The sequence below is a fragment of the Haliotis cracherodii genome, unplaced genomic scaffold (assembly GCF_022045235.1).
Source record: "Haliotis cracherodii isolate W230 unplaced genomic scaffold, xgHalCrac1.p SCAF_9, whole genome shotgun sequence".
NCBI lineage: Eukaryota > Metazoa > Mollusca > Gastropoda > Lepetellida > Haliotidae > Haliotis > Haliotis cracherodii.
This window is the reverse complement of record NW_027266343.1, coordinates 5,943,026-6,006,003: the sequence shown is the minus strand read 5'-3', so window position 1 is coordinate 6,006,003 and position 62,978 is coordinate 5,943,026. Positions and strand designations below refer to the sequence as shown.

Here is a 62,978-nt window from a genome sequence, read left to right as displayed (position 1 = left end):
GTTTGCATTACATTTGCAACATACCAACAGCTAGTTTGTATCTCAGATAAATAATGCATGACGCCATTCTCCAGATATTTACAATATTTTCCGAATGAAAAAGATATAGGTGGATAAATCAAGTTTGTTTTCTTTCTATTTTTCGATGTACGTGCCAAATGGACGAAGTGGATAAATGTAAAGCTGTAGTATTCTTACCGATTCGGACCAAATATCTACAATATAATTAGGTTTGCGGTAAGATAAATCCATGTATCCACGTGCCACGAGAGACCCCCGTACAACCCGTAACGTCCAACTAGTACAGCAATGTATGTCAATCAAGCATAGACAAAGCCTCAGCTTCATACTGGGCATGCTCAGCGACTACACTGCCAAGACCAAGGCGGAGAACTCACCGTTCTATGTACAAGAGGCACGGTAATCACAGAGCGCAGATTATTTTGCCTGGGACGTCATGGAAGATAATTATAAGTATTGTCATGGAGCAGTGCTCCAATGATCAGGGGTGTCATGAAATAAGAATAAAGCGATGGACAAAACGTAGAAATAGGTTCACAGGTTTATTAAATACTAATAACTGCTAATTGTACTAATAGATGACAACTAAAGATAAGATAAATCCAATCTGCACTCACACAGATCACAAAGCAATTCCATCAGCGCAAATAGACAACCAGTTTAGCCACACAATTGTATTGTACCAATAAAAAGCAGAGTAGCTAAAACAATACTTTGACAAGATACGGACCAGATGCGTAAACTGCCAATGAAGTGAGCTGCGACCAATTACAACCTGCGTCAATTAACTTCACACTTTTGTGAATGAAAAACCCAGGCTGAGTAAAATAACGGAAAATAAACACTGAGAGCTTATCCCTAAAATGAGTCACTTGGGCTAGAAAATAGACGAGTAAGTCTGAATACCAACTCGTCTTAATCGACTAAAGATTCTCTCACTTTGACTGAACAAGGAAATACTAAAATTCTCAAATAGTTAGTTTATCATGGGAAGGTTGGTTATCCACGCATTACTAGAAAAACAGGGTATTGGAGACACTAGTTACTCAGTGCCTAGTCAATCACGGGAAGGTTGGTTATCCACGCATTACTAGAAAAACAGAGTATTGGAGACACTAGTTACTCAGTGCCTAGTCAATCACGGGAAGGTTGGTTATCCACGCATTACTAGAAAAAACAGAGTATTGGAGACACTAGTTACTCAGTGCCTAGTCAATCACGGGAAGGTTGGTTATCCACGCATTACTAGAAAAACAGAGTATTGGAGACACTAGTTACTCAGTGCCTAGTCAATCACGGGAAGGTTGGTTATCCACGCATTACTAGAAAAACAGAGAATTGGAGACACTAGTTACTCAGTGCCTAGTCAATCACGGGAAGGTTGGTTATCCACGCATTACTAGAAAAAACAGAGTATTGGAGACACTAGTTACTCAGTGCCTAGTCAATCACGGGAAGGTTGGTTATCCACGGATTGCAAGAAAAACTAAGAATTGCAAACGCTAGTAACTAAGTTTAGTCGGAATCTTGATCGGCATAGCCCCGAACCCACTTACTGACAAAAGGTCTGCCATGTGTTCTCCAGGAGGGAGACAATCGTGAACGATTTAATTAACTGTGGAGTGTGAAGATACGAGATCTAGAAAGACACTGCGCGCGTACGTCGGTGGAGGAAACCTCTCCTGGATCGCCGGGGAATACAACTGACTGGGCCGCCTAGCTAACGCGTGTTTCTTAACACGAGGACAACACGAATCGCAAACTAACTGCTACATCTATACCCAAGTGTACTATAATAAGGCGCTAGACATAAGCTATCCAACGGTACTATTAAAGATTCACAACAAGCTTAATTATGTACAATTATTGATGAGGCAAAAATGAATATAAATACATGAGAAATATCTGAATGTAGATATACATTCCCCTAATGTTTGCAAATCATAAAATACAAAAACATTTTCAATACAAGAATATGGTGGTGAACATATGAGAGACAACATACATCCAGTCAATACATGGTTTGAGAGTGCCATTAGATCACAAGGGAATGAAATAGTGGGGCAACTAATTCTCAAACACAAAATGATCTCACACTGTACAATGACGACCGTCGGAGTTTGGCTGGCGGTATCGGAAATAAAGTCGGGGAACAAAGAGGCACTAAACTGTACATTAAAACACTACAGGGAGAATAAACTATGAGAGGCGCAGCCTAGAGTGGTTTATTCTCCCTGCAGTGTTTTATTGTACGCAATACAACGACCACGTGCCGTTTATTTCTTATATGAGATAACAACATTATGTACAACCTCTTTAAGGATGATGATAAAATGTACAAGCTTTATTTACCAGTATTTAAATGATGATGACTCCCTGACCTGAATAGAATCGGACCTCGGTAATGTCGGACAATTCCATTCTATGCACAGGTGGATATTTCCCGCATATTCTCACACTCACGTCAATTACCTGTACCTTTTCTCTCAATACCGATTGTCAATTCGCTCCCGCTTTAGGATGCGATCGTTCGGCCATCACGTCCAAGTTGCGAGCGCATGTTCGAGACTCCAAAATGACGTCATAATTAAACAATGTTTTTCGTGAAAAAAACCACGTTTCGCTCCTCACTGGTATTTGCGATTTATCGCGTAACTATCCAATATAAGACAATAAAGTCAAATTATAATAATATATAGCGAACTTTACTGAGTATTTGAAATTATTCGCCGTCCTGATCGTAATAGATCATTATCGGGATAAAGCCGTACTCAATTCAATTCAATTCAGTTCAATTCTTTATTGTATGAAAGGCCACAAGCCCATATACAACGGAGTTATATAACATATTTTATAAAATATAAAGTCAAGGTAACAATTCACTTCGTAACAAAAAAGCATTATGTTTGTACAAAGCCAGTTGATGTTGTGTTATAAGATCCTTGCAAGACAGTAATGAAGACAATCTTTTAGCATTTATATGAGATAGAGACCACTGCGGTAAGTACTTGTTTCTTAGATTTTCGTATATATACTCATGACGGCACAGTTGGCGTCGGAATGTCTATGGTCCTATCACAGCATTGACCGGAATAACAAGACAGCGGTAATTGCTGGTGTCTGTGGCTAGTTGTGCTCCTGGAACTAAGAGTGAATTACTGACGAAGTTGTACTCGAGGTAGCCGTAGTTGTTGTAGTCTTCACAGAAGCTGTACATGAGCCGGCCACCTGCCAGATCAGCTGCACCGATGAAGTCCCCAGATTGCACAGATATTTTCTGAGCGGATGGTATGTCCCACTCCATGACTCGGTTCTGTCTACAGTCTACATCGTTGGTGCCGAGGATCGTCACCCTGCAAACAGAGGTAGGTAGATCGATAGATGGACGTTTCACTTCCAGTCACTAACAATAGTGGCGCACACATTATTCCTTAAGTAACAGCAGCACGACAGAAACCTATGGTCGGGGGTCGGTTCCAGGTTTGTCAGCACCATATCCGTGTTCGATCTTATCATCAAAGTGGCAAACGAGACCTGCATCACTTCGATGTTCACTGTTTAAAGCCGCTTTTGACCCAACTCACTCACTCACACAGTGTGTACTACATCACCAGCAGTGTGTGTTTATGACATGAGCGTAGGCGTGAAGATCCGGGTTAGAACAGGTCTTTAGCAACCCATGGTTGTCTTAAGAGACGACTAACGGGATAACCTGGTTGCTGCATGTCATCGTTTCCCAATTGCTCATGATATCAATTACTGGATTGCCTGCATGGATCAGACTCGTTTATGTTCAGACCGGAACTGAAATATTGCTGAGTGCGGCGTTAAACAACCAAACAAACATACAAACAAACAAACAATAACATCAGTGTTGCCGTCTTATAACTGGTCTTCAATATTGTGGATCGATGCTCATGATCTCAATCACTGAATTGCCTTTTCCAATTTGTTTCACAGACCGCCGTCGTACAAACAAACAAACAAACAAACAAACAAACAAACAATAACATTGGTGTGTTACCACTCACGTGCTGCCTGTGTTTCTCATTATCATCAATCTGATTGTGCCTGGCTCCCGGCAATACGCCCTCCACGTGACCACCTTTCCTGACCGTGTTATGGTTGTCAGTGGGGAGGGGCCATACATCTGCGTTCTTGGCATGACGAATTGCAAGGGACGTAACTCCCCCTTGGTGACGAAGGACGTTGTGGCTGACACATCTGCAGTGAGAAATGAATGTACCATCAATACACTTAACTATCCAAAAGTTATGTACAGTGTACAGTGACTTCGTTAGTCGAGTGTCATCGCACTCCGACAGCGAGGTTCGTTGCTCACAATGTCAATCACCGGAACGTCTGGTTCAGTTTCAATTATATAGTATATCCAGGCCGCCGTCATATAGCTGGAACATTGCTGAGTGTGGCAGAACACTCACTCACTCACTCACTCTCACTAACTCACTCACTCACTCACTCACGCAGGTAAATGGTCTCATATTTCTATAATACCCGTAAAGATCCGGGTTAGAAATAGTTTTCAGCAGCCCATGCTTGTCGTAAGAGGCGACTAACGGGGTCGGATGGTCATGCTCGCTGATTTGGTTGATGCATGCTAACGTATCCCAAGTGCGTACCTCGATGCCCATGATGTCAATCACTGTATTGTCTGGATCAAACCTGATAATTTACAGATCGCCGACACATAGCTGGAATATTGCTGAGTGCGCGCACACACACACGCACGCACGCACGCACGCACGCACGCACGCACGCACGCACGCTCGCACACACACACACACACACACACACACACACACATACATACATATATATATATATATATATATATATATATATATATATATATATATATCACCTGCGCAGGTTGGACGGGCTCCAGTGAGGGTTCCATCCCTCTTGCAGGCACGTTGTAGATTCCCTGATGCTGGTACACCTGAGGTACAGGCGTACTGAATCACCTGCCCGGGGATTCGATAGGTGGCAGCGGTCTGCAGCACCGTGTTGTCTCCGGCCTGGGGGGTCGGGACGTTGCAGTTCACAACTGTCCAACAAGAAAGCTCACGACGTGATTACACTGTCCACGTAACGGTCATTGTACGCGCGCTTCAATTAACCTTGTTTCATTCATTGTTTAACTTGCAAATATTGAAGTCAGATACATCTTGTCGAAAAGTCGGAACAGAGGAATGTATGAACTAGCAAACAACCATTTACCTACTAGTACTCATTATTCGCCTGATGAGGGGGAAGAAGAAGCTAAAGAATAGAAGAAGTTCCGATCCATAAAAAGTGTCATGTATTAATTCCAATTCGAAATGCCTATCAAAGACTACAAGTCAACAGCCAGCCAGAGACGCAGGGTAGTTAGCCAGTCTGAGGTACAGACTGATGCACTGACCAATAAACAGAATACCAGTCAGACATTCAATTAAACAGACAACCAGCCAGGCAAATACAATTAAACAGACAACAAGCAAGATATATACAATTAAACAGAAAACAAGTCAGACATATTCAATGTATCAGATAGCAAGCAAGATATATACAATTAAACAGAAAACAAGTCAGACATATTCAATAAAACTGACAACAAGCCAGGCATATACAATTAAACAGACAACAAGCGAGATATATACAATTAAACAGAAAACAAGTCAGACATATTCAATATAACAGACAACAAGCGCGATATATACAATTAAACAGAAAACAAGTCAGACATATTCAATATAACAGACAACAAGCGAGATATATACAATTAAACAGAAAACAAGTCAGACATATTCAATATAACAGACAACAAGCGAGATATATACAATTAAACAGAAAACAAGTCAGACATATTCAATATAACAGACAACAAGCGAGATATATACAATTAAACAGAAAACAAGTCAGACATATTCAATATAACAGACAACAAGCGAGATATATACAATTAAACAGAAAACAAGTCAGACATATTCAATATAACAGACAACAAGCGCGATATATACAATTAAACAGAAAACAAGTCAGACATATTCAATATAACAGACAACAAGCGAGATATATACAATTAAACAGAAAATAAGTCAGACATATACAATAAAACAGACAACAAGCCAGATTTATGCACTTAAACAGATATCTAGACAGATACAATTCAACAGACAACCAGACAGACATATTCAAGATAACAGATAACAAGAAAGATATATACAATTAAACTGAAAACAAGTCAGACATATTCAATAAAACAGACAACAAGCCAGATTTATACACTGAAACAGATAACCAGACATATACAATTCAACAGACAAGGAAACATGTATAATTATACAGACAACCAGGCAGCATATACAATGAAACAGCCAGAAGACCTACACAACTTAACAGACAACCAACCACATATTCAAGAAATGACTTTCACTTTGTGTGAGTTCATTGAAGTATTACCCTTCATAGAGTGAGGGCCAAACTATGTATTTTTAGTTCTAATACACAACTTCTTTTAGTAGTTTGACTTCATATTTACACTGACAACCATACACCAACCTGCTGGTTAGCGGAATAAAGCAGTTCCCAATCGGAGAGGTGATCTGAGAGTATATGTGATAAACAGGCTCTACGGGAACAACTTTTGTAGTTTCTACAACAAATATATTCACATACTATCCCCATTAGAAAGTTCTGTTAAGAACTACCTCAGTAAGTCCACGTGACGGGAGAGATCCGAAGTTGTTGATGAACCTGTGTCTTTGACAAGGTTTAGTCATCACTTATCAACAGGCAGATCATGAAAGGTGCTTGTTAAGATGTGTCAAATAGATATCGTTTGTCAGTGTAGTCTAGGCACAGATCGTGTCGATGCTATGATAGTTGGGATGTGCTTTTCTTCGTTTTGTTTTCTAGGATGGGCTGTAGCGAGGATATCCTTGAGCGGGCATGCAATCAAACTCTCTGACTTATCCTAATGTATGCTAAAGCGCTTAAGGCTTCTGTATTTATTCGTGTTGGAGAATTCCCAGTGGTTTTGACAGGAATGTGGAAGCACTCCGTCAGTGTTCACGTCATTTCAAGAATACAGTCTTATCTCGTCAAAATGTGTCCTTCGTACACTTATGAACCTCAGTTTCGAGGTCATGTGACCGTCCTCTCGTCCAATGGAAAGGCTGTATATCGTGTAAACTTTACATTAAAAATATATATACAAATAAACAATAAACAGCCAGCCAGACCTAAACAACTAAACAGCCAGCCGGACCTAAAAAACTAAACAGACAAGCAGGCGGATGGAGGGTATCAGACATGTAACAGCTTACTGTCAGGGTTGCAGCGACCGCAGGAAGCGGGGCAATCTTGGGCGTAAACTGAAAACTTGGAGCACATGTCAGGGATGAAGTCGATAACGGCCTGACAGTCACCCCTCCTGTCGCCGCAGATGGTGGTGGAGCGACGGTGACGGAGGAGCGGCTTTTCTAGAAGGAAATGCGGTAATCTTAATACACAATGTCAAAAGTAGCTGCATTTAGCAGGCATTAATATCAAGAACTAGTTTCAATACAAGTAGATTGAACCTCGATATAACGCCTTATCTAGTCTTTGTCCAAGGAGTCCAACTTAAGTCTAGAAAGTTTAGGCAAGTCTAGATTGTTCTGGGCTCCATTTGGATTTTATGTATTTTTTATTTTGTAGATATGTATTTTTGAATAAGATATGTCATATCGCTGTTCGGTGTAAAACAACAAATACATATCTGTAGATATGCACGCGTATATCATATCTAGGGAACTGGTATCATATATGCACGTGTAGATAATAGCTCGACACTTGATATCAGATACCCACGCATACATCATATCTTAGGAGCTGGTGTCATATACGCACGCTTCCATCATATCAATAGATCTTATATCAGATATAAACGGGTAGTCTATCTATAGAACAGATAGCAAGTAGGTGCGGATACAGTATATCTACAGAGCTGTTATGAGGTATGCACGCGAAGATCATAACGAATTTTTACAAGGACATCGGGTGTTCGAATTTATATCATCCGGGGAAAATCTGCTTACCACCAGCTGTTGAGCTTGCCAAAGAGTTCTTCTTACAAAATAAGTCCCAAGTCTCCCCACACCTTGATGCAAACCACTTGTTTCCGGTAGACTGTGACCCGATGTAGCCACACCTGTTTCTAAAGCCATTAGGTCCGGCGCCTGTAGAAACAGTTGATAAATCATGTAGGTGAGGTGAGGTGAGGTGAGGTTGGGTGGGGTGAGGTTGGGTGGGGTGAGGTGAGGTGAGGTGAGGTGAGGTTGGGTGGGGTGAGGTGAGGTTGGGTGGGGTGAGGTGAGGTGAGGTTGGGTGGGGTGAGGTTGGGTGAGGTGAGGTTGGGTGGGGTGAGGTGAGGTTGGGTGGGGTGAGGTTGGGTGATGTGATGTGAGGTGAGGTGAGGTTGGGTGGGGTGGGGTGAGGTTGGGTGAGGTGAGGTGAGGTGAGGTGAGGTGAGGTGAACTTCGCGTTCAAAATTGTTTCACTTATGAAGTGACGTGTTTGTGTGGCCCCTTGTACCAATCCGGACTTATGCCGGTTTAATTCTACTTTACTTCCGCAGTTTAACATGGTAAATTATACTGAGAAACACTACACTAACCAGCCAGTCCTTGTTTCATCCCCAAGCGTCAGGCAGGGTAACAAGTACCATCATTTGACATATTTTGCTATTATGTCGTGATAAAACAAAAATAATCTTTAACGCAGCGTTTTCACTCACTCATGTACATGTATTAAGTGCTGTGTTCGTGGATGTTTCCCGTATCCTCAACCAGAATATATATCATTCACGTTACATGTGGAACGTGTTTTGACATTAATCTCCATAACAAAACTGACAGGTATGAAATCCCAGTAGGGACATTGTCGCGTTATCGCGTTAAAGTTCTTACTAAACAAGCAAAAAGGGTAAAATTTAACCGAAGTTCCACAACGCAACAATATCCCTCCATACATTTCAAACAATATACCAGTGCGGCTAGCGGGTCCCAATTTACTCACTGGTGCCGATGTCCCAGCTTGTGGAGAATTCTTCTCTTCTCTGCAACCTGCAACATTGCAAGAACGAGAACGCTCCAGTCCTCTTGTCATGCAGTGTCAATAATGTTTGATCCTGTACATTGTATGTCAGTTCCGCCTAAGACGGTGAACGCATATCAACGTCCTTCAAAGTAGGGAACGTACATCAATGGCCTTCAAAATAGGGAACGTGCACAAATGTCCTTCAAAATAATGTCCTCTTACAGCGGAACGAATAGCAACGTCTTCTTTCTGGGGAACGTATATCGTTGTCTTTGTCTACTGTTCAAAGCGGCGTCAAACTAAATTCACTCTCTCAACCCGTGAAGATCCGGGGTAGAATAGGTCTTCAACAACCCATGCTTGCCGTAAAAGGCGATTATGCTTGTCGTAAAAGACGACTAACGGGATCGGGTGGTCAGACTCGCTGACTTGGTTGATGCCAGTCATTGATCCCAATTTTCGTGGATCGATGTTCATGATGTCAATCACTGGATTGTCTGGTCAAGACTCGATTATTTACAGACCGCCGCCATATAGCTGGAATATTGCTGAGTGAGGCTTTAAACAACAAACAAACAAACAAAACTCATTCACTCAATAGGGTTACTTGCAGTCGGGTAGACGTGTGGCGATGAACTCCGACTACACTGTGAAAATACAACATTTCACACGCGGCTGAAGCCGACAAAAAACAACATGCGCAGATACAGGTGCTGAAGGTGACCTAGGGGTCGTTTTCATCGCTATATATGACGACGGTCTGTAAATAATCGAGTCTGGACCAGACACTCCAGTGATTGACATCATGAGCATCGATCCACGCCATCCCCGTTAATCACCTCTTACGACAAGCATAGTAGCCTTTTAAGGCAAGCATCAGTTGCTGAAGACCTATTCTACCCCGGGTCTTCACGGGTCTGTTGTTCGTGGTGAGTCTGGGAGATACCTGTATATATCTATGCCTACAAGCGTTGTATAAAATATTGGTAATAATTATTGTCCATGCCATGTATTATTTAAAATGGGATTTGGCTATGTTTGGGATAATCAGTGTATTGGCAGTATTCAATCATTTTCTCAGACTTCATGGTAAGAGGAAAATGTATTTATCAGCCAGACCAGTATCCATCCTTGTCACTTGGCGCAAAAACATTCAAATACCTTGTGTATAAAGCTATAGTGTGTCAAGAGTCTCATAATCAGTTTATTTCTATCCACAAATCCGTGTAGCTTTAGCTAAGTTTAGATGTACTTCTCACCAACTAGAAATTGAGACTTGCAGATATGCAGATGTTCCAAGAAACGAAAGGTTCTGCAATGTTTTCTTGAAAAGGTTTTGTTGAGGATGAGTATTATTTCTTGTTTGTATGAATCGCGTATGCTTAATTGCGTGAACAGTATATTCCAAGAGTGAGTGAGTGAGTATGGTTTTACGCCGCTTTTAGCAATATTCCAGCAATATCACGTAGGGGGACACCAGAAATGGGCTTCACACATTGTACCCATGTCGGGAATCGAACCCGGGTCTTCGGCGTGACGAGCGAACGCTTTAACCACTAGGCTACCCGGCCGCCCCCGTATATCCCAAGAAACAATACTATGTATTTCTCCAAATGTCTTCATGTCCAGTGATAAATTAATTAGCACAATAAATTTGTCTATGTATATTTATACGTCTATGCAACTTAGGACAAAACTGCTGATGTAAATTTCATTTACGATGGCCTACGTAACCTTGCTGAATAAACAATACCAGAACAGAACTTGCTGCCGTCACAAAAAGTGGAACCAGTGTACTGACTCACCCGCTGGCGTCTCTCAAAGCCACGAGGAATGCTTGTGTTTCAGCCGTTCTGGCGTCAGCAACTTCAGCCATTTCTGCCGCACATGCCGCTGCATGCCCAAACCTTGTGGTAGTCCCCAAATATCTGTAGCAGAAACCATCGTAGGTGTTGCCTGTGTAACCAGCCTCACATACCACGGTGGGACCGGTTGTGGTAGTTGTTGGTGCAGCTGTTGTTGTAGTTGGTGTTATTGTTCCCCCTTTATAATTAAGAGGTGTCACGAGGTGAATTGGGATTTAACGTCGCGTTCAAGATTTATTTTACTTTTAAGCGACGTGCATTCAAGAGGTGCTTGTACTGATATAGACGCCGGTTTCATATTACAAGCCCATTGAGATGCCATACAGCAGTTTAATATGGATACCTAACTAAGACAAATTATACTAACGTCGAGTTGACAATTCCGTTTTCAAGACCTTAATGTCGAGCGCCAGGCAGGGTAACAAAAAGTACCATCTATTAATGTCTATTGATATGAAACGGTCAGTGGATCAAACAACCAACCCTTTGCTCTAATGTGATGTTTGTTGTTAAATCAGCAATATTCAAGCTATATGATGAGCCTACCCCGGATCTAAAAGTGTCTCATACTTTAAGACACCGATTGTAAACATTCTTCAAACAAAGAAATGACATCAAGTTGTCCCTAAGCAGTTCAGCTTTGTTTACGTCCCATACATAACGGTAGTCATCCGCTGGCTCACGTGCCGCATCGTCCTGCATCGTCCTGCATCGTCCTGCATCGTCAACCAAGTCAGCGAGCCTGAGCCTAAGTCGCCTTTTACAAGCATAGTCACCTTTTACGGTGAGCATGGGTTGCTGAAGACCTATTCTACCCCGGATCTTCACGAGTATTATAAGTAAGACATCGAGGATGTTCTATGATGGTGGATATTGGGGAAAAATCTAAATCCTGTCAGTTGTTACAGAAACCTGGTGTTTTCCTCACGAGTAGTAAACATGACCACAGAATCCATTGCGTCTACATGTGAGGATTCCGGAACGAAAAGCTCACAGATCGCCATGCTTGTGACAGCTAACTATTATGAGGATTTGACGTAGGCTGCTGCTCATGCTATCAACCACTAGTTTCCTAACTAAATTTTACTAAACTGCCGGGCAGAAAAAAGCATCCACTTGAAAACTGGATTTTACCAAAAGGTTCCAAATGTTATAAAAACGTTACTTATCTGAAAACAGTCGCTGAAACACTGCAAACAAAAGGTGCCAAACACAACTATGGTAACCTTATCAAATACATAAAAATCGAATAAAAACTTTCGTTTTTGTTTCACTTTAAGCCATCATCAAATATGTGGTGGATACTTTCTCTTGTCCGCTGACGTTAATTTTGAAAGTAGCTGTCAGCGGTATAAAACATCATTCATTACAAAGCTGCTCAAACACACATGACAGCTAGACTCAAGATATCTCACACATACATCACCTGACAAATAGGTAACACGGGCGTGACATTGACCGGCACTTACCGTTACAAACCGCACCCATTTCTGACCATTGCCCTGTGGAAAGGCAGAATCTCGGGACAACGATGCTGTTGTCGATGTCGCACTCGTAGTTAACGCTGCTGCCGATGCTGTAAGATGCTGATGGAGACCCAACAAGGCTTCCACCATCCACATCAGGCGGAGCGCCACACGAACCTGTGGAGTAAGTAAATGACTTTGTGTGTAACAGTATTCCAGTTATATTACAGCCTGCAGTTGATGTGGGAGTAAATCCCGAAGTGATGAAGGTCCCCGACGTTTGGTGACACACATGAGCGCGAGTCGTGATACGCTCTTTGAACACTTGGTAGAAAGAGCATGCACGATTGTACCTTAAAGTCACATTCGGATGACCTAGCCGTATACTTATAGGACCTACAGGAACCACAAACGTATAACACAGCTCGAGTAATTACATCTGCTCGCATACATACTACTCAAAAGACGTTTGAAAACCGCCATTAGTTTAATATGACTATAATTAGTCTGTCATGACATGACAAATTACCTATAGTCATATAAAAGAATCGGGTGTTCTTTAACTTCTTTTGAGTAGTATAGCTCACACTGAACTGGATTAAATAAGAAACACCATATCTATATACTGAACCGCAAAAGAAACTTCACCCCAAGTAACATTGCATGAAAAGTTGTGATCTAAATATTTGGGTAATTTTCTAAAGTTTCTAAAATTTAACATTACCTTGTCCGGAAAAATGAAATTTGCGGATAAAAAACAAAGCAGATGACAATATGACCGTTCGCCAAACCGCATCATGGCAACGACCATGGTAACCCGATGCACGTGAGTTCCATGCAAAATGAAATGCACATGCGTATCCCCATTTCTTGTTAACATTCATTCGTTATTGAATTGCTACCACATGCCAAGTTTGACAAGAAATCAGCGACACCAAGCCCTTGGACGATTGCAAAGCTGGACAAACCGCCCGGCGAGTAGCCAAAGCATTTCAAGTCTACGTAAGGACCATACACAGGCTCCGGCAACGGTATCAAACCACCAACACAACAGATGACCGATCACGTAGTGGAAGACCAAGGGTCACGACCCGACGTCAGGATCGTCAGATTGTGCGACAGCATCTTCAAGATCGCTTTGTTACTGCTGCGGAAATTGCTTGACAGACCATGGGGACACACCAGCGACACAATACTGCTGACACCGTGCGTCGACGACGCCGTGGGGAACGTTATTCGGATGCTTGTGTTGTTGAGAGAGACTCGTGGGAGACTCGACGTTACATTGCAGTCATCAATTCACATGGCGGACACACGAGATACTTGTGATGCCATTTTCACTCAGACTAGTGTTGTGTTTCACTTTAAGAACATTTGACACTTTTATTTCAACCTTGATGGTCGGTTTTCGTCTTTTTTAATATGCGGTTCAGAATATATATGATTCAGCCTTTGGTATCAACATTTCACAACTTCTGTGGTGCACGCGGGCATTGTCTTTCTACGAAGATGTGAGGGAGCGTCATGCGACTCTTGCTCTAAAGATGTTTGATCAAGGTTACAACATTCAAGGTCTCAGTTTTAAATGTTTTTAAATGTTTTAGGGCTGATATGTTGAGTACATTTCCATATTTGACGTATCGCTGACAAAAAATGTTTCCGTGTATGTTTATCAGATGAACAATTGACTTGCCTTTGCATGTGTTTGTGACGGGTGCCGGTGAAGCAGCATACACTAAACCTTTCCGCGAACACTTTGTATCATCACTATTTGAGAGTGATTCATAAACACACGATCGTGATATTGTCGGAATAGCACAATCGACTCTGCTTTTAGCAGAAACTTGCTATGAATATGGAAAGTTTTTCTTCGCTTTTATTGGATCACTGTAATGTCATTGGTGAAATAACAATCTAAAGAAATCACTGATCCCTCAGTAATTGAAGCTGGTTATCTGTAGAAGTCTTGTTGCACCCAAGACACTGGTTATTGCTGCTTTGACACTGAAAAAGTTGGAAGAATGATTTCAGATGATAGATGATAAACAGAATCTCACCTGTGTGTCTTTTGATATCAAATACATCAGACCCGTGAAGAATCGTCCAGAATAGATCTTCAGCAACCCATGCTTGCCGTAAAAGGCGACTATGCTGGTCGCAGGAGGAAACTAACGGGATCGGGTGGTCAGGCTCGCTGACTTTTTTTGATGCATGTCATCGTATCCCAATTGTGTGAATGATGTTTAATTATGATGTCCATTACTGGATTGTCTGGTCCAGACTCTATTATTTATAGACCGCCATCATATAGGTTGGAATATTGCTGAGTGCTGCGTTAAACAACAAATCAAGCAATCAAATATATCAACACTCGTTGATAAAAGTAAAAACTAACCGGCAAGCCTCGGAGGTGTAGTGTTTTTTTATCAACCCATGTTGATATACTTGATATCTAAAGACTGCTATGTATTTACAAAGATGTGCATGAGTAACAATCTCTATTGTCTGAACTGCAAGAATGATTGGTAGCTCACTTGCACTGGAGATGGTCTGATCCAAGTTACAGGTGTCACGACAGCCGATGGCTGCATCGTCGGTGGTGCAGTAGTTGCTAATAGTAGCAATTAAGGCGCTGCAGTCATTGTAGCTGTCATATTCACCTCCTGGAAAAAAACAAATAGTGCAAGGGAGGACATATTGCTGTTTGGCGGAGCAGTAGGGCATAAAAGTGGTTGGGGTGGCATGGGGTGGGTTGTACAGTGGGGTAGAATCAGGGTAGTAGACCGGTATGGGTTGGAGTGTTGAACAGGGTAGAGTTGGGGTAGTAGACCTGGACTGGATTACTGTGTGGTCTTCAGCAGGCTAAGCTCATGCTAGTATACCCATTGATGTGTTCATCAGCCGGAGAGTATAGGACAGCAACCATGAGTTCACTTATTGACGAGACCTAATTTCGACTCCAAAGTCAATGTCTTCACGGCATACAAAGACATTTCTTCCCGAGACAAAGGAGTAAACTGTCTACAAAAGTGCAGTTTCCACCTTGCTGAGTTATATTTTGGTTGGACCATGCATAGAGTCTATGCATAGGCCAATCAAAACCCAGGTCGTAAACAAAACGGTGACTGGCGTGTAGATTTCGGTCGATTGCCGAATTTGCAATGCCTGTGTACTGTGAACTGGGAGTCGACAGATATTTTCATATTTTTAATCAAGGTGCTCAAGTGGTTTGATGCATTTCGCGAAGGAAGAGCCGTGATATGGGACGTGGAACCTGATTGCTTAATAGGAAAGACACAGAATGTACATAACTCGTAATAACCAATGGTGGCGACACGATCGAGCCACGAAAATCCATCCCAGTTCGGCAAGGGTGGAAACGCGTTTCAATAAACATTACTTACCGTAGTTGCATGCGTTGCAAAGTTTGACGACGCAGCCGCCAGAGTTGTCGTCAGTGTAGCACCATGGCTGAGGTCGCCCACTACCAGGATTCCGACACTGATTACCAGAATAGTCAGCTTGCAAGGGCCTGAAACGCCAAATGTGTACAGGTGTAGTAATTTGCCCTTGTCCAACCAGCGAACTATACTTGCTCCTCAGTAGAATAGTAGATATTCCATTTTAATCTTGATTATCTGCTTGTAATGTAGGTTCTAATATGGTGATGAGTAGTTCATTCTTTCTTAGATAATGATTAATAGATAGCACTATTATTTGCTCTTGTCCACAAGTCTCGTGGGAGATTTGGGCTGACTACCCTCCATATTAGTTTAGCTTCCCCGAGCCAGTTACATCATCCCTGGACGAACCGATGGACAACGAATATATCTTACCGAACACCTAATCATATTGCAGGTACATGTATGTTTCATTTATGGACGTTCTGATTCAAATCGGTAAGAATACCACGTTTAGCAGATCGCGAAAAAAAAAAGTTAGACATATTCTGGACTCGGAAAATATCACAAATATCCGGCGTCTTACATAATTAATATGAGATACAAAATTGTGGTTGGTAATTTGCAAATGTAATGCCAACAGTTCGGCATTTCGAGCGGGGAACATACCTTACATGTCAGCAGGGTACATTGAAAATGATACAATGGGTCTCAGCCAATCAGAACGCGACAGGCACATGTAAGGTACTAAGATAAAGAACAAGAAGGGATAAGAAACCTTTTTGACCAAAGGGTATCTGTGCAACACTTGTTATGAAAAATACCAAACATGTTCATATGTATGAGAACAAATACTAAGCTTTGGTCATTTCAGAGGTTCTTAGAGGTTATGAAGTATTTTCCAAATAGTTGAACATGACAAGGCTTTGACCCAAGGTGATTGTCATAGGAGATGAAAATTAAATGTTAAATATTGAATGTTTGTGAATGATCAAAGCCTGATATATCTTCCTGCAAGAGGACAGCTCCAGCACAAATGTCACTAGCATCTTCTACCAATTTGAAAGATGTCTCGAAGTCTAGTGCTTGGAGAAAAGGGGAATTCGTGAGAATTGCTTTAATTTTCTCAAAAGCAGCCTGACAATTGCTGTTCCAAACAAATTTAACCTTTTTGATCAGCAAATTAGAGAGAGGGGCTTCCATATGTGAGAAGCCTGTTTGTTTTGTGTAACTTGGAATTTTGAAATAGCTTCCACCTTTGTTTGTACGGGCTGTACCTGACCTTGGCCTAATAGTTGTACATGTGCCTATGCAAATTAACTTTTCACTAAATTTACAGTCAACTTGGCTTCATTGAGTCTCTTGAAGAAAGCACAGATCATCTGAAGGTGCTTGTCCCACACTATGGAATGATTGATGACATTGTCAACGTAGGCTTTGACACCCTCAAGATTGGCTGTAATGTCATTGATGAGATGCTGGAAGGTATCTGGAGCGTTCATGAGACCAAATGGCATCACTTTGTATTGATAAAGTCCAATTTGAGTAAATAAGACTGATACCCGCTTTGCACGCTCAGTTAGTGGAATCTGCCAATACCCCTTCAATAGGTCAAGCTTGCTTACATATTTGGTTTCCAGATTTTGTTGATGCAGTCGTCAATTCTTGGTATTGGATAAGCATCAGTTTTGGAAACAGCGTTCCCACGTTACATGCCAGTACAACAACTGCCACCAGGCTTCAGCACAAGAATGCAGGGTAAACTCCAATCACTATGACTTAATTCAATAATGTCAATTGCCAGCATGTACTGAATCTCCTTCTTCAGAGCTTGAAGCTTGATTGCATTCATCCGATATGTTGTTTCCCAGGCACAGCGTCACCTACTTCTACATCCTGACACATCAAGTTTATGACAACCACATAAATCCTTTGACAAAACCTCAGAGTTAGCTGATGACTCCTCAGAAAGAGGCAAAATACCATCCAAAATCAGAGTTTGAAGAGCACCATGTTCCCTCAAAACACTGGAACTGACAACTTTAGCTGACAAAAACCTTTACTGACAAAAGGTAAGTACTCCTCTCTCACAACAGACTTTGATGACTGGTCTACAACAACTAACTCCTACCAATAGAAAGGCTGTGACTTGAAATTCACAAAAGCATTCAAGAAAGAATGCGAGCTTTCTACACTCAGAAATGATATGCGCTGGCTACAAGTATCTACAAGTAGGCTCCGACGAAAATCCAGATGTATTTTTAGAACCAACTTAGGTAGAACTTGACTTTTGTCGACAACTCAGAAATGGACTTGCTAGAACTAGATCTAGGAGAGGAGGAACTATCCTTTCCTGATTTGTAACCCTGTGAACTCCTGCCCGAAAATGCTGACTGCTTAAAACTAAGCATCGATTCTCAATTTTTCCTTTTTTTTAGCCAAATTTACTCTTTCAAATTCTAATTTCTTTAAGCTAATTTCTTTCTTCATGCAAGGCCAAAGCATCATCATTGTTGGCTTCACAAATAATAGACAATAAAATGTTTAATGACTTTGTATTAAATTTCCATCATGTACGAGAGCACAATTTCTGTCATGTGTTGATTCCCAAATTGAAAAGGTATGTTAATTCAGAAATCAGTTCCTGAAAGAACTTTGTATGAAACCAACAACGAATCAATAGGTGTCATACAATCAACAAATGTATAACAAAATAACTAAGTTTGCAAATCAATACAAATTATTGCACAGCAATTACACAATAGAGTGGTAGTACAATATTCAATGGCGATATATAATATGAGGGCAGTGGTCAATATCAGAAATCTAAATACAGTCGTGATAGCAAAAATCAGTGATAACAATACATATTCAGTCAGCAACGACAGTGGTCAAGCTTCCGAGATGGGCTAGGCAGGGAAACAAGGATGATGAGTGATCATCACATGAAAGCTGGTTCCGCTGTGCATGAGAGATGCATAAACACATTCTTGTCTTCTCACATACAACCTACCTAGCTACTGGAAAAAATCGACACAGTGCCCTCACAACAAAGCATATTCCACGTGTTTCTATACCATACTATCACTGGGTCCGTAGTATACCGGGCTTGAAGTTTACACACAACAATAGCATCTACATATAGTAGCTTCTTGAAGACTTCTTACATTAAATATTACTGCACTATCTAAACACAATGCAATGAGCGTCTACCGAATCTCAACACAAACATTGTAACATATTTACAATCATTGTTAAACAATGAAACACACTGCCATATAACAACACTCCAAACTACAAACAATGTCAGAAGTCTAAACCTTTCAAGTTTAAAAAAGAAAGACGACTAGATGGCAGCTATTGCCCTGGGTCGACCGTGTAGTTATGGACAGCCTGTTCCAGAGATAAATAAGTGAAACTTTTGAATTAAAGTGTTTTTCTTTAATTTAAGGCATGTCTGTAAAGCATTGACCATCACATCAGAGCAGTGAGAAAAGAGTTATGGTGTTTTGAAATTAAACAGTATTCTCACTTCTGGGACACCAACAAATGAACACCAGTAGGCTACCCTACCGCCCCTGTATCAGTGGACGAGATTTCACAAGTTTGATATGTGCGACACGTGGTACAATACCTGAAAGTATAGGGGATGACGTCACACTTTGCTGCTTCAGCCCAGTTCATGCACGGGGTGTTATCTACTGCTACGTTCCTTTCTCCATTGTAGGTGGCGCCTTTGTCAGCCAGATTGTAACACCATTCGTCAGCTGCAACGTCAAGGATATTAACTACACTGTTACAGATTATCATGGCGTGCCAGAATTCGTGGGATCAAATCTTGTGATTATGATTTTTGGTTTGTCGCCCCAAACCCCTGCTTGTGTACATTGGTACCTACCCGGAAGTAGTGTGTATTTTATCAATGCCGACCCGGAAGAGGTGAGTATTACATTTGTACCTACCCAGAAGTAGTGTGTATTTTATCAATACCGACCCGGAAGAGGTGAGTATTACATTTGTACCTACCCAGAAGTAGTGTGTATTTCATCAGTACCTACCCGAAAGTAGTGCGTATTATATCATAACCTGCCCGGAAGTAGTGTGTATTACATCAGAACCTGCAGCTGCCTGGAAGTGGTGAGTATTTCATCAGCACCTGCCCGGAAGTGGTGAGTATTTCATCAGCACCTACCCGGAAGCAGCGTTGCTGTGGCCAGGAGGTAGCTGCTTGAGGAGGATCCAGCTTCCAGGATCAAAGCTATCACGTTGTCCACAGACATGATAGGTTTACTGAAGCCCTGACCACAGTAACTGAAATACAAGAAATATAGAGTGTGTTAGTGAGTTAAAGGCTGCTTTGAACAGTGTATCAGTTCTATCAGCTTGTGATAGGAAACTTTGCTTGTTAAGAAGAATAATAATAATTATGAGAGAGAATTTGAGGTTCGAACCCACGATCATAGTTCTGAGTGACAAATATAAGGTGTAACCCTACTCAACAAATTTTAGGCACCTACACTTGTGGCTCATATGCTCATATACATTGGAAAATTAGGGGAAATAAGAAAACACTTATTGTCTACATTGTTGTCCATGCATTATTTCTCAATTTTATGTGGATAAAGTCCCTGGACTCATTTGGCACGATGCATTGATTTGAACCCAGATTAATGACGCAACGCTCAAAATAGCCGTCAAACTATACTGCTCTGCTCTGGAAATATCAACAAATATACCCCCACCTGAGAAAGGCTGGCAATATTGTTCACCCCTCTCCTTACATTTTACTATACAGTTACAAGTTTCTATGCAATTCTTTCTGAAAAGGTATCGACATAACTATTCCAACAATGTTTGATATTGCAGTCATTTCGGGGCAAAGAATTACAAACATGATCAATACGATTTAAGGCTGGTCCCGGAAACACTGTCACTGCAGGGGGCGGAGCATTTGATATTTAGATGGGAGCCTGTGTCTTTGTGTGGAATCATGTTGACTTTGTTCTTGATTTTAGGGGCTGAGATGATTTTTTTTATCTTCTTAAAAAAGAGCTGAGATATTTTTTGTGGCACATTTCAAATTATGACTATGGAAAGAATGTTCTCACTGTTCACTGAAACATTATAACTGTAAGTGTCCAGCATGGAAAGGCTGATGATTAGAGGGGATATGCCCAATTTTGCTGTATATATTAAACAGAAAAGGATATTTCTGTGCACTTTGAAAACATATTGAAACAATTATGTATTTTGGATGAATGAAGTTTCAAAGAAATGTATTGAAGTGGTTTGCACTGTAACAATACCCTTGAATGTGGAATTTCAGCAAAGTATTTCAGGCATGCAGAGAAATGAATTTGCTTTACATATTAATATATGTAGATGCCATCATAATATTTTCAAAAACGTTTCAAAACATATGAATAACCTCAAGGCAGTATTACAAAAGATAAAAAAAAGCAGGACTCACTCTAAAACCAAGCAAATGTAAATTTGCGGCAAAAAAAGTCACCTACTCAAAAATAGATTCAGTCACACAGATCCCAACCCCTAAAATTTGTTATTGACATCCGTCATTTCTTAGGTTTGGCCTCGTTAAAGCAAACTATTCTGGCATCGCCTCCCCTCAACACAACCTTGAAAAAAGACGCGTCTTTCGAATGTTCCAACAATCGAAAAGCTGAAGCAAGCCCTTACGACAGCTACTTGCATATCCCGACGAAACAAACCCTCCATCCTCACAATTGATGCATCTCAAACTGCACATTTTAGGCCAACTTGATTCTCATCTTGAACTGGAAGATTTGAAATGAGTATTAATTAATATGGGTTACAGACATATTGTCTCTAATGGTGATGTCTCTCTGTCAAAGATAATGGCTTTGCTCATGAAATACTCTGTATTGAAGATGCTGGCAATATTGCAGTCGAGACATTTTATTGAGACTGAGTTATATTTTTCAAGCAGATGGAGGCTGAGTTCTTTATTTACACAAAATCATGAGCCGTGTTGTTGTTGTTTTTTAAAACAAAACAAAAAAAACAAACCCCGGGGACATCCCCTAGAAATCAAATTGCCCACCCCTAAGGTCCAAAACACAACTACAATACCCCTATCAACTAAATCACCATAGACTTACTATATCAGGAGTTTATTTCGAGCCTATAAGCGAGAGACCTCACTTCTGCAACGATGAAATGGTGGCAAATGGCTCCAGGTGTTCATCATGTAGGGGATTCAATACACCAGATAACATTACACTTTCATCTTTTCTCATGGCGAACCCTTGGTTCAATTTCCAAAACGAGTACAACATGCGTACATTATTTCTAGTTTATGTCATTTATGTACCTACTCTGTACCGTTCTGGCCCAGCAAGTTCCTCTTTACCGTCAGGAGCGAAGTGCAGGAGGTGGAGCTACCGGTCACCATCATGTCGGTGATGGATATGAACAGCTTGGAGCCGGCAGGTGCCTGAAAAAGGCCAGAGGATTTATATTATTTCGGGGTATTTGCAAATCACTATTTTCTGACAGTCGGAACCATTGGGTTAACCCGAGTGGCGTCACTTAGTATGAGATAATGAGTCATCAGTCGGTGTACAGAGCGTTAAATCTGGTTGGATTCTACACCACGATACCAAAGGCTGAGTGGTGTACACAAATGTAAAATCGCGTATATCCATTGGCACTCGTAAACAAGTTATCATTACGAGTGCACACGCTGCAAAAATATTTGTGTGTGACATAGAGATTACTACACGAGTGTCTGTCAGATACGTACCATTTATCTTACAACGAGTTGTTTCAAAACGTATGTAACGAGCGAAAGCACCTTTTTAGCATCAAATGAATGCATTTCTAACGAGCTGAAGCACCTTTTTAGCATCAAATCAATGCATTTTGTCTGTTCTCATGATCGCAGTGGCGAATTAATACATAACACAACGGCCATGAGTGACGTCATCCGACGTACTGCTTACTATTCATAAATAATGTGTCCCTACACCTTAACCTAAAAACGTTTCCGCCATCTGTGGATTATCAAGGCGATGCTGATAATGCAAACTAGTAAAGATCAAAGAACCCACATGATGCTGAGTTAGGTAATTTCACCTCAAAGAAATGACTAATGTTTACTACCGTATGACATCACCGCCGGTGACCGACTTTTACAAAATGGTGTGTTCACTGACAACAGTACGCAGGATTTTCAGAGAAGGATTTTCGTTGATTGAGGAATGGTATGTATATGAATGTGTCATGTTAGTAATCAGAAACAATCAGACAATCTGTGTAATGTTACTTGTTTTTATGTTTTCCGATGTAACCAAGAGAATTTGTCAGAAATGCAGATAACTAGCGTCGTCGTTTTGCGTGACTGGCATCATACAAGACAGAAACTTTTACGATTTCTGTTGAATTTACCTGATCATTGTAATGTATATATTTTTTAATTCCATAATTTGTGCTACAATACTCTTCCCACGAATATTCTCAAACGCGTCAGCCAATGTACGCAACAATTAGACAATCTCAACAATCTCTCAAAATAGGAGAGTGTAAAATCTGAATTTTGCTTTGTTTACATTTCAACAAGTACAGTTTTCCGAACACAGTGTTTGTTTCCACACCTAATTTATTTCGCTTGATTTCATCTAGAAAAATTTGTATTGGTGACAAAGACCATTTGTCATTTGATTCTAAAATGTATGAGTTTGAATTGTATGTGATGTAATAGGCATCTAATATGGCGGAATGTGCACTTCGGCGTTCGTGTTGTCGTATTTTCCGAAACATTCTTAAGGATTCCTGGTTCATCGGGGACGATTCAGAATTATCATTGGTATTTTGGTGAAAAACAGATTCCCGTGACCTCAAATGTGAATTCAATCCTTCAACTAAATATCCGATATTTAGATTTCTAAAACACAGTTATTTTGCTTTGCCTAAAAAGGCAGTGGATGATATCACAGAAGAGGGAATTTCCCAGAGAATTCAAAACTTTTAGTGAGCGAGTTGTATTTTGAATTTTAGTCGACTTCGAAGTGAGGGTTGAAGAGGAGAGACATATATATCGTCGGATCATATGTTTTCGGACATCATACGTCCATGGTTATCGCGAATTACTCCCGCTATAAGGGGGGTTGCGGTGTTTTTCATAAGTGAATGAGATGTTTTACGGTTTTTGTGACATGGTGATATAACGTATCTATATGTCGCTGTGGCATCCAGGAGGGTTAACACTCTTAAACCATACCCTTTAACACAGACATAGGTTGACATAACACTGAAACGCGAGCAACTTATCAATGACTTATGATCAGGAAAGTAATTTCCTCATAATCTGACCTCAGGTCATCACCATGGAGTAGGCAATCACTGGCCTGGAATTTGATCTCACACATATGTTTGATACCAGTTATCTCAAATAGGTTTCTCTTGCGACCGCCCTCAGATTCTTATGTTTGCACCTCGAAATGCGAAGAGGGCCAATTGTTTCGTGACAAGTAATTCTAAGACGAGTTTCGTAAACTTTGAATGACACATTCAAGTGTAATGATTTCTTAATTACTCATTATTTATGTATCCTTTTTAGCTCTGTCAACAATGCCATCCGGATGATGTAAATATAACACTGGTGCGCGTGAAGTGATATTTGCATATGGTGTGTGTGTGTGTGTGTGGGTATGTGTGTGTGTGACTGCTTATACTGGTAGAAAATGATGGCGCGGGGATCGAACCACCGACCTACTACTCTTCAGGCAGACACTCATTCCTATAGACCATGAAGGCAGTCACCTCCCACATGAAGGCTACCGGTGACTAGGTGATGTCTTAACTTACCTTGACGATCCACATATACTTCGACCCCGCAGGTATAGTGGCGGAAGGGGCGCTGGGAGTTCCAAATGATGCGGTCCTAGAAGATGTTGTCAGGTCAATGAGCTCCCCAGTGACTGAAAAATAACAGATACCTGTTGTTCCACTTTCAAAATAACATAGAGTGTACTGATGCAGTTCCTTGCGATTAAGCTTACGTACATCCAGGAAGAAATGTGGCGCAGTTGGTTGCCGAGTTCAGGCCTTCGGGGCAGATACATTGACACAAACCCTCGTAGTACCCGGGGTAGCCGTCATTCAAGCATGTGGGGATACCGCTGGTACAGAGCTCTGTAAAATAGGGACAGTGACATGTGGATTCCAGCTCCATGTAACGGTATATTATATGTTCTTCCATATCCCGTAAATACACGCTGTCGCTTTGTGATGAAGTTGTGATGAAGTTGTGATCAATATATGGTCTTTGCTCGCATTAATTAACTTCGCATTTATGTCTCCAAAATGACTATCAACCATAAGGCGGCCTCATTAATGCTAGTCAAAAGAGAAAATATATAAACTTTTAGGATAACACACTTCATTGTTTTGGGGGAAGTGCTTGACTCAGTGCTCATGAGCGATACCAAGTGCTGTTTGATTGGAATAAGGTAAGGTTGGATAAAGGAAGGATATGATACATTCAACTTGGGATGGGTTGGGGTGAGTCGCATTGATACTGAGTTGCATTTTTGTCTAGGAGTCAGCAGTCCTATGTATTTGGAGAGGCGTTAATTTCCATATTTACAGTACCTATACATTTTCAATGCAAAAGAATAGCAAGATCAATAGCGGAGACAACTTCAAACTATAACCACTCAGTATTACATTTTTTCCTTTAAAGTCCAACAACCAACGTGGCCTAGCAGATAGAGCATCTGCCCAGAGAGCAGAAGGTTGATGGTTCGATCCCATGGCCGCGTCATACCAAAAGACGTGAAAAGGACTGGTCGGGTCGGAGTCAATAAATGTGAGTGGGGTATTCATGTTTAACTTCGGCATGGTATTTCAAAGGGCTGGCACTATATTACTGCTACAATTCCGATTACAGTCAAGCAGTCACGTACGTGCATGTACATCGCTATATAAGTGAAATAATCTTGAACCCCATTTCAGCTCACCTTAACCCATCTTTCTTACAGTGCGATACTGTTTCAGTATATGACACCTCGATATTATGCAGCCATTGAAATATCACTGTAGTGTAACCTTACAGATAATGGAGGACAACACCACCGCGAAAATGCGGAAATTAAGTGTGAGGGGCAATACACTTCCAGATGATGACCATGTGCTTTCCATGTGACCATCACTTTCCTTCTACATTAAGATGACGCATAGAAATTAAGGTAATGCATAGAAATACATTACTCACGAGTGCATTGGTACGCCTCGTTCACTTCTTTCATGCTGTACCAGAAATTTTCACGGAATGTTGCTATGTCATCATAGTATGGGTCTAGAGTGGGCAGGCCGTTTTTGCTGAAAGCCTACAATAAATGTACTGTAGTTACTGTAAACTTTGGACACGTTCTCCACACTAGTGCAAATATAATTTGTATTAACTAGGGATATTATTATGGGTAATAAATCTGGATTTTTTAAACATGTAATGATAATTGATCGTATGTGTAAATACTTGCCTCCTGTATACATAGGTAAGGTATTAAAAACAGGGCTTAACGTCGACTTAAAGATTGCACTTCTAATAGGGACATGCACGTGTGTGTGTGTGTGTGTGCTTTGCTTGTGTGTGTTTGTGTATGTGTGTGTGGCTGCGTGTGTGAGTGCTTATACTAGTCGCGGGTATCGAACCACCGACCTTCCGCTCTCCAGGCAGACGCTAATTCCATGTTTACCAAGTCCGTCCCAGTAATTGACACTTTCGTCACTCTCCGGGTACAGCGAGCTCCTCTATCAGGGCCATAATTTTTTTACATTTTCTGGACGGCTGGCTGTACCTATACAAGTGCAGGATGATGGTGATTCGAGACCTTCCTTCTTCGATTTCAATTGCAACTTATCTACCAGTGCTGACGGTATAACTATCAGAAAACACTGAGTCTTCCGTCTCCTTTCAACACTATTTCCTGATTCAAGAACCACAGGCATGTTATTTTTTTATTCAACAAAGTGTCAAACGTATCAGGCGTGCATCACTTCGAATTTTACCTAAAGCTAATCTGACGCGCCGGGATATTACTGTTCATTCTATGTGATTGAGTGATTCACATGAGTTCAACGTTCAACAAACATTATACTTACAAAATCACTGTAATGCATTGTTGATTGGCCATTGTAGGGATATATGATGAAGTCATTTCGAAATATGTCGGAAACAGATTGAAAGTTGCTTTCTCGTCCTGAAAGAAAACCTAAACTTATCATGCCGTATCTTCATTTATATACTCTCACAAGATTATCTTAAAAGCGTAGTTAAACCGAATACCAACAACCAGCGCATATTGAATTTGGCCCTTTAATACAACTTTAATACAATGTCATGTCTGTTCATCAAAGAACTTGTTTCAAATCTTGAAACAACTAATGGGAATAAAATCGACTGTGCGCCAATGTCCAAAAAAGGATTCTCTTGTTTTCAGGCTTAATGAACTGACTGAAATGATAAATCAACTGCCTTTGTGCTCTCTGTTCAGCTAAACCTGGACAGGATTTCCTCAGTTTTGTCTTTCCTTGTTCATTAGTTAAAACGTGTTTGGCAGAATGGGATACTTGTTCTATAGTTGCCGTCAGTAGCTTCGTTAGCAAAAAGAGAATTGCATTTCAGTGAATTACAATTATCAACTAACATTTACAATCAGCTTATATACAAAAGCTCATTTAGGTGATGCATATTTGTTTCGAGCTGATGACTTTTCAATAACTCAACATGCTTTGCATGATAATCCAAGTGTGGTTGGGCTAGATAGGGAAGATATAGTCCCCTGAACTAAACGTAAATCAACCAGTTAGGACTAACCCACCGAAGCTGGTTCACTACTGGGTTACGGAACGCAAAGAGGAAAGCCATCGTTCAACTCCGTGGCCAGTCAGCCTCCCGGTATACAAACCAACCAAACTGGAGATGGAACTTGCCCCAAGAATATCTTGGATGCACCAACAGAAATCCACACTTCTGAACCAAGCGAAGTGCCATTTTAAATCGGCCCTAGGCCATATGATATCATTTACTACTTGCCTGGCGACACGTTGTTCAGCTTGAGATGGATGTTCTGGTCTCTATCGTAGTGCCCCTGTTCGTGATATCCCCCCATTGCGTGGATAATCTCATGGAGAGCCATTGGCTGGGGGGAAGTAAAACATTGGCACAATACTCACATACACGTAACCATACAGGCATGGCACTATTGCATATCTGGATGATAATATTTGACTTTACCTTAATGAATTTTACAGATATAATATATTTCGATAGTACAGCAATGTCTTTGTATTGCTACTGTTTATTAAATTCAAGTAATACGCACATAATCGTCGCATGGTGATATATCTTGTGGGACCCGGCTGGTTCGTCCAATGTACGAGTAACAACTGAGATGGAATATAAAAAACAACATTACATTTGGTTTACCCAAAACCAGGTAACTATAATGAAGTAAACGCACTACTGACAGACGTTGACAAATGGAGGTGGAGAAAGACGTTGACAGATGAAAGTGGAGAATGACGTTGGCAGATGAGAGTGGACAAAGTCGAAGATGGATGACACTGGAGAATTTCTCTGACAGGTGAAAGTGGAGAAAGACGCTGACATATTGAGACAGAGAAAGGCGTTGACACACGAAAGTTGAGAAAGGCATCAACATATGAAAGTTGAGAAAGTCGTTAACAGATGAAAGTTGAGAAATATTGTGACAGATGACAATGGAGAAATAGGTTGAGAAAGGTGGAAAAGGTCCTTGAAAGAATGAGGCGGAGAAAAGCATTGAAAATTTAAAATGGAGAATTTCGTTTACAGATTAACGTAGAGAAAGTCGTTAAGATATGAAAGTGGAGTAAGTCGTTGGAAGATGGAAAGGGAGGAGGTCGTTGACAAATGAACATTGAGAAAGGCATCAAGATATAAAAGTCATTGACAAGTGAAGGTGAAGAAAGACATCCACAGATGAAAGTGGAAAAGTCGTCGACAGATGAAATTGGAGAAAGACCTTGACTGATGAAATTGGGGAAATTCACTGACAGATGAAGGTGGAGAAACTCGTTAACAAATGAAAGTTGAGAAAAACATCGGCAGATGAAAGTGGAGAAATTGGTTGAGAGTAGAGAGTGGAAAAAGACAGACGGACTGAGTGAGTGAGTTAAAATTTAACGTCGCAACGGCAGTATTTCAGCCATATAGAAACGAGACCAAGTTAATATATTCACAATTTAGATATTTATACAAAGCTATATTTAAGAACAATTTATGAAACATATATGAGCAAAACAATATCTTGTATGCAGTTTAAAAACACGGGCTATAGGCCACTGGTAACCAAAGAAAGTGGAAAAAGACAGAATAGGAAAGGCATTGAAAGATTTAATTGGAGAATTTCGTTTACAGAGAGAAAGTCGTTGGAAGATGGATGTGGAGGTGGTCATTGACGTATGACAGTACAGAGGCATCAACAGACGAAAGTGAAGAAAGTCGTTGACTCATGAAAGTGAAGAATTACATGTCCCGTGGTCATGGGCTCATTTTTCATGCGTACAGTATATAATTTGCTTACAGAATTCATTCACCAAACAATGCTTTCGTGGATAATATGAATCTGCAATAATCAATAATAATGTAACGTAGACTATCTACGATGGAGATTACCCGTTTCCGGATATGAAACGTAGGTAGACGTTGTGAGGGACGCTGTAGCCGCCGCTGTTCCGGACGAAGAACCTGACACAGGTGTACTGCTCGACTGTACCCATCGCGCTCTTCACAAACGCCTCAGTGGAGGCACCTGCAATGTGCAGAATGATATCAATTAACGATTGTCTTGAGTTAGGTTGAACGTCTCTTTGAAGAGTTCAGTTACATCACAGTGTGTTAGCTTCCGACATGAAATAATAAAAATGTGGAAATTTATGCCATTGCACACTCATAAGCAACTCATGAATTACCTCACCCGGAATCCCCACGGGGAAACGAGGTATGAGGAAGTGAGTGAGTTGTGTTTAACGCCGCTTTTAACAGTGTTCCAGTCATATCACGGCGAGTCAGCTTAATTTGGGAGGAAAGCCCCAAGTGATGCAGGTCTTAGATGTTTACCACTTCGGTGAAACCCAGGAGCACGGGTATAGTGCCGACACACCTAGAAACATAATCGCGGCGAACCGGGACTCGAACCCACAATCATAGGTTTCTGGTGGACGCAACTCTGCAAAGCGAATCGCGGCGCCTTATTTCCGGGTTAGAATAGATCTTCAACAACCCATGCTTGCCACTATGCTTGTCGTAAAAGGCGACTAACGGGATCAGCTGGTCAGGCTCTCTGTCGTCTTATTCAAATTCCGTAGATCGATTCTCATGATGTCAATCACTGGATTACAGATACCGTCATATAGCTGGGATGTTGCTGCTGGGTGCGGCGTTAAACAACCAACCAACCCACTTACTTAGGCCACTTATTTCAAAAGGGATGATTCCGTCTTCCCAGACAACGGTTTTATCAAGGAAGCGCCTTTTCCGGACGAGAACGTTTTTTTCTGCAGATCGCTCGGCCCGGTGTAGCTTGGACTCCAAAAGCTGAAATATGCACGTACAGGCTAAATGTCATGATGGCTAAGCTCCGCATTCATATTATTAAATCCTACATGAACCACGTGTTCATTTGTATCACCACTAAATGTGCGTTATGTTCAAGAATACTAGAAATTATATATGTGCATAAATACTTTTTCTGGTATCTATAAATTGTAGCACTGGAAATATATTTTTAATATGTCTGTATTTTTGGCCAATGGCCTCTATTTTGAGAGGTATAGGTGATTGTGATGGAAGGCTATGAACATATTGTCAGAGGATTGTAAATGTTACGTATTCTTAACAGTGAAATCCTATTTACCTCCAGCTCTATTTCTGCCTGCTTTTGAGATCCTTCCTTGTGATAGTCAAGAGCCTGGGGAGGGAATGAGCTGGTTTGTATTGCCACTTTGAAAAATGTTATAGTTTGTTTGTGTTTACGTCGTCCCATATAGAAAAATACGCACTGAAAAAATATAGGACGAAAAAAGACAACAACAAAAACCCCAACATACACGCGTTTTGCATTTTGATTTTTTTTTTACTTCACGCATAACTTATTGTTGTTTTGTTATTAAGTTTCTCTCGCTCCCCCCCCCCCCCCCCCCACACACACACACACATTCCATGATGCCCAAAATGGCATCGCCGAACCGTTGCCAAAAGAAAATTGGTTTCAATAAGTTGGCTTGAAGGGCCAATGTACTCTTTCAACGCGACAGGCCGGTAGACCGGCCAAGCCATAGTCACATCAAAATAGAGGGTAGGCCTATATCATTTTATGAAACTACCTGTCATATCATTCATTTATTAAATCTATCATATTTCACAATGTCTGAAATACGTATTCCATTTCAATTTATCATTTTATCATGCATCCTTAATCTAGACGTTTTGAATGTGTTAGCTTAAAGTTTGTTAAACTTTTATTTACAACTTAATTGAGTAAAACTTACTTAAATAAGTTGTAAATACTTTATTTAAATAATGTGATAAATATATCTTTTCTATGTAACAGTAACAGTCGAATTAGACCTTTCAAATGGTGTATAACAGGATTTGTTTGTTTGTTGTTTAACGCCACACTCAGCAATATTCCAGCTATATGACGTCGGTCTGAAAATAATCGTGTCTGGACCAGACATGCCAGTGATTGACATCATGAGCGTCGATCGACGCAATTGGGATACGATGACATGCATATCATCAACCAAGTAGTTGTAAAAACTAACATTTAGTCTATGAAATCTTATATAACACAATACCCTTCTCGACTCGACTAAAAATTAAAAAAACATAATTTTTCCGAAGTTGATTTCCTTGCTAGAGCTGGCTGGCTTGCTTTTATATATGTTTCTAGATTGGTGTTTTTTTCATAAAAGAAAGATATTCCACAGTCATAGTGCAGGACTACTCTTTTACAAGCAGATATTTTCCTTGATAAATGTTGGCTTCATCTATCACACAAGAGTCTCTGGGAACGCAGCAGTTAAAGCTTCTGGTTAACTGGTGTTGAAAGAGTCAAGTGGCTAATAATCTATGAAGATAGAAAGATGTTTTGTGTACACATATAAAAACAGACACCTAAAGATTTTAACCACACACTTTATTTACGCTCAGAATGGCCTAAGCTGAGTGGTTAAAGCGTTCGCTCGTCACGCCGAAGACCCGGGTTCGATTCCCGACATCGGTACAATGTGTGAAGCCCATTTCTGGTGTCCCCCGCCGTGATATTGCATGAATATTGCTAAAAGCGGCGTAAAACCATACTCACTCACTCACTCACTCACTCAGAATGGCCTAAAGTTCACCATTTCTGGTCCACATATAATAAACCCCCCACCCCCTCCCCCCCCATACACCCCACCCAGATAGTTTCGGGGCTACCCCTTCATTTCGGAGAACATTGCAAACATGTAACATAGAACAATGAAGAACGAAGAGTGGTTTGTTTCATGATAAAACATTGTTCAACATGACGTCGATTCTGGAGATATATGCGCTAGCAACTTGATGACGTCGTAAATTGGACGACGTTTTGTTTTTAGAGGGGAAGTGTCTAGTAAGTTGTTCCCCCAAGATAAGGGCAATAGGGTGGCCGAACGATCGCATCTAAAATGGGAGAGATATGACAACGCAAGAGAATAGTCAGTCATAGAGATTACTACACGAGTGTCTGTCAGATACCATTGATCTTACAGCGAGTTGTTTCAAAACGTATCTATCGAGCGAAAGCGAGTTAGATACGCTTTGTAACAACTAGTTGTAAGATCAATGGTATCTGACAGGCACGAGTGCAGTAATCTGTTTCTTACACACCCTAAAATCGCTCCTTTTTAGCATCGAACCGATGAATTTTGTCTATTCTCATGATTGCAGTAGCGCATTAATACATAACACCACTGTCATAAGTGACGTCATCCTATTTGCTGCTTCCTACTCATAAATAATGTGACCCTGCACAAAAAGGTTTCCGTCATATATGTGGCTTATAAAGGCGATGATGAAAATGCAAAGTAGACAAAAACCAAGAACACGCTGGGTGCCAAGTTTAAAGTTTACACCTCAAAGAAATTACCAAATATGTACAACAATGTTTACTACCGTATGACATCACCACCGGTGACCGACTTTTACAAAATGGCGTGTTCACTGACAACAGTACGCGGGATTTCCAGAGGAGGTTTTCGTTGATTGAGGGATCGTATACACATAAATGTGTCACGTAAGTAATCAGAAACCTTCTGACGATCTTCGTACTGTTATTTGTTTACCATGTTTTCCAATGTAACAAAGATAATTAGTCAGAAATGCAGATAACTACCGTCATCGTTGTGCGTGATTTAGCGTCGGTCATGGCGTCACACAGGACGGACACTTTTACGGCTTCTGTTGAATTTACCACATCATGGTCATGTATATATGTGTAATTCCATAATTAGTGCAACGATACTCTTCCTATGAATATTCTCAAACGCGTGATCGAGCCAATGTATGCAACAATTAGACGAAAGTATCTCTAAAAATGCTACACAGTGTAAAATCTGAATTCTGCTTCGTTTACATTTCAGCAAGTACTGTTTTTCATACCTAATTTATTTCGCATGATTTCATCTACATAATTTGCATTGGTGACAAAGACCATTTCTCCATTGTTTCGAAAATGTATGAGGAATTCAGGGATGCATGTATAGCAGCTGAGTTTGAAATATACCTGATCGAATAGGCATCTCATTACCTGCATTTTGTAAACACAATCCAATATGGCGGAATGTAGAATCTACACTTCGGCGTTCGTGTATGCGTATTTTCCAAAACATTCTAAACGATTCTAGGCTTATCAGCGACGTTTCAGAATTATCCTTAGTGATTTGATACCCGTGATCGCTAATATGCTATTTTTCTACTTTAATTATTCGAGTAAATATCCGATATTTAGATTTCTAAACACACAGTAAATATTTATATAACGAAGTGAATTGTGATTTGGCGAGATTTACAATGTACCAAACTTTCAGTCACTTTCAGTAATTTTGAATTGCCTAAAATGACAGTAAATGATAAACAGAAGGGGGAATTCAAAACTGTGAAGTGTCTGCGTGATGTATTTTGAATTTTATTAGATTTCGAAGTGAGGGTTGAAGAGAAGGGACATACGAGTATGTGTCGTTGTGGCATCAAGGGGGTTTACACTCTGAAAAAACGATAATGTTGACATAACAACAGATAATGTAACTAATGATAATAACAAACAAACTCGCAGACGAAGGCGAGTTTGTTTATTATTATTATTGATTACACTTTCCTGTTGTTCAATACAGACGTAGGTGAACATTCGACTGAAGCACGAGCAACTTATGAATGACTTACACTCAGGAAAGTAGTCCGTCATCATCTGACCCCAGGTCATCACCATGGAGTAGCCAATCACGGGCCTGGAATTCGATCTCACACATATGTTTGATACCAGTTATCTCAAATGGGTTTCTCACCCACAGGTGTGTAAGAATCAGAGTTTCCATTAGGCGTCAAAGGAAAAATAGCCACGATGGATCAATGAATCACACTGATGGATCAATGAATCACAACCTACTCCGCTCTACCGGTAGTACCCGTCATCGACACACGTTTTATTAAAAAGTACCAGTGAGAAAGGAGGTGTGATAACTTCATATAATTGTCATACCATGGGATATCATCACGTATCATGTCGACAAGCTACTATACTAAATTCTGGAATTATCCCCACCAGGTTTTGCTGAAACCTTGATTAAAAAGCATAATTGTAAGGAAAAGCTTATATTGAAAATAAACATCTCTTTCTCCCAAATTTAAATGAAATGCACATGCCCTAAAGTACCTAAAATACTAATAAAATATATCTTTTTATTTTATTTTTTTATATTATATCGTATTCACATTATAAACACGGGCTGTTTCTATCCTACACAACTTCATACTAAAATAAAGCGATCACTTGAGATTATTATTAGTCTGGCTAGAATTTCCCCAACCTCGGAATGGCGGTCAGGGCGTTGTTTCAACCGCTATATAGTGAAGCGAGATTTATAATAGTTGCTCTGTCAAATCTCACGCCAACATGTATGCAGTGACTGTTACATGTACATCTATCAATGAAATAACAACACGGATAATGAATGTTAATAAAATGACTTACCCCAATAGGGTAGGCAACGTCAACCCCATGATCGAGGTAGTGCAGAGGATGGGAGGGTACACCACCAGGTTGCTCGTATCTGGATAACTGTAAAACAGAAACACAAAAAACATACAACGCTGGGGCGGTTGAGGCGCATACAGGTTTAAGCATTTGCTCGTTCGCCGAGGATTCCCACAATGAAGTCCATCTGTCGTGTCACCGAGTGTGTTGTGGCTGGACTATTGATAGGGGCGATGTCAAACAATACCCACTCATACTGTCTTATGGGTATGTCGTATCTCGATGAGTGGAAATATAAAGGCAACGCCTGAGAATAACCAGTCTCGATTATACGCCGAAACAGAATCCATTTGACGTAAAGGCAAAAAAAGAGGTGACAAATATATGAAAACAGCGAGACAGAAACTCCAAACAATCATACACACCAGTTTCTGAGCTGCCGCATTTCTTCTGTGCAGAGTCACGACGTCTGGGCATGCCAGAGATTTATTATCGTGGTTTCTACTTGCGGTTGACCCCTTTTATGTTTCTAGGTCTGTCAGCACTAAGCCCTTGCTCTTGGGCTTATCCAAAGTTGTAAACGCCCAAGACCGACATCACTTCAGGTTTGCCTCCCACATTTAGCCGTAAAGCAGTAATATCACTGGGCTTCTGTTAAAACATATTCACTCAGTCACTCTTAAATATGAACTAAAGAAATGAAGTACCTTCGGTCCTTGGTGTTTGATGATCTTTGGTCTTTTCTTCCTGGCTGCCAGAGTCAGTGAGGTCAAACTAAGCAAGAGGACGAGAAGACTTCGAGACATGATGGCGATATCAATTCCAGTACTGGCCTCGTCCTTATATTAGCTATTGCAGGTGTAAAGTGTTGGGGACTTAACAAGATGAGTTGCACCATATTGTGCTCACACATCGCCATATTGAACAAACTGGCGCACCTGTTCACGGGATGATTGTCTGCGCTGAGGTCAAGTACTGAGGTCAAGAGAACGCGGGACAAAACCTGAAGTTGTAAATGCATGCAATTATATACTGAACCGGAAACGAAACTTCACCATGGATAGATATATGAGGAACCGTATTTGTCCAAACACTGTAAACATACTTTGAGACATTTTAAAACGTGAAACTTGGCAAAACTGATCATCAAGTGTCAAATGTTCTTTAAGTGAAACACAACATTAGTCTCTGAGAAAATGGCATCATAAGTCAGTATCTCGTGTGTCCGCCATGTGCATTGATGACTGCCGCGCAACGTCGATACCTGGAATGGATGAAGCGGCTAATGAAGGCCATAGGCACTTGAGCCCGCACTCTGAGGAACGCTTGACGCAGTTCAGCTGCAGTTGTCGGTCTTAGTCGGACGTCAATCAGCCGTCTTTAAATCTCGTCCCACAGGTGCTCATTTGGATTGTAATCGGGACTGAGGGCAGGCCATTGCATGGTTCTGATGCCATTCTGCTGGGGGAAGTCTCTTGTTGCTCTGGCAGTGTGCACGGGCGTTATCATGCTGAAACTCGTTGTTGCGGCGACGTGCCAAAGGAGGTATGGCGTGTGGTCTCAAGACTTGATCAGAGAACCGAGCTGCTGTGACCCCTTTGCCTCTCCCTGGACCGATGTTCTGGAAGTCAACAGGGCCGACCCTCTGTCCAAGACCAATTCCACCCAACACCATGATGCTCGGACCACCCCACGAGTCTCTCTCGACAACAAAAGCATCCGAATAACGTTCCACACGGCGTCGCCAGACTCTCCCTCTCTCTGCCATCTGCTGATGAGATACAGTAATGGCTCTCGTCGGAGAAGAGGACTCTTCTCCACTGCTGGTGGCGCCGGTGTCCGCACAAAGTCCCATTTTCATTCACATGTGTTAGCTTTCATATTGGTTTATTTTAAGTTTTCCTCATTCCAAAAAATAAGTCTATCTCGTCATACCTTCTCCTGCCTTGCATAAGTAGCATTGTGTCCTGATCAGAATTGAGTGGGGGATAAATAGCTGATGCAACATGCCCGCGTTTGTTCAGGAGACTTTGCATGTGTTTGTGATGAGTGCCACCGGTGATGCAAAATATGCTCAACTTTTCACGTTTACCTGGTATCATCAATATTTGATAGTAATTCATTGTCAATAGTGGAAGAGCCAGGTTATAACCCTGACATTTCAAAATATGTTCATTAAATGACGTGGCTTGGGTAAAATGATATTAAACCAACGAAATAACTTCCCGTTACCCTTCATACCTTCAACTGATTTCAATATAACACATGTTCGCAAGCGAACGCACGTACCTTGACTGACATCAGTGGATTCTAAATGTACAGGTTATCTTGTTGATTAAGTCATTTGATCAAAACTTCAGCGATCATGTGTGAATCTGCCACATGTGGAAATCACGACAGCTGTCTTCCCTGTACAAACCATCAAGGCAACATATGTAATTGGAAGACAAGAAATAATTGGAATCGTTGCACAGTAATATATAATTAAGATTTTGATTTAAATTTTCTTCGTTGTGCTAGATGAAGAGCTCCCGCCTGCATCCATGTTTTTGACCTTAAATTGTGACTAAGCTCGAACACAACGGCAGCCCGTGCAAGTTCTGTCTGAGATGTCTGAACACCAATTTGTTTGTCAGCCAGTTTAATTGTTGATGATCACTGATCACAATAATTACACAGATACACTGTATCTGATTAACAGAATAATTAATTATCTCAATTGTAACATTCTATACAGACAAACAGATCGTGGACCATAATCCCCTTTTACTTAGAACTAGACCTGATGGCGGAATTATTATTAGTGTTTTCAGATTGGAAGGTGTTACTTAGTATTTGATGCCCTGACATCCGGCGTTAGGGGAGGGTACATCAATTGTTAGAATATCCATGCAAATCTGAAAAAAGTAAGATATGTTTCGTCAGAAAATACAAGACATCATTTAACAAATGGCTGATATATACAAATCCCAAAGATGAGCTGTATAATTTATTCAACTGATTTCACGAATGTGATTTACAAGAATATACCCTGACGCTGATTTGACGTCACGGTGCACTCTAACATAGTATGGCGTCATAGGACAATCTAACATTCTCACGTCACAATAACATGCATAACATTATGGGGACAAGCGTACGACGCATACAGAAATATAATTATTTTATAAAAGAATTCAATTATATGATGCCATTTAATTTTGCTTTTAAAGAATCAATACAATGACTTTATTCTATCTTTCTCAGTGCATCATTTTCACATTTGTAAAACGGGATTATCACAAGATTTCTACGTGAAATATCAATTGCAGAGGGGCGGTCGGGTTAAAGCGTTCGCTCGTCACGCCAAAGACACGGGTTCGATTCCTGACATGGGTACAATGTGTGAAGCCCATTTCTGGTGTCCCCCGGTGGAATAGTGCTAAAAGCGGCGTAAAACCTCACTCACTCACTATCAATTGCGGGGCAAAAGAAAACATCCACCCATGTTTGATGGTGCCTAAAAATAAAACAGCAAGGAATGGTAATTCGATGTTTATGTATTTGATGAAGTTATAACAGTTATATTGTGGACCTTAAGTGTTTCGGCGACTGTTTTCAGTCTACTAAAGTTGTTATCATTTAGTTAATCCAAGTTTCCAAGTGTATACTTTCTTTTGCCCCATAGTCTATATTCCAGACGATAGTCTTTTTATGTCGCCAGTGATCCTTATATTCTGCGAAAACTCAGCACATATCAGAGAGCTCTATCCTCGTACATGTCGACTCCGGAAACTTTCTGGAGAATGCGAAATAGGTGAGAGAAGTATGGATCTTATCTTGCTTATACAAGTCGGGAATTTGATAAGATCAAGACATTGAAATTTATTAATAAAAGATTCATATCTCCAGCTAATGAAGGTTGAATGTCCCACATATGGATTTTGAAACACGCCGGTGTGAACTTTATGAACTATACTATGCATTCCAATATACATATATAAAACATCTGTGTGATGCTTGGGAACAGATTTCAAATCTCCCCTTGTTTATGATATGGGAACGATAGGGTCGTCTTTTAGTTAAAGCGTTGACTTGTCAGACCGAGGACCTGACATCGATCCCGATATGTTTGAAACGCCTATCGTGTGATTTCATATGGCTAGGATATGTCTGAAAGCGGCACAAAACCACCTTCATTCATTCACTTACAGTGTCCCAGAGAGTCGGTACTGCATAATGCTGGTAAAAAAACGTCTGCAGAAACGGACTAAAGAAATCCTGTGCGAGAATCATGTCAACAATTTGATTCGGTTGTATGAAGAAGAGACAAGGGCTGGTTCTACCAACAGTTTTGGTCCTAAAGCCATGACAGGTAGGCCAAGGTGTATAAGGGAACATTTTCGGTCATAAACCACGAGGCCATCAGATGTCACCAGTGCGCGTTTAAAGGGTCATTATCACCACACGCGTACGTAATTAAGTAAACAATGAACTGCGCATGCATGTTATTGACCTCACGCCCTCCGCATGATCTTTCTTAGGAAGCCACACCAACCATTGTTGCCAATCAAAGTGAATAGTCTGTGGTGAGACTAAACGTGTTCAAACGGATTAATCGGACTCGAATCGGATTACCCGGATTGGAATGTTAGAAACACTGTGAAAAGGTAGAAACATATGGCTAACCATAGCCCTAACCAGCCTAACCCTATGGATTGAAAAGGGGAGTTTGATCGAAAAGATGTGTCAGTTTCCCTATGACCGAAAAGGAGTGTTTGATCATACAGCATGTCAGTTTCCCTAAGACCGAAAAGCAGTTTGGATCGGAACTGTCAACTTCCCAAAGACCAATGAGGTAAGTCGGGTGCATTGAAGCATGATCCACGGTAACAGTATAACGTGACAATGAAAGCGCTATAGTGCGGTAATTGAGCTGCTGGTAGCCGCTGCGCCCTGTAGATTCATTGTTGCCCATGTAGTGCAAAACCGCTCAAAGATTAAATCCTTCAACCGGCACTAAGAATAGGTAGAATAAAAGATAGACTAGCAGCTTTCTCGGCTACAGCTGTTGATACTGGCGGTCGTAGTGGCGGGTAATGGGGCTACAATTGCCAAGGGTTTCAAATAGAATTACCACCCTAAATAATGCCCAACCGGAGTTTCTCCGAAACGGACAATTGTCTTTTAGTTAAAACGGACCAGCGAAATATCACATATATTTTAAAGGCCATATTATAATCATATACAGTAGTGCACATCTCATTCCTGATATAGGAAGTGACAACAGGGGAAACTGTCTTAATGGTAATAACCTAGGGCCATTCAAGAATGTTTAATGTAAGGCACAGCTTACAACAGGTTTCTTTTTAAACCCATCTCTAATAACAGTACAAAGTCAGTCTAAAATTTGGAATCTTAGAAAGTTTTCTCTACCCCCATCCGTAGTGTAATAGAATAACATTTTGCCAGTAGTATAATAAAGTACAGTTTTTGCCCGTAGTGTAATAATGTATAGTTTTGCCCGTAGTGTAATAAAGTATAGTTTTGCCCGTAGTGTAATAAAGTATAGTTTTGCCCGTAGTGTAATAAAGTATAGTTTTGCCCGTTATGTAATAACATATAGTTTTGCCCGTAGTGTAATAAAGTATAGTTTTGTGCGTAGTGTAATAAAGTATAGTTTTGCCCGTAGTGTAATAAAATATGGTTTTTCCCAAAGTGTAATACAGCGTAGTTAAAGCACGCGAACGCTGACGATGAGATGGAGGACCGTTCTGTTGACAGATGGGTCCCGCCGTGTACCCGGACGTGCTGATGGACGACTGAACGAATGATATCAGGTTTATATATATTCTGACCAGAAATGTTCAAATCATCACGTAAAATAATGATGTCATACATTCAAACTTTATCTAATAGGATGTTTTCAGCAGGCCAGTTTTCATGTGCTTGGAATAAAGGTATAATAGTGTCCATTTATATAAATGACCCAAGAAATGATCGTAATAACAACAGGGGTATCAGTTTAAACAGTGCAAGAAAATATTTACAGCAAAAATTAACTGCAGATTTTAATATGGGTCGAAAATAATAACAAAATATATGGAGAACAAGCAGGTTTAAGGCCTGGAATAAGGGATGACTTGTTCACACTAACTGCCCGTAGACAAAAATATTTAAGTAAACGTAGAGGTAGGTATCTCATATTGCGCGTGTCCAATTTACCTTCCTACAGCACAAAAACGTACAGATGTACGATAGCCTACTCGATCACGTGATTTGTCCCTGATTGATCATCTGTGGAATGCTTTGGATCGCCCTGTGCGCCAACGAAATCCATCACCACTCGCACTCCAAGCACTGCATGTGCCACTTCAGCAAGTGTGACAGAACTTTACTCCTCGCGTATAATTATTCAGGATCCTATTTGCTCCAATGAGCCATCGCCGTCAAGCTGTCATCAATACTCGTGGGGATCACAACAGATAATGACATTCTGGTTTATCCTGTTGTCATTACCGGGCCTGTGTAGTTGTGACGTCAGTTCATAGGTGATCATGTCTCGCGGATTTCTGATGTGATCCTGTTTTGGTCACATTCACAGTGTTCATAAACTCATACAACCTATGTTTGCTCTTAGTATATTAGTATATTATTGAATAGTTGAGTCATCTATAAAGGTGTTTTTAGAAAATAGTTACTTCGGCATAAATTCATCACTTAATTTCACTTAAGGCATGGACATGTTATGTCATTTCCTCCACATATAAAACCTGGTGCCATCACCGATTTTCAGGCATCTATTCATATAATTTTGACTTCTATTTTGAATAAAAGCCCAATGGAATCACTTTCAATGGATAGGCTTATCAAAACTGGTTGTTTTTATACGTAGACGAACTTATATTCATATTCACCTTCAGCAATTGATAGTCGAACACCCAACACATCCTAATAAAATGTAAGATTTCTTTATGCAAATATGACAAAGACACAGATACAAGTTCAAGTCTTTATTAACAGTGCTGACACAACGTCGTATGGGCATCCTGCTAGTTATTCCTTCCATCTTCGAAGCCTCACTTCCTTCAGGTTAGAGCAACTCACCTCCTGGTTTCTGATGATAAAACGAATCTTTATTAGACCATATCAAAACTGAAGTCACATTGGTTGCTACAAAAACATTATAGATAACACGTATCAACAAATATAGACATGAGAATTAGCATTGATATTAGGACACTGCATTTGTAGATCAATTGAATGTAACAGTTCAAAACACAGCAATAATGTCCTTTCAACTGAACCGAAAACACACGCCACATGGATATTTGAACTCAACATACGCAGTTCCAGTGTCAACGTTGAGGAAGGCTGACCGCTGGATGGTGCTAAAGTTGTCGGCATTGTCACATATAATTCGAGCTAATGACGCCCTTTTCAACTGCGTTGTTTGTTCTGAATTCAAACAAAGAAACGTTACAATTGAAGTTTTTGCTTTTTAATGGAAATGAAGGCATCCAAACTTATATGTTATGACATCTACAAGTAATCAATCAAAAAAACACACAGTCTGCGAGTATTTACCAGACGTGAAGCCAGTGACGGAGTCTGTAGATTCAAACCAGAACCTGTCCCCATCCCTTAGTTTCTCGAACTGTTTGCCGATCAGACAGATGTAAGTTCTTCCCACAGCTGCTCCAGCAAACGGAACTTCAGCAATACCTCCACTGTACAGGTCAATGTCATCCACGTTGTTACTGAATGAGGAAAGTCACATTGTACTTGAATTGTTAACGTCTTCAAAGATCGGATGCTCTAAGCAGTAATTTGGTATGAATATGTCACGGAACATGTTACTTAAATTACACGGATCAAATATGCAAAAGACACATTTTCAAAGAATAGCTAAACACTTACTATATATCCTGAAGATCGCGAGCTTGAATACCACCGAAGTCAGTACCAGATGTGAAGGAGGTAATTTTGTCGAGACCACAGTATTCTCTCCAGTCGTTGTAAGGAGGGAGGCCATGTTCCCTTCCTCGCTGAATGTTCAGACTCACAATGTCAAAACCGTCCTTTGTGTCTGAATCCTCCTCAAACATTCTCTGCCTCATGCCATCGACATACCACGCATCAGCACGTTCACCTGCAGCGCCCAGAAAACTACTGATGACGTCATCCAGGCTGTTGATGACGTATTTTGTCCTCTTGAACAGGTCACCAGTGTCCACCACTTCGCTTCCTATTGTAAGGTTTTCTGGCACCATTGAATGTCCAAATCGGAAAGCCGCCGTTGAGAAGACGTTACTGAGAGAGGGGTCGAGGCTGGAATTGTAGTTGTAGTTTCCCAATCCGAGGTTGTAGTTTGCAACCCCATTGGCACTAAGGATTTGTGGCAGCCACTCATTGTATGTTATCACCTGATGGTATATACGATATGCAGTTATTTTCATCAAATGTTTACTTTTAACCTTACATTTTAAAGGAAATGTAGAGTTATGTAAATCTTAATTACTGTTTTCAACATGCCATTGACTGTTATGGGGCATATTATCAGTTGCCATTGTTGATTGAACAGACGCTCATACTATGTGCATGCACTGTTGAATATGTTGATCGTTTTGATGCATTTGTGTACGGAATAGAAACCTAACCTGTAGTTCAGCAACAACTATTCGTCTTGCTTCTTGGAAGAGTTTCTCGTCATCCCAGCCACTGTTGAAGCCCTTGAGGGCTGTTGCAACACGGTTGTGTTCTCTCATGAACAGAGTGTGCAGTGCCGTAAGTCCAGGGAAGACATTGACTCTCGAGTCACCTTGAGTAAAAAATACAAAATCACTTGCAACAACCAGACAGACAGACAGACAGTATTATAGCCTGATGGCCGACGGTACAGTTGAGACTAAGTTATACTATATTGATACGTGAATATACAGAAATTATACATGAATCTGATATTAAAACATGTCATATATAAGTAGCCACAGAAAGGATCATATCTTTATTTTGTGAGTTGAAAACATTTATCATTAACATCATTTCTATGATAAGACAGATGAATACATTTCAGGTTGAAGATGTGACTTTTAAGTTACTATATTTGCAAAGATCGCGTGAAGATGAAACAAATTGATAGCAGTGTCATGCAAAGAGATAGTTCTCTCACTGATTACTTTTCCAATACTCAGCACTTGAATGTTACAAACATCCTGTGGATTCCATACAGAAGAAACGAACCACATGAAAGTTATAGACTCCTTACTTCAGATACCTGGTTATGTTTACATTGAAGTGGATATCTGCATTCTTCCATTCTCAGTAACTTTCTTCTCATTTAACTATTCTAACTTGCCTATGTACACACATATTACAGCCTCTAGTTTCACCAAGAAGTGCTTCATTTGAGGCACATTTAGCAAAACCTAAAAACGTTTGAAATATGCGGTGTCTACATTTTCTGTTGCAGCACATTTTATTTTGTTCCCCACATTTCCGAACCATATAGTACTACATGTGCAAGTATGCATTAAAATGAAACATGCTATTGAACATAATTCATACTTATTTTCTTTAAACAATTTCTTCACAGACATGCATGCCTTTGAAGCTTGAATCGCAAGCTTTTCTGACCACATTAATTTAGAGGAAAACGTAACAACCAAATATTTAATATGGAATATATTCTTTTTAGTGTGCAACATGCTATATTGCGCATACAATGCAGTATACACGCATGATATCACGATGTATTTATTAAATTGTTAAAGAAGGTCTGTATCATCAACATTGAAAATCAGCAGAAATTACATATTCTCATGTTAAACAAACGTCTGTCAGGATATAGGTTTCTCTTGTTTGTAACAACCTGCTTTGAAACAGTAGTTGCTTGGATCAGAAGTATCAAGAAAGCAGTCGCCTGAATCTCCTTCCGGAAGAAGATTATTTGTTCCCACTTTCAGCAATCCAGCTGAAAAACACCCATATTGGCGAATTAGTACGTATATATAGAAATTCAATTGTGTGTAATGAATACAATTTATTAATCAATTAATTAATTATTAAGAGGAAAAGCAAATCATTGAATGTCTTTTGATGGATAACCTGTCATAAACTGATATATATATATATTACAAATTTAAACCATTATATCTGTGTGTGTGTATGTGTATGTGTGCGTGTGCGTGTGTGTGTGTGTGTGTGTGTGTGTGTGTGTGTGTGTGTGTGTGTGTGTGTGTGTGTGTGTGTGTGTGTGTGTGTAAAACAAATTTAAACCATTATGATGAAATCAGAACCTGCAACTTACATCCAGAGTCAGTGTCTCTGAGCTCGGCCGTCTCCGAGTCTGAAATGCCGTAGATATGGGAACCGTCTATGAAGGCGGACAATTCATTGTACTGCTGTCGTGGATCTGGGAGGAGAGAATTCTGAGATACCTTTACTGTGTAAGGTTATATTTAGGAGGTTTAAGGAAACCTTTTTCTTCACATAAAATGTATCCAAAACCGTTTTTCAGTTTAAAGAATGCATTGCTTATTTAAGGCTGATTTTGATCAAATCAAATCAATATTGAGTTTTAACTCTTCATTTGTTACTTAAATAGAAATAACCTAAAATGCCCTTACTTGAGGAATCCGTGCCTGTTCCGGAAACAGCCTCCGATCTCACCAGGTTCATACATTTACCATTGCCAAAGTAGAAATCACCATCAGGAAGGTTGATCGGGAAACATGGAGAGTCCGTGCTGATGACATGAGGACAGACTTGATTTTTCCTTTATATTTTGTGTGATTTGTAGATAGTACATTAATTCGATCTGATTGTTCTAATGTTTGCCATGTGATATTGTGTTTAACAGTAAGTAATATGAATAGTAATTGAGCAGTATAATCATACTGTCTTGTGTAATGTTGTGTTCTGTATAATAGATAAAATACAACTTACTCGCTCGGAACAGAGTCAGTTCGGTCGCAACACTCAATATCGTTCCCATTGTCTGTAAACAAAGAATGTTGATGAATAAATAACATACAACGTATCAATACTACAAATCAAATAGTCTCACGTAAGGGAAATAAAAGTGGTGGTACTCACCTGTAACTACCGGCGTTCCCGTAATGTCATGGTCAATAAACTGACCCCACTGCATCAACATGACGGAGTGTTTGATGGAAAGGAAACTCAGCTCAAAGTGAACATGGTTGCTGATGCTTCTTGGGTTAGGCAGGTCTGAGCCATCAGTGGCCAGAGCTCTAGGGTTTCCCATTGCTGTAAATATACAGCAGAAATATCTGTTCGTTGTTGTCATCTTGTTTAAATATGCAGTTCCGTTTGGCTTGGCTTCTCCTCGCCTTGTAAACCGATAGATCATTGATTTCGTTTCCTGACTCTAAAAGCATCTTGTTGAAACATTTCCTATAGTTTTGATATTTTTCTGTGTAAAATCAGAAACTGTTATTGCGGGATATGACAAATCTGATCATCTGATGAAATGAGAATGATGGCTCACGTGGTTAAGCGATGCTTAAAGTGGTGGAACCAATTACTCACCCATTCGTTCACTCACTCATAAAGTCACTTTAATACTTGCACTTTTATAAAGTAAAATGATCCATGATCATTACGTAGTTAGACACTGTTGTGGCACTCACAAACAATCTAGGTCAATATTACTAAATCTGTTTTGAAACTTCATTGTCATTTGATATGTAGATATCGTTGTAACGATACGGCATAGGCATTACATAAATACTGAGCGTCCTAATAAGAACAAAACATTTTCAGAAATGTAGACAAGTAAACAGCAACTAACCGTCAGCATACTCAGGTTCCAGCCACCTCGCAAGTTGAGCACCTGCAGCTCCCCAGCCCGAATTGTCCACGTTATTGCACGTGCCATCAGCTGTCCTATAGGTGTCACTTGAGTCGCATGTCGCTCGCCTGAGTTAAACGTATGTATTTGATAGGGCATTTAATTCCTCTTAAACACCTACACATGTAAAAGCACTCGAACTTGTCATAAAACATGAAGACGAGAATTGTGTGATGTTATAACAGCCGAGGCATTTAATGCCCCAAGATTAAACAAATACCTTTTTCACTGTTGGATATAATATTTTGGAAAAGTTTACAGGTGGTTAAGCTACTATAATAATTATATACGGGTATAAGAAACATACTTTCTTTTAATAATGTTTATATTTGCATGCCCTCATTCTACTTGTATTTCAGTAGCAGACATACCTGCTTCTGTAGACAGGTTCCATGTATCTTTTGCTCTTAGATGATCGTGAAATAAAGGCACATGGCGTCCTGCTTCCTCCGCACTCTGTCACGAAAACGGAGATGATGTAAATGATAATACAAAAATACCTGAATATATAACATCGTTAAAACCACGTTGTTGTGTCATCTAACTTCCAAATATATCCACCCTCCATACAGATGTGACTACGTGTTAATCTACTCATAGTGTTATATTCTGAAACCAGCACTATAGTTTCCATCCCAAATATGTAATTTGAAATACAGTAATAATCCTAAAAGATTGGGATTGTACGTGTCGTTTTGAATCTTCAAATATATGACATGGGTATCATTCACTATCTTCGCAAACCGTTATACACTTATATATCTTTGACTCCAAACATATATTATTTGATATAAAAAGTAAAATTTACTGGGTTATGTACGTAGCATTTTCATAAATAATAAGATCTGTAGCAAATGTTCTGCAAAAGTAAAGAGTGTGAGTGGTAAATACATACCTGCATGTACAACGCAGAAGGCGATCAGTATAGCTTGGATGACTAGTGACTGCATACTGTCAGCTTCGTGCAGAACACAACCAGTGTGATGGAATACTCGTCCTAGGGCTGTATATATATATGCTTCCAATGGCATAGATATAAACTTGATAAAACATGATTGCGTTTATTGGACATTGTGGCTTGTATTGCTAACAACAAGAGACAAGGACTGATCCCAGCGGATGGCCGCAGTTTGGTGCGTTGATCGTGATGATGACTCGATCTAATCAAGGCCCCTGAGTGGTAAATGGACATTTAGATCTCGCATCTCCACATCTTGCATTGGTATTTGTGATACGATCGCGATAGAGAAACTGATTTTAGGCTTATCAACATTTTACTGGTCTAATTATCAATTTATAGCCTCCAAATGTACCAGAATGAGACGTCATGGCATTATTCGATTAATGCATGGAAATATACGGTATTAGACTCGGGTTATTAAATTTTCAGAGGTTCTGTGTTAGCGACACAATTTGGATTTATTACATTTTACAATGGTAGTAACATAAGCCTTACTGATTATAATACAAGAATATCGTGGGGCGTATATGCATAACACTATCCATGTGAAAAGATTTCAGCAAACCTATTTCTCTTAGCTGGTTTACCCACGTTCGCTGGTATAAATGTTTTGTAAACGTCTTTGACACGTGGTTTTGGTATGGAAGCAACACATGTCGAAGCTACATTCTGTATAGGTCGGGTGGCTACGAGGTTTTGTGCGGTAAATATCTAAACTATGTGTAAAACCGATTCTGTGATAGGGTAAATATAGAACATCAATGCAAGAGAATAACCAGTCCTGATAAGCGAGGCAAAATATCTGGGAACGTTATATGATTGGGCCACTGGGAATCAGTGGTGACACTATGTAAAAATAGACAGTGGAAGAGTCACGTTTTGTCCATAGGCTTGAAGAAAGCTTTTTCAAGTGTTGTTGATATGTGGTGTGTGTCTTCCATTTAATGTTTCCAGTTGAGTAATAATCATCGACTGGGTTTCTGTTCTGTGGATATAGATAATTGGATGCGTGAACCTTTGTTTTCATTAAGTACTTCTAAGACGCATCGGTACACAAAACATATTCATATTCAAGCAAGAATTAACAGAAGTGTTATTTACACATTCACGAGGTGTACGAGAGACGCAGCATTAGTTTTTAAACCAAAGTGTCTTTTTCCTTATGCAACACCCACCCTGGCAACTATTTAATTTTGGGTACAATGTGTGAAGCCCATGTCTGGTGTCCCCTGTGGTTATGTTGCTGGAATATTGCTAAAAGCGGCGTAAAATCATACCCACTCACTATCAAATTGGAAGGTTTGCAGTTTCAAATATTTGATTTAGATTGGATAATTTCTCTTTCGGCAGTCATATTAATTCCAAATATGTCAAATTTTAATATATCAATGCATGAATGAATGCTTAAAAAAACTGTCATGTACGCGTAAAAATGTTGATGTGAAAACACAATTTGTGAGTATATGTACAACATACTATAGGTTTTATCTAAATTCAGATCGACAATCATTCAAAACATTGAAACTTTGTCGCGACGCTACTATCAAACAGTTTATTTGAACATGTAGAATTGAGATATACATTCTGCGTTTTTTCTGACTTGACTTTGCATGTGTTTGTGACGAGTGCCACCTGTTGGTTAGGACACTTTTTGGCGAACACCTGAAATCATCACTAGTTGATAGTGAATCATAAACACATGCTTATAATATAGTTGAAATCGTTAAATGAACTCTGAGTTTAGCAGAGATTTCTTAGGATTATGGAAAGAGTTATACCTTAACTTCGTTTTTAAAATGAGTAGAAGCTCATTGTCAGACAAGTTGTGTCAACTTGGTGTATTTTTCTGGAAATTGTTTCGTCGTTTTTATTTCAATGTAGAGTTAGGTTACTTGCAGATTTGATCTCCTCATTTTACAAAATTATCTTTCGAGTAGTGGGACAACAGAGAGGGTTTTACATAATGTTAAGAAAACTATATGAGGCTTCCAATGTGTCTGTACCAACTCTTCCCGTGACTCGCCAGCTCAGCTGAATTCGGTCTTATAGAAATGTCTGCACATTCCATGGTAAGACGATGAAGTGGCATTAAAATATTTAAATGTACTTACCTCCCGAGTGTTACAGTTGACACATTGTATGGTATTGCTGTCTGAGCGTTCATTGTTGACTGTCTAAGAGATCAATTTCATCAGATGATTCACAGGGTTGTAGGAATATATCATTCTTATTCTAGCTGTAACCTTTAATACCATCGTGGTCGTCATTACTTTAATTGTAACTACAGATGTTGGTTTTCATACCATTTTATTATTAAGGGATGGGATACAGTGGAATCGGGGTGTAGGCAGATAGACTATGAGGTTGAAGTTGTATTGCTTCATTTTCAAAATATATGGTTTATTACCTTCTATTTTGCAGCCATTAGTACTTATCAGTAATAAGTTATTACCAATGCTATGTTTAGAGCAACATCTGCTTCTGACAGTTGATTCTGTTTTAATTCAGTCACAGCATTTTGTGGTCGCCTCTGGGAAGGACAAACGGCACGCGTATATCGGTTGTGATATGAAGTGGCGAAGATACAAACCTGTTAATGCATTTACTTGATCATAGTGAGTGAAATATAAGTACTACTTAAATGTGTGCTAGCTAATATTAGTTCCTTTTCTATTAAGTTTAATGGGATACCTATTTGAAAATATGGCGTGTGATCTTGATATTGGAGGACAGCCAAAGTGAGTATGGGCTTTGACGTTTAAGACTTTGGTGAAACCCACGAAAACGAGTTTGATGATGAGAATTCAGGTATTGGAACCCACATCCGTAATTTGTTTTGTTTGTTTGTTTAACTCAGCAATATTCCAGCTATATGACGGTGGTCTATAAATAATCGAATCTGGACCAGACAATCCAGTGATTGAAATCATGAGCATCTATCTACGCATAGGATAGTATGGCATGCATCAACCAAGTCAGCGAGCCTGAACACCGATCCTCTTAGTCGCCTCTTACGACAAGCATAGTCGACTCTTATGATAAGCAAGGCTTCCTGAAGACAGGCTCTGACCCGGATCTTCACGGGTAGACATCCATAGGATCATGGTCCTCATAATCATGGAACAGCGCCTTAGTTCTCCGGACCACCCATTATCCTTCAAGTGTGGATGTTAATTAGAGAAGCACTAGTACATTTGCATAATAGCACTTTATGCAAATTTCCTATAGTAAAACTTTATATACAGATAAATATAACTGTTCCCTCTTACTTCTCGGGTTGTCCAAATCAAACCAAGGACATTTGGCAAATATAGCTGCAGGCATATCGATGATTTGATATGGTTCAATAATGGTCAAATGGCCAATTCCCTTCCACTGATTTACTAACCTGAGACATAAAGAAGACCAGTGAAACAGATGAATATGGTTCATATTTGGATATATGCATTCAGATTTCGAATGGACAATAAAGTATCTGCAGGACTGTATGACAAGTAGGGATGACTTCAAGTTTCCAACGGTCAAATGTCCTTTATGTCGAACAACATTCCATCAGCTCCAATCCTTGGTGTTTAAATTTCACAACTTTTGAGGTACAATCGAGCACTCCCTTTCGCGGAAGATTTCAAAGAGCGTCACACGACTCAACATCTAATGATTAACGACAAGGGTTTTGATGTTTATTATTTACTTTGATTCTTCCGATTTTTTTAATGAGCTTGAGTGGGACTTCATTCATTTGCAGATGATGTCGAACAACATAGTGTAATAAAGTATAATTTTGCCCGTAGTGTAATAAAGTATAGTTTTGCCCGTAGTGTAATAAAGAATAGTTTTGCCCGTAGTGTAATAAAGAATAGTTTTGCCCGTAGTGTAATAATGTATAGTTTTGTCTTTGCCCGTAGTGTAATAAAGTATAGTTTTGCCCATAGTGTAATAAAGTATAGTTTTTCCCGTAGTGAAATGAAGAACAATTTTGCCCGTAGTGTAATAAAGTATAGTTTTGCCCGTAATGTAATAACTTATAGTTTTGCCCATAGTATAATGAAGTACAGTTTTGCCCGTAGTGTAATAAAGTATGGTTTTGCCCGTAGTTTAATGAAGTATAGTTTTGCCCGTAATGTAATAAAGTATAGTTTTGCCCGTAGTGTAATGAAGTATAGTTTTGCCCGTAGTGTAATAAAGTATAGTTTTGCCCGTAGTGTAATAAAGTATAGTTTTGCCCGTAATGAAATAACTTATAGTTTTGACGGTAGTGTAATAAAGTATAATTTTGCCCGTAGTGTAATGAAGTATAGTTTTGCCCGTAATGTAATAAAGTACAGTTTTGCCTGTGATGTAATAAAGTATAGTTTTGCCCGAATTGTAATAATGTATAGTTTTACCGTAGTGTAATAAAGTATAGTTTTGCCCGTAGTGTAATAAAGTATAGTTTTGCCCGTAATGTAATAACATATAGTTTTGCCTGTAATGTAATAAAGTACAGTTTTGCCCGTAGTGTAATAAAGTATGGTTTTGCCCGTAGTGTTATGAAGTATAGTTTTGCCCGTGATGTAATAAAGTACAGTTTTGCCCGTAATGTAATAATGTATAGTTTTGCCCGTAGTGTAATAAAGTATAGTTTTGCCCGTAGTGTTATGAAGTATGGTTTTGCCCAAAGTGTAATACAGCATAGTTAAAGCACGCGGACGCTGACGGTGAGATCGAGGACCGTTCTGTTGGGTCCCGCCGTGTACCGGGACGTGCTGATGGACGTCTGAACGAATGATATCAGGTTTATATATATTCTGATTAGAAATGTTCAAATCATCACGTAAAATAATGATGTCATACATTCATACTTTATCTAATAGGATGTTTTCAGCAGGCCAGTTTTCATGTGCTTGGAATAAAGGTATAATAGTGTCCATTTATATATATATGACCCAAGAAATGATCGTAATAACAACAGGGGTATCAGTTTAAACAGTGCAAGACGATATTTACAACAAAAATTAACTGCAGATTATAAAATGGGTCGAAAATAATAACAAAATATATGGAGAACAAGCAGGTTTAAGGCCTGGAATAAGGGATGACTTGTTCACACTAACTGCCTGTAGACAAAAATATTTAAGTAAACGTAGAGGTAGATATCTCATATTGCGCGTGTCTAATTTGCCTTCCTACAGCACAAAAACGTACAGATGTACTATGGCCTACTCGATCACGTGATTTTTCCCTGATTGATCATTTGTGGAATGCTTTGGATCACCCTGTGCGCCAACGAAATCCATCACCACTCGCACTCCAAGCACTGCATGTGCCACTTCAGCAAGTGTGACAGAACTTTTTTCGACAGTGTTTTTCGAAAATAATTACTTTGGCATAAATTCATCACTTAATTTAACTTAAGGCATGGAAATGTTATGTCATTTCCTCCACATATAAAACCTGGTGCCATCACCGATTTTCAGGCATCTATTCATATAATTTTGACTTCTATTTTGAATAAAAGCCCAATGGAATCACTTTCAATGGATAGGCTAATCAAAACTGGTTGTTTTTATACGTAGACGAACTTATATTCATATTCACCTTCAGCAATAGATAGTTGAACACCCAACACATCCTAATAAAATGTAAGATTTCTTTATGCAAATATGACAAAGACACAGATACAAGTTCAAGTCTTTATTAACAGTGCTGACACAACGTCGTATGGGCATGCTGCTAGTTATTCCTTCCATCTTCGAAGCCTCACTTCCTTCAGGTTAGAGCAACTCACCTCCTGGTTTCTGATGATAAAACAAATCATTATTAGACCATATCAAAACTGAAGTCACATTGGTTGCTACAAAAACATTATAGATAACACGTATCAACAAATATAGACATGAGAATTAACATTAACATTAGGACACTGCATTTGTAGATCAATTGAATGTAACAGTTCAAAACACAGCAATAATGTCCTTTCAACTGAACCGAAAACACATGTCACATGGATATTTGAACTCAACATACGCAGTTCCAGTGTCAACGTTGAGGAAGGCTGACCGCTGGATGGTGCTGAAGGTGTCGGCATTGTCACAGATAATTCGAGCTAATGACGCCCTTTTCAACTGCGTTATTTGTTCTGAATTCAAACAAAGAAACGTTACAATTGAAGTTTTTGCTTTTTAATGGAAATGAAGGCATCCAAACTTATATGTTATGACATCTACAAGTAATCAATCAAGAAAACACACAGTCTGCGAATATTTACCAGACGTGAAGCCAGTGACGGAGTCTGTAGATTCAAACCAGAACCTGTCCCCATCCCTTAGTTTCTCGAACTGTTTGCCGATCAGACAGATGTAAGTTCTTCCCACAGCTGCTCCAGCAAACGGAACTTCAGCAATACCGCCACTGTACAGGTCAATGTCATCCACGCTGTTACTGAATGAGGAAAGTCACATTGTACTTGAATTGTTAACGTCTTCAAAGATCGGATGCTCTAAGCAGTAATTTGGTATGAATATGTCACGGAACAAGTTACTTAAATTACTCGGATCAAATATTCAAAAGACACATTTTCAAAGAATAGCTAAACACTTACTATATATCCTGAAGATCGCGAGCTTGAATACCTCCGAAGTCAGTACCAGATGTGAAGGAGGTAATTTTGTCGAGACCACAGTATTCTCTCCACTCGTTGTAAGGAGGGAGGCCATGTTCCCTTCCTCGCTGAATGTTCAGACTCACAATGTCAAATCCGTCCTTTGTGTCTGAATCCTCCTCAAACATTCTCTGCCTCATGCCATCGACATACCACGCATCAGCACGTTCACCTGCAGCGCCCAGAAAACTACTGATGACGTCATCCAGGCTGTTGATGACGTATTTTGTCCTCTTGAACAGGTCACCAGTGTCCACCACTTCGCTTCCTATTGTAAGGTTTTCTGGCACCATTGAATGTCCAAATCGGAAAGCCGCCGTTGAGAAGACGTTACTGAGAGAGGGGTCGAGGCTGGAATTGTAGTTGTAGTTTCCGAATCCGAGGTTGTAGTTTGCAACCCCATTGGCACTAAGGATTTGTGGCAGCCACTCATTGTATGTTATCACCTGATGGTATATACGATATGCAGTTATTTTCATCAAATGTTTACTTTTAACCTTACATTTTAAAGGAAATGTAGAGTTATGTAAATCTTAATTACTGTTTTCAACATGCCATTGACTGTTATGGGGCATATTATCAGTTGCCATTGTTGATTGAACAGACGCTCATACTATGTGCATGCACTGTTGAATATGTTGATCGGTTTGATGCAATTTGTGTACGGAATAGAAACCTAACCTGTAGTTCAGCAACAACTATTCGTCTTGCTTCTTGGAAGAGTTTCTCGTCATCCCAGCCACTGTTGAAGCCCTTGAGGGCTGTTGCAACACGGTTGTGTTCTCTCATGAACAGAGTGTGCAGTGCCGTAAGTCCAGGGAAGACATTGACTCTCGAGTCACCTTGAGTAAAAAATACAAAATCACTTGCAACAGACAGACAGACAGTATTATAGCCTGATGGCCGACGGTACAGTTGAGACTAAATTATACTATATTCACACATGAATATACAGAAATTATACATGAATCTGATATTAAAACATGTCATATATAAGTAGCCACAGAAAGGATCATATCTTTATTTTGTGAGTTGAAAACATTTATCATTAACATCATTTCTATGATAAGACAGATGAATACATTTCAGGTTGAGGATGTGACTTTTAAGTTACTATATTTGCAAAGATCGCGTGAAGATGAAAAAAATTGATAGCAGTGTCATGCAAAGAGATAGTTCTCTCACTGATTACTTTTCCAATACTCAGCACTTGAATGTTACAAACATCCTGTGGATTCCATACAGAAGAAACGAACCACATGAAAGTTATAGACTCCTTACTTCAGATACCTGGTTATGTTTACATTGAAGTGGATATCTGCATTCTTCCATTCTCAGTAACTTTCTTCTCATTTAACTATTCTAACTTGCCTATGTACACACATATTACAGTCTCTAGTTTCACCAAGAAGTGCTTCATTTGAGGCACATTTAGCAAAACCTAAAAACGTTTGAAATATGCGGTGTCTACATTTTCTGTGGCAGCACATTTTATTTTGTTCCCCACATTTCCGAACCATATAGTACTACATGTGCAAGTATGCATTAAAATGAAACATGCTATTGAACATAATTCATACTTATTTTCTTTAAACAATTTCTTCACAGACATGCATGCCTTTGAAGCTTGAATCGCAAGCTTTTCTGACCACATTAATTTAGAGGAAAACGTAACAACCAAATATTTAATATGGAATATATTCTTTTTAGTGTGCAACATGCTATATTGCGCATACAATGCAGTATACACGCTTGATATCACGATGTATTTATTAAATTGTTAAAGAAGGTCTGTATCATCAACATTGAAAATCAGCAGAAATTACAAATTCTCATGATAAACAAACGTCTGTCAGGATATAGGTTTCTCTTGTTTGTAACAACCTGCTTTGAAACAGTAGTTGCTTGGATCAGAAGTATCAAGAAAGCAATCGCCTGAATCTCCTTCCGGAAGAAGATTATTTGTTCCCACTTTCAGCAATCCAGCTGAAAAACACCCATATTGGCGAATTAGTACGTATATATAGAAATTCAATTCTGTGTAATGCATACAATATATTAATCAATTAATTAATTATTAAGAGGAAAAGCAAATCATTGAATGTCTTTTGATGGATAACCTGTCATAAACTGATATATATATATATATATATATATATATATATATATATATATTACAAATTTAAACCATTATATCTCTGTGTGTGTGTATGTGTGTGTGTGTGTGTGTGTGTGTGTGTAAAACAAATTTAAACCATTATGATGAAATCATAACCTGCAACTTACATCCAGAGTCAGTGTCTCTGAGCTCGGCCGTCTCCGAGTCTGAAATGCCGTAGATATGGGAACCGTCTATGAAGGCGGACAATTCATTGTACTGCTGTCGTGGATCTGGGAGGAGAGAATTCTGAGATACCTTTACTGTGTAAGGTTATATTTAGGAGGTTTAAGGAAACCTTTTTCTTCACATAAAATGTATCCAAAACCGTTTTTCAGTTTAAAGAATGCATTGCTAATTTAAGGCTGATTTTGATCAAATCAAATCAATATTGAGTTTTAACTCTTCATTTGTTACTTAAATAGAAATAACCTAAAATGCCCTTACTTGAGGAATCCGTGCCTGTTCCGGAAACAGCCTCCGATCTCACCAGGTTCATACATTTACCATTGCCAAAGTAGAAATCACCATCAGGAAGGTTGATCGGGAAACATGGAGAGTCCGTGCTGATGACATGAGGACAGACTTGATTTTTCCTTTATATTTTGTGTGATTTGTAGATAGTACATTAATTCAATCTGATTGTTCTAATGTTTGCCATGTGATATTGTGTTTAACAGTAAGTAATATGAATAGTAATTGAGCAGTATAATCATACTGTCTTGTGTAATGTTGTGTTCTGTATAATAGATAAAATACAACTTACTCGCTCGGAACAGAGTCAGTTCGGTCGCAACACTCAATATCGTTCCCATTATCTGTAAACAAAGAATGTTGATGTTTGTCCAGAAGACATATACAAAAACAAAAAGCCCTGGCATAAAATGTGTGTGATTTGTTTCAGAATTCAAAAGAAAACAAGATTCCAAAAGCTTCATACACTTCCAAATGTAACTGTGATAACTGACCAATAAATAACATACAACGTATCAATACTACAAATCAAATAGTCTAACGTAAGGGAAATAAAAGTGGTACTCACCTGTAACTACCGGCGTTCCCGTAATGTCATGGTCAATAAACTGACCCCACTGCATCAACATGACGGAGTGTTTGATGGAAAGGAAACTCAGCTCAAAGTGAACATGGTTGCTGATGCTTCTTGGGTTAGGCAGGTCTGAGCCATCAGTGGCCAGAGCTCTGGGGTTTCCCATTGCTGTAGATATAGAGCAGAAATGTATGTTCGTTGTTGTCATCTTGTTTAAATATGCAGTTCTGTTTGGCCTGGCGTATCCTCGCCTTGTAAACCGATAGATCATTGATTTCGTTTCCTGACTCTAAAAGCATTTTGTTAAATTATTTCCTATAGTTTTGATATTTTTCTATGTAAAATCAGAAACTGTTATTGCGGGATATGACAAATCTGATCATCTGATGAAATGAGAATGATGGCTCACGTGGTTAAGCGATGCTTGAAGTGGTGGAACCCATTAATCACTCATTCGCTCACTCACTCATAAAGTCACTTTAATACTTGCACTTTTTAAAGTAAAATGATTCATGGTCATTACGTAGTTAGACACTGTTGTGGCACTCACAAACAATCTAGGTCAATATGACTAAATCTGTTTTGAAACTTCATTGTCATTTGATATGTAGATATCGTTGTAACGATACGGCATAGGCATTACATAAATACTGAGCGTCCTAATAAGAACAAAACATTTTCAGAAATGTAGACAAGTAAACAGCAACTAACCGTCAGCATACTCAGGTTCCAGCCACCTAGCAAGTTGAGCACCTGCAGCTCCCCAGCCAGAATTGTCCACGTTATTGCACGTGCCATCAGCTGTCCTATAGGTGTCACTTGAGTCGCATGTCGCTCGCCTGAGTTAAACGTATGTATTTGATAGGGCATTTAATTCCTCTTAAACACGTACACATGTATAAGCACTCGAACTTGTCATAACACATCGAACGAGAACGTCCAAGTAAGACGAGAATTGTGTGATGTTATATCAGCCGAGGCATTTAATGCACCAAGATTAAACAAATACCTTTTTCACTGTTGGATATAATATTTTGGAAAAGTTTACAGGTGGTTAAGCTACTATAATAATTATATACGGGTATAAGAAACATACTTTCTTTTAATAATGTTTATATTTGCATGCCCACATTCTACTTGTATTTCAGTAGCAGACATACCTGCTTCTGTAGACAGGTTCCATGTATCTTTTGCTCTTAGATGATCGTGAAATAAAGGCACATGGCGTCCTGCTTCCTCCGCACTCTGTCACGAAAACGGAGATGATGTAAATGATAATAAAAAAATACCTAAATATATAAAAACGTTAAAACCACGATGTTGTGTCATCTAACTTCCAAATATATCCACCCTCCATACAGATGTGACTACGTGTTAATCTACTCATAGTGTTATATTCTGAAACCAGCACTATAGTTTCCATTCCAAATATGTAATTTGAAATACAGTAATAATCCTAAAAGATTGGGATTGTACGTGTCGTCTTGAATCTTCAAATATATGACATGGGTATCATTCACTATCTTCGCAAACCATTATACACTTATATATCTTTGACTCCAAACATATATTATTTGATATAAAAAGTAAAATTTACTGGGTTATGTACGTAGCATTTTCATAAATAATAAGCTCTGTAGCAAATGTTCTGCAAAAGTAAAGAGTGTGAGTGGTAAATACATACCTGCATGTACAACGCAGAAGGCGATCAGCATAGCTTGGATGACTAGTGACTGCATACTGTCAGCTTCGAGCAGAACACAACCAGTGTGATGGAATACTCGTCCTAGGGTTGTATATATATATGCTTCCAATGGCATAGATATAAACTTGATAAAACATGATTGCGTTTATTGGACATTGTGGCTTGTATTGCTAACAAAAAGAGACAAGGACTGATCCCAGCGGAGGGCCGCAGTTGGGGGCGTTGATCGTGATGATGACTCGATCTAATCAAGGCCCCTGAGTGGTAAATGGACATTTAGATCTCGCATCTTGCATTGGTATTTGTGATACGATCGCGATAGGGAAACTGATTTTAGGCTTATCAACATTTTACTGGTCTAATTATCAATTTATAGCCTGCAAATGTACCAGAATGAGACGTCATGGCATTATTCGATTAATGCATGGACATAAACGGTATTAGACTCGAGTTATTAAATTTTCAGAGGTTGTGTGAGAGCTAAATAATTTGGATTTATTACATTTTACAATGGTAGTAACATAAGCCTTACTGATTATAATACAAGAATATCGTGGGGCGTATATGCATAACATTATACATGTGAAAAGATTTCAGCAAACCTATTTCTCTTAGCTGGTTTACCCACGTTCGCTGGTATAAATGTTTTGTAAACGTCTTTGAAACGTGGTTTTGGTATGGAAGCAACACATGTCGAAGCTACATTCTGTATAGGTCGGGTGGGTACGAGTTTTTGTGCGGTAAATATCTAAACTATGTGTAAAATCGATTCTGTGATAGGGTAAATATAGAACATCAATGCAAGAGAATAACCAGTCCTGATAAACGAGGCAAAATATCTGGGAACGTTATATGATTGGGCCACTGGGAATCAGTGGTGACACTATGTAAAAATAGACAGTGGAAGCGTCACGTTTTGTCCATTGGCTTGAAGAAAGCTTTTTCAAGTGTTTTGATATGTGTTGTGTATCTTCCATTTAATGTTTCCAGTTGAGTAATAATCATCGACTGGGTTTCTGTTCTGGGGATATAGATAATTGGATGCGTGAACCTTTGTTTTCATTAAGTACTTCTAAGACGCATCGGTACACAAAACATATTCATATTCAAGCAAGAATTATCAGAAGTGTTATTTGCACATTCACGAGGTGTACGAGAGATGCAGCATTAGTTTTTAAACCAAAGTGTCTTTTTCCTTATGCAACACCCACCCTGGCAACTATTTAATTTTGGGAACAATGTGTGAAGCCCATGTCTGGTGTCCCCTGTGGTTATATTGCTGGAATATTGCTAAAAGCGGCGTAAAATCATAACCACTCACTATCAAATTGGAAGGTTTGCTGTTTCAAATATTTGATTTGGATTGGATAATTTCTCTTTCGGCAGTCATATTAATTCCAAATATGTCAAATTTTAATATATCAAAACATGAATGAATGCTTAAAAAAATTATCATGTACGCGTAAAAATGTTGATGTGAAAACATAATTTGTGAGTATATGTACAAAATACTATAGGTTTTATCTAAATTCAGATCGACAATCATTCAAAACATTGAAACTTTGTCGCGACGCTAACATCAAAAAGTTTATTTGGACATGTAGAACTGAGATATACATTCTGCGTTTTTTCTGACTTGACTTTGCATGTGTTTGTGACGAGTGCCACCTGTTGGGCAGGACACTTCTTTGCGAACACCTGATATCATCACTAGTTGATAGTGAATCATAAACACATGCTTATAATATAGTCGAAATCGTTAAATGAACTCTGAGTTTAGCAGAGATTTCTTAGGATTATGGAAAGAGTTATACATTAACTTCGTTTTTAAAATGAGTAGAAACTCATTGTCAGACAAGTTGTGTCAACTTAGTGCATTTTTCTGGAAATTGGTTCGTCGTTTTTATTTCAATGTAGAGTTAGGTTACTTGCAGATTTGATCTCCTCATTTTACAAAATTATCTTTCGAGTAGTGGGACAACAGAGAGGGTTTTACATAATGTTAAGAAAACTATATGAGGCTTCAAATGTGTCTGTACCAACTCTTCCCGTGACTCGCCAGCTCAGCTGAATTCGGTCTTATAGAAATGTCTGCACATTCCATGGTAAGACGATGAAGTGGCATTAAAATACTTAAATGTACTTACCTCCCGAATGTTACAGTTGACACATTGTATGGTATTGCTGTCTGAGCGTTCACTGTTGACTGTCTAAGAGATCAATTTCATCAGATGATTCACAGGATTGTAGGAATATATCATTCTTATTCTAGCTGTAACCTTTAATACCATCGTGGTCGTCATTACTTTTATTGTAACTACAGATGTTGGTTTTCATACCATTTTATTATTAAGGAATGGGATACAGTGGAATCGGTGGGTAGGCAGATAGACTGGGAGGTTGAAGTTGTATTGCTTCATTTTCAAAATATATGGTTTATTACCTTCTATTTTGCAGCCATTAGTACTTATTAGTAATAAGTTATTACCAATGCTATGTTTAGAGCAACGTCTGCTTCTGACAGTTGATTCTGTTTTAATTCAGTCACAGCATTTTGTGGTCGCCTTCCGGGAAGGAAAAACGGCACGCGTATATCGGTTGTGATATGAAGTGGCAAACCTGTTAATGCATTTACTCGATCATAGTGAGTGAAATATAAGTACTACTTAAATGTGTGCTAGCTAATATTAGTTCCTTTTCTATTAAGTTTAATGGGATACCTATTTGAAAATATTTCTGTTATATCACGGCGTGTGATCTTGATATTGGAGGACAGCCAAAGTGAGTATGGGCTTTGACATTCAAGACTTTGGTGAAACCCACGAAAACGAGTATGATGATGATATTTCAGGTATTGGAACCCACATCCGTAATTTGTTTTGTTTGTTTGTTTAACTCATCAATATTCCAGCTATATGACGGTGGTCTATAAATAATCGAATCTGGACCAGACAATCCAGTGCTTGACATCATGAGCATCTATCTACGCATAGGATAGTATGGCATGCATCAACCAAGTCAGCGAGCCTGAACACCGATCCTCTTAGTCGCCTCTTACGACAAGCATAGTCGATTCTCATGACAAGCAAGGCTTCCTGAAGACAGGCTCTGACCCGGATCTTCACGGGTAGACATCCATAGGATCATGGTACTCATAATTATGGAACAGCGCCTTAGTCCTCCGGACCACCCATGATCCTTCAAGTGTGGATGTATGCAAATTTCCTATAGTAAAACTTTGCCTACAGCCCATTACAATTAAACTTTAAAAGTGATGCACATGGTAAGTTACACTTGCTAAACGCCCGAGCCGAGGGAATTGTTACTTCTCCATATTCCATACATAAGGGTGTGCCTGACTCGGACATTAAATCCTATTTCTCGACAACAGTAGCTTGATAAATTGGTGTATCGTACGATCGCCTTCGCAACACTTGTACATTCATCAATGCGAATGAATATTGTTGAAATGGT

The 62,978-nt window shown here is 39.5% G+C and overlaps 2 protein-coding genes and 1 pseudogene across 2 annotated transcripts; all 3 read right to left on the bottom strand.

Annotated features, from left to right (window-relative positions):
- Positions 1-3,085: 3,085 nt before the first annotated feature.
- On the bottom strand, positions 3,086-36,057 carry LOC139453056 (uncharacterized; annotated as a pseudogene).
- Positions 36,058-42,173: 6,116 nt separating this feature from the next.
- On the bottom strand, positions 42,174-47,942 carry LOC139453111 (thyroid peroxidase-like). Its single transcript, XM_071234737.1, has 13 exons — positions 47,888-47,942; positions 47,364-47,448; positions 46,933-47,060; positions 46,215-46,388; positions 46,065-46,116; positions 45,746-45,864; positions 45,427-45,531; positions 44,989-45,090; positions 43,778-43,938; positions 43,038-43,543; positions 42,705-42,877; positions 42,464-42,575; positions 42,174-42,234 (listed from the first exon to the last, which is right to left on the bottom strand). Exons 1-13 carry the CDS (start codon positions 47,940-47,942, stop codon positions 42,174-42,176), a joined length of 1,833 nt encoding a protein of 610 aa, XP_071090838.1.
- A 5,727-nt stretch (positions 47,943-53,669) lies between these two features.
- On the bottom strand, positions 53,670-59,538 carry LOC139453110 (thyroid peroxidase-like). The gene is made up of 13 exons (XM_071234736.1): positions 59,484-59,538; positions 58,960-59,044; positions 58,511-58,638; positions 57,794-57,967; positions 57,518-57,569; positions 57,199-57,317; positions 56,880-56,984; positions 56,478-56,579; positions 55,275-55,435; positions 54,534-55,039; positions 54,201-54,373; positions 53,960-54,071; positions 53,670-53,730 (listed from the first exon to the last, which is right to left on the bottom strand). Exons 1-13 carry the CDS (start codon positions 59,536-59,538, stop codon positions 53,670-53,672), a joined length of 1,833 nt encoding a protein of 610 aa, XP_071090837.1.
- Positions 59,539-62,978: the final 3,440 nt, after the last annotated feature.

What these genes read in the sequence shown, in the direction of transcription:
- LOC139453111 (XM_071234737.1), bottom strand. Translation starts at nt 47,942, where the DNA reads ATGCAGTCACTAGTCATCCAAGCTATACTGATCGCCTTCTGCGTTGTA. An exon ending in AACAGGCACGGATTCCTCAA is followed by an intron (nt 45,532 to 45,745) that starts GTAAGGGCATTT and finishes CTCTCCTCCCAG; the next exon opens with ATCCACGACAGCAGTACAAT. An exon ending in AACGTTGACACTGGAACTGC is followed by an intron (nt 42,235 to 42,463) that starts GTATGTTGAGTT and finishes TTTTATCATCAG; the next exon opens with AAACCAGGAGGTGAGTTGCT.
- LOC139453110 (XM_071234736.1), bottom strand. Translation starts at nt 59,538, where the DNA reads ATGCAGTCACTAGTCATCCAAGCTATGCTGATCGCCTTCTGCGTTGTA. An exon ending in AACAGGCACGGATTCCTCAA is followed by an intron (nt 56,985 to 57,198) that starts GTAAGGGCATTT and finishes CTCTCCTCCCAG; the next exon opens with ATCCACGACAGCAGTACAAT. An exon ending in AACGTTGACACTGGAACTGC is followed by an intron (nt 53,731 to 53,959) that starts GTATGTTGAGTT and finishes TTTTATCATCAG; the next exon opens with AAACCAGGAGGTGAGTTGCT.